This window comes from Nannobrachium achirus (genome assembly GCF_963921795.1).
Source record: "Nannobrachium achirus genome assembly, chromosome: 15".
Lineage (NCBI taxonomy): Eukaryota > Metazoa > Chordata > Actinopteri > Myctophiformes > Myctophidae > Nannobrachium > Nannobrachium achirus.
In genome coordinates, this window is record NC_137822.1 from 2,265,051 (window position 1) to 2,337,139 (window position 72,089).

Below are 72,089 nucleotides of genomic sequence, written 5' to 3' on the forward strand. Positions count from 1 at the left end.
TGAATACGATCAAAATATAGAGCTATTTTAGACTTGACAAAGACTATCACTTGCTGAACCTTTAATGTCAGCTGATGTTGAATTAAATGTATATGATAACTGTACTAGATCCAGTACATTCAGTGTGTAGAAAAAGTTTTCTATTCAGGATCTCCTCAGTCAGTAGGAACACACTGAGGACAGTAGCAGGAGAACTCATCCAATGTCATTTCGACTACATGTAGCTTGTGGTACGAATACCACCTCAAAGGCATTAAAAACTAATCTGCAGTGCAGACCTCTCAAAACAAACTGGTCGGGTAACCAATAGGCCATAACTTATACCTAACCCCTGCTCACATGCTAGGGTGGGATGGCTCAGGGTAGCGGACAGAGTAAAGCAACTCGCAATGGGCCTGGTCTTCAAGATACGTGAGAAAACAGATATACCCCATGTACCTGTCAGACAACAACAGTCATAAAAGAGCACCTACAGGTGGCTGTAAATTGTAACTGGCCCCTGTAAAAAGTAAGAAGTGGCTATCACCGGAAATGCCACCCCAACTGCTAGCTGTATATCGTCGTTGTCGGGTGGAAACCTTGTATGTCCAAGACCGTTCGTTTTGTATTTATCATGTTAATTAAGAGTGAACTAAACTAGTGAAAATAGCCGATCTACAAGCACACAACGCCTCGCACCGCGAGGCGTTGTGTGCTTGTAGATCGGCTGTTTTCACTACTTTTGTGCAACAGCCTTGTATGATGAAGCAGGTCTTTACTTGGTGAAAAAACATACAAATTTGAAACTTGGAGATACGAGGTTTCTGCCCGACAGTGACGATATCTTTCTTTCTGATTACTACTCATACGTTATGATGTGTTTTGCATGTATATTATTGTTCGTCATTAAATGTCTTGATGAATTGAATACACAGGACCTTAATGGAAACAAGCCCCGAGGGCTTATCTGGGTTATCCTTTTAGCATTCTTTTGTATGTAAATCTCTACTCAATCGATCAATCAGTCAAAGACATTTGCAGATCCAGAGTCTTGCATATTTGCCCCGCAGTACATTTCTCCTATACAAGTATTAATGTTGTAGACCGTCTACATTCCTAGAGGTGTACGAACGGCAGCGTAACAGAGGCAGCATTGATATGTGCTGTTCAGCATAGCATCAATGGCATGCTTTATGCCGGGACAAGGCTGACATCACTGAGGAATGAGAGCCTATGTGTAATATACTGTTAAAAGCTTGTTTTCGTTTGACAACCGTCGCCGTTCGTTCAACAATGGACTGAGTCATTGTTACAGGATTGTCTGTTTGCTTTAGACTTTGTGTCGGGTGAAATGGATCTGTACATTATGTTTGATCTAACAGTTCAGTAAGGTGGGTCAAATGCAGTGAGTAAAGTAACGAAGTATGTTTACTTAAAAAAAAAAGACTTGTTGTTCTATTGATTAGTCACGCCATGGAGACTTGAGTTCAATAATATTTGAACTTTTGAAGCATTCATAAGACAACAATGTGATTGTAGTACATTTTCCCCCATTGATTCCGGATGGGGATCCAAATGCATTTGGGTCCCCATCCGGAATCACCAATGGGGGTACATTTATTGTAATCAAATTATTGTCTTAGGAATGCAACAAAAAAACTACAAATATTATTGAACTCAAGTCTCCATGGTGTGGGTAATCAATAGAACAAAAGGTCAATTTGGGGTGAACTACTCCTTTAAGTACTGTACTTTAATTGAGTATTTCCAATTTCCAATACTTTTACTTCTACTCCACTACATCTCGGATTCAAATATTGTACTTTTACTCAACTACATTTATTTGAGAACTTAAGTTACTTGTTACTTGCTTCAACCCCATGGCCATTTGAAAATCAATGTGTCGCATCGTGACTCGTGAGCTTGTACTTGAACTTGAAAACTTGAAATGGGACATTCTGCATAAGTAGGCTACTTTTACTTTTGGTACTTTAAGTATACAGGTACTTTTGTTCTTTTACCCAAGTACATTTTGAATTCCAGACTTCCAGACAGTGCCATGAGACATGTCTGTGTGACAAGTTAACCACACATTATTATAGCAATACTGTTTACAAACTACAACTATAAGGTTATGCATTAGGTAAAACGTTTCTCAGTAGTTTCCGAAATACCGAGGCGCATTCTATCCCTTAAAAGTACAGTATCATTTTATATAGTTTAACCACTTTCAACCTGGCATCCATGTATCATTTATTTATTTCCAAGACACATTATCAGAATTGGAACAAAAAGCAGACACTTGAATACTTTCACTTTCAACGTTTTTCAGAAATAACGAAAATATCAGATCCACAAGCCCAGAACACGTCGCAATGCAACACTTGGTGAGCTTGTAGATCTGCTATAATCGCTGTGTTGAAAGTTTTCTTTCATGACACTCTTGTTAATGACGAAGTAGTGGTGTTCATTTACTACGACATATAAAACATTTAAAACATGGAGCTTTGTGTCCGACAGCGACTATGCATTATTCAATAACGATATCAATGTGTGTGTGTGTGTGTGTGTGTGTGTGTGTGTGTGTGTGTGTGTGTGTGTGTGTGTGTGTGTGTGTGTGTGTGTGTGTGTGCATGTGTGTGTGTGTGTCTCAGCATGGCCCATGGGGAGGTGCAGGAACGTGAGGACCTGAGTGAGGACAACTTCCTGAAGAACCTCTACCTCTACATGAAAAACAGAGACACGCCCATCGAGAGGATCCCTCACCTAGGATTCAAACAAAGTATGCACGCGCACACACACGCACGCATCTTTATTTGCGTTCACATTTAACAAGAAATTCTTGAGCACAAACAACAGTAGTTGCACAAGCTTGGGGAACTCTGCAGAAAGTGTTTCAGGATACAGATCACAGTTACAGGAAGCATCGTCTCCTCCATATGTGGAGACTGCCAATTATCACAGACACTGAACATAGTTCAGCCGATGCCTTGGCTCTTGGCTTGGGCATTCCAGCAGTCTCTTTGAGACTACCAGAGACTCTGACCGTCATCAAATTATTGGATTTGGAATGCAACAAAAGTATTGTCCATGAATTCAAGGCTTTATGGGTTGTGTAATGGATAGACAATAAATACTTTTTTGGGTGAACAACTCATTTAAAAGATAATACAACATTAATACGTTAATGACGTTTTTTTCTTTTTCTTTTTTTTTTTTAAACCTTGGAAAATGTGTTTTCATTGTGATGCTGATTAATTGGAACAATACGAATTGATCCAAGTCAGAACATAATCGATTAAGATGAACATGCTCTCAAAATGCACCCGGCCCACCCACCACCCATCTGACCATGGGTGGGCTCTGAGTGGTCCCTTAAGGGGTAGGATCAAGAGGACCCTGATCCACAACATGTTGGGAACCACTAGGTCTTGGAGCTTTAATGAACACATGCAAAGAGAAATTCATACATATTTACAATTTAATTTACATTGATAAAATACTAATGTATTGTCCTCTTTATGGAATCTTTTTTGAAACTTATTTCTTTTTATGTTTTCAGTTGATTTGTATTTGATGTACAAGACTGTCAAAGACTTGGGTGGATATCATCAGGTAAAACTCTTTACCTATATGACACATAACTGTTATACTGTATGTTAAAGGTGCAGTATAGATTTTTTTCCTTGTTAAATACTATATTCTGATAGTAATTATTGCTATATAGCAGGGATGATAGTAATTATGCAAGGGATAATCAACTGGGAGCGGGTCGTTATTGAGAAATAAAGCCCTACAGGGTGATTAGACCCCATATTTCACACCAGGTGTAAAGTAACTAAGTACATGCACTCTCCACTGTCAGGAGTAAAGTAACTACATATACTCAGGTACATATCGGGTACAAGTTTCAAAAGTAAAGCCCTGCATCATCATACAAGACTGTTGCACAAAGCTAGTGAAAATAGCAGATCTACCAAGCACACAACGCCTCGCCGTTGTGTGCTTGTAGATCGTCTATTTTCACTAGTTTAAATTATTGTAAAAATATAAAAACGAATGGTTTTGGACATACAAGGTTTCCAACCAACAGCAACGATATACTCTCCGCTGCCAGGTTTTTGTAAAGTAACTATAAGTACATGAACTCTCCACAGGTGACAGCTCAGCAGATGTGGAAGCAGGTGTACAACACGTTGGGGGGGAACCCTCGCAGCACCAGCGCAGCAACCTGCACCCGCAGACACTATGAGAAGTATGTCTGAGCTCAGGCTTCATTCACAGGCCTCCACGGCCGTCTATACGATGGCATTGTACGCCGAACAATAGCTGATCTACAAGCTGAATAGCTGAATCTACAAGCTCACAACACAACACATCACCACCATCATTAATACATAAAACAAAGTGTTGGAGGTAAGGGAGGGGGACCCTAATCGTGGGGCCATAAATCTAATGGAGGCGTTATTTGTTTGTGGCAAGCATGTTGCTGTGAATGTAATTATAAGCCATTCCATTTTGCGATGTATTATCAAATTTGCGTAGGGCTATTGATTAATAATTGCATTATTGAGAAGTATGTGTATTACAGTATACAGAAATATTCGCACATTCACTTCAGATGCAGGTGTGTTGGGACAGTGACAAATGGAGCAATGATGAACAAAACATCATGAATAAAAATCCTGCACTCTGCTCTTGCTCAGCAGCATCAGTTTTATTCAAATTAAATTGCCGTTTCGGTCCCTCTGGACCTTCATCAAGAGTGTCATCAGTTTGTAAAACATAATATATTATATAATATATTATATAAATCACACTCCTTGGCTGCCAAAACACAACCTCCACCCCTCATTTCTCACATAGCCCTCTAGCGCCACCATGAGGCAGATTCTTGCAAAACACATTTTTGGACACTGCTCCTACAGATTTTGCCCTAAAATCACGCAAAGCGGTACACAGTATCTCCAAAGTCATGTCATCAACATGGATCTGTCCCATTTCCCATATGACCTCCTGGTTGGCTATCATTGCCTTCTAAAGTTTGTGTATGCGACCTGATGGTCGCTTAGCTCCCCCGATTTAGGGAGTCTTACTGGTTAACTGTAACTATAATTTTCTTCTTCTTCTTCCCCCGCATGCAGGCTGCTGTTGCCATATGAATGTCACGTGAAAGGAGGAGAGTTTATGAACGCGTTGCCACAGCATCATCATCATCATCATCCTCATCCTTATCCTCCTCATCATCCTCATCAGTCCAAGGCCTTCCTGTATGGAGGAGGATGTCATGAGGAGGACAGCCAGAGAGCAGCCAAACGCAGGCCTTTCCTCCTGCACCGGGTAATGCTAGGATGCTATTAAACAAATAACACACTGCAGTGGTTCTCAACCTGTGGGTTCGGGACCCCCAGGGGGGTCCCCAAATTATTATTTTTTTTGGGGGGGGGCTTAACATTGTTCTCTCACTCAACAGTAAACAGACCAACATACAGTATAAGTGTATGGGAGAGTGTTTTCTGCTGGTGTTTCAGTCCGAGTGTATCAAAGGGTGCGTTCGGAAATGCGCACCGGGTCTGGTTAGGGTTAGGGACGGGTTAGGGTTAGTTTTAGGCATAGTTTTACTAAGGTTAGGGTTAGGGTTAGGGTTGGGTTTAGGCATAGTTTTACTGAGGTTAGGATTAGGGTTGGGTTTAGGCACTCACTACACTGAGCACACACCCGGTGCGCATTTCCGAACGCACCCTTTGATACGCTCGGACTGAAACACCAGCAGAAAACACTCTCCCACAGGGTATGTGCACATTTCTAACGTGACATTTAAGGACTTTAAAGACCTTTTTAGTACCTGTGGTCAAACATTGGTCAAAATGTCAAATATTATAGGCAGAATTGTGAAAATAGATGATCTACATCAGGGTTCCCCAATAGGCGGCCCGCGGGCCATTTGCAGCCCACGGGGGGCTACTGTCTGGCCCACACCAACCCCAGTAATAATGGTGGTATAAGAGCAGCAACAACACTAGTATATCGTCGTTATCGGCTGGAAATCTTGTATCTCCAAATTTGTACGTTATTTCGCAAATCATACAAGGCCGTCGCACAAAAGAAGTGAAAACAGCAGATCTACAAGCACACAACGCCTTGCAGCGTTGTGTGCTTGTAGATCGGCTGTTAAATCATTTTAAAAATTATAAATTCAAAACGAACGGTTTTGGACATACACGATTTTCACCCGACAACGACGATATCTGAACTGTCGCTGGAGGAACGCCACCGTCGCCCCCTGCAATGTTGTGGCCCTCAGTTTGGTACCCTGGACATAATTCGGCCCTTGGGGAAAACTAATTGGGGAACCCTGATCTACATGCTCACAACGCATTAGAGGCAGAAACTGTGAAAATAGACGATCTACATGCTCACAACGCCTCGCAACATGGAATGGATCGAGTCAAACTAAATGTAATGCCAACTACTACAATTCCAAGCGCTCGTCAGGGTGGTGGGTCCCCAGTTCAAATATAATTATTTTGGGGGTCACAGCCTGAAAGGTTTGAGAACCACTGACATACTGTACACAACACGTCGGGGGGAAACCTTAAAGTCAAAGGTCCAAAACTGTTACTTAGCAGATCTAACAAGCTCAAAAATCGTTTCGAACTTGTGAAAGAAATGTGTATGGAGAGAAAAAAGTTACTTAAATTCGGTTGATCGAATCTGTGATGGCTTGCTAGCTGAAGCTGATGTCTGTTATTTTCATTATTTTCATTGAAAAATAATGAATATCTTGTATCTGGACCAGAGTCCAATAATAAAGATTTGAAGATTTGAATATATATTTATAATTGTTCCAACTCCAACATAATTGTTCCCATGTTCCATGAATTGCATAGTCATTCTAAAAGAGCTCTTCACATGTGAACAACAACAATAATGACAGGTAATAAAAGATGTGATAAAATAATAATTATAGAGTTCTCAGCAGTAACCTGCAATTATTCACTTGTCTGAGTGACAATATTTTAGATTCCTTAAGCACTTCTTCCTTTTGCCTCAGGGCTTTAGATGTATTGGTATTTAGAAGGCAAGGAACCTGCCTTGCCTTATAAATACCAATACATCTAAAGCTACTGGTACATACCACAGTTCAACAGCAAGTCTGTGCTTTATATGATGCATATTAAGCAATGGAAACACATTTTAATTCTGCAGAAAAGGATGAAATGAAAAGTTAAAATACAACTGTAAAATAGGGTTAAGGTTAAGAATACAAAGCAATAATCTAACTCTAGGAGAAGAAAAAGTGAAATAACTGAGAATTGCAGCAGATATGCAGTTTTCTGGGAGTTCCGGGTCACCGGGTGCATTGTCGACAGTGACGATATGAAATACCGTAGAACACTGAACACTAGCTGGTTCTCAACGTCTGGTCTTGGGACCACCAGAGGTCCCCTGTGACTTTGAGTGAACAAATGGAACCAAGTAGATCCGTAAGGGTACAATCAACTTAAATTTACACTGAGGATTTTATAGTGTAGATTGGGGTCTGAGATAAATATAAAAAAGAAAATATATACCAGTAAAGGGCGAGGTCGTGCCATGTCTTGGCCATCTGGCCAGTGATGTATATCGGACCAGTTAACCATATATGGAGACTCCTGGTACCCATATACGGAGATCCATGTACTGTATATGTAGATAAGCTGTGAGACCCCAAACATGCTTACTCAGTTATTCGTTATGTGAAAGTCCTATGACATCTGACATCATACATACAAACCCTTTTATACCCATATATGGAGATCCCTGTCTGTAGGACCAGCTACACAGATATTGGCTGTCTTGGCCATCTGTCTTGGCCATATACTGTATGAATTCTGTTAGTGTGGTTCCCCTGACATCACAGTGATGTCAGGGCGTGATATCAGAGCGACAAACTGAGCGCACACGGACGGAGACATGATGTGCCGTTTCTCATACTAAACTGCAACCTATATGGTCGCAATCACATGGTGGGGGTCTAAGGCCTGATGCATATCAAACTGAGGGTCATTTCATTAAAAAACTTGAGAATCACTCAAATAGATCTGCTTCTGAATGTCCACTTTCTTTTTCATTTCTTTCCAGAACCCTCGCTTCCCGTCAGACTCTCACCTGAGGGTGCTTCCTCTGCCGGGCCACTACCCTCACTACTTCCATCCTGGCCAGCCAGTCCTGCCTCCTTATGTCCCCTTATCTCCCTCAGTCCCCTTGTCTCCCTCGATGCTGGCGTCACATGGCTCCCCGGTCCCTCGCCCGGAGCCCCCCTATGCTCCCTCCTCCCCTCCGATCCCGAAAGAGAGAGTGAAGCATCCGCTGGAGCAGCTGCGCTACCTGGCAGAGCAGTACAAGTCCTCGTCCGGCTTGGCCGAGCCACTGAACCTCAGCGTGAAGGGCTCGAACCCCGACGCCAACCTCAACCCTGCGTCGTCCTTCATGTCTCCTCCGTCCAGCAAGAACCCCAAGTTCTTGAACAAACCCTCGCCTCTGTACCCTCCCAAAGGGGTAACGAAGAACAACAGCGTGTTGTGCGAGACGCAGGACAAAGAAGCTGATCCGGGGAAGTACTCCTCGTTCGCGGCGCATTCGTTCTCCCCGAATGGCAATGGGGGCGACGTCATGAACCTTGCGTCTCTCTCTTCAGCGCCCTCCAGCATCTCCACATCTCCGTCCGCCACGAACGCTCCCACATCACCGCCGATGAGCTGCAAGGGACGAGACGCCGCCATGGCCCACGCTCCGTGCTCGCCGAAGACACCGTTTAAAGCGTGGCCGGGTAAAGAGACAGAGGAGAGTCCCAAAGCGAGCTCGAGGCCACACGCCGACAGCCGCGTGCCGCCCAGCCCCCCGAGAGACAACGACGGGAAGATGGAAATCCAAATACCGCTGTCTCTCCTGCAAGACTTCTTCAGGCACTGCAGGCCCTCTGCCACCCTGCATGGGGCTCCTCTGCTTCCCACTTCTACTCCCGTTCAAGAGGCAGAGAGCAGAGGCAGGACATGGTACAGCTCCGATCCGTTTCACACCAACATGAACATTCACACCCATTCCGGCAACAAGGACAACAGCGGCTCCGCGGTTGAGGATCTGAGCCGGAAACAGAGGAGCGTGCCGAACAACGCGCCGACCAGTCATCCTTACGCCAGAGTCCCGAACCATTTTCCCAGCTACAGACCGTCGCCGTTGGGTGCATTCCCCAAAGACGCGTCGAGCCACGAGGTTTACGCTTGGGACCAGCAGGAGGTTAGCAATAAGCCTTACAACTTCAAAGCTGCCAACGGGTGGCATCCGCACGACAGGGAGAGCCAGGCTCACCCCGTTCAAATGAAAGTCCGCTCGAGCCCCCTCGTCGCTGAGCGTGACTTCGGGGTCCCCAGATCGCCAGCCTATAACGACGGCATGCAACAAGAGAGATCAGAGATTGGCCCTCCTTCGGCCGTGCTACACCTCACCAACGAGGAGTTGATGAAGCTGAAGAGAATCATCTCTTCCTCTCCATGAGTTTCACACAAGACGGTTTACATACTGTACATGATAAGTGACATTCCAAATGCACACAGTTGCGCTGTACTTTTAATTTGGTGATGAGCATGCTGACATTGCTGATACTAAACATTGTTGCCTCCATGGTAACAGCCGCATGCTGAAACAATGCCCAAAATACTAAACAGTGTTTCCACCATGGTAACAGCCAGTCAGCCTCATGCTGAAACAATGCCCAAATTTGGAGATGATGTCCGCCATCTGTCATCTTTCTGCATGCTATCATCAGTAATCACTGATACTAAACAGTGTCACCACCATGGTGACAGCCGCATGCTGAAACAATGCCCACATTTGGAGATGAGCATGCTGACATCCACCATGGCAACAGCCGCCTGCTGAAACAATGCCCAAATTCGGAGATGAACATGCTGACATCACTGATACTAAACAGTGTCGCCACCATGGTAACAGCCGCATGCTGAAACAATGCCCAAATTTGGAGACATCATAGGCTGATACAACGGATATTGCACAACTGGACGTCAATGGTGACTGTTCTGCCCAACGGGCACTGGTCTGGTTTCTCCAACTTTACTTCTGAGACAACTACATTTAATCCCTCATATACTGTGCATACCCCCCTGGGCACATTATCATGGTACTTGGAGGCCAGTCTATGACAACAATACTATGAACAGCAGTACTATGAACATCATATTGATCAGGGATCAGGGATCTCCAAATATGAAGATTCGCAGATGTATCAATATTTATGAACAGCCACTGAACTGACAGACTTCACACCGTGCACTGCACTACCGTGGCTCTTCGGCGACACACAAACGCCATGTTTGAAGTCGCCCGGTCGGACTGTTCTCGAGATGCACAGTGGACAAATAAGCATTTATAGAAGGATGTGTGATATTTGCAGGTTTATAAGTTGCAGCTGTAGTGAATATTACAATTCTCCTTATGAATCTCAGGATTCGCTTTTTACAGTTATTTTATGGTTATTCATATTTTGTATATAGTCAAGAACAAAATAGTGTGTCCAGTGTTGATGTTGATTGAAGTGATATTGATTATATTGGCAGTTGAAGCGTTATGTAATTCAAAATAAGGACATAGTATATGAAGCATTCTGAAAACGATCATTAAATAAATAATACATTGCAACAACAATATTTTATTCTGTTAAATGCTGCCTGGATCCGAATGTTACTCAAGTGATGTTTTACAAATGAAAGAAGTTATTATTGAAAGAAATTAAAACAACTGTTATTTTCCTGTCTATTGTTTCTATCTATCTGTAGTCTTCAACGTTTTACAGGCCCAGAACCCCTTAGCTGAGAGAGAGAAATTTTAATTTAGATGGCATGTCATGTAGACTGATGCCAGGTCATTGTTGGCCAGGCATCCTATTATATATATAGATAAATATTGTGAAAATTGCAGATTTACAAGCTCACAACTCCTCGCAGCGCTTCTCTTATCTATTTATTGATCTATTTTAATTAGTTTCCAAAGCGTACCCAATCACACACACATTCATACACCGATGGCGGAGGAAATCATGCAAGGCACCAACCTGCACCTCGGGAGCAATTAGAGATTCTGCGTCTTGCTCAATGACTCTAACTCTAGGGGAGCCCAGGATCGAACTGGAAACCTCACGGTTCCCATCCGGCCACTCTACTGGCCAGTGGCCACTCTGAGCCACTGCCACCGCAAAGAAAGATGTCCAGCTAAGCATGTTTGCTACAAACGTTGATTTTGTTCACCTGTATGTTTCCCATAGCTGCATGTTCTTCAAATACCGTTTTGAATCTCATTCAAGATGACATCTAAATTCTTGACGGTGTATTACTCGTTTTAAACTTTATCAGCACTAAAATATGTATCTGAAAACATTATACCGGTAGGTTAGAAATAAGACTAAGCAAAAATAGCCTGCTATTTTTGCTTCTATTGTATGCAATACTAGAATGACAAATGTGGCCCTCTGGAGAGAAGGTGGAAATATAGTGGCCCTCACCATCATGAAAGTTGCCCAACCCTGCCCTAGACTGATGATACTGTTGGTCCTTGGTTTACTTATTATTCTAGATTACTATTTCTATGCATTTGATGTATTTATTACTGTAATAACTTGTCCTGGCTTACTGTAACTCTATCTGGATTAAGAGTTTAAAGGCCTAAATTGTAAATAGTAAAATTGTAAAAAATGGTGTTGCCTATTAAACTTTTTATTTGTATTTTGAGAAAGACTTCCCTGTGACTTGATAAGAGGAAAAGCTAGCTCACTATATTTAGCTCTTTGTCTCATCAATGTCTGTTGACAGATTTGAGACAAGGAATTATTCCATGGGTTTTTCTTTTAAGCGACAACGGGTTGAGAGATGTGAGGCCAGCTTGGAATTATTCCACAGCAGGCTTTTCTTTTACGCGACAATGGGTTGAGAGATTATTTTTTTTAATAATTTATACATTTCATTTTCCATTACAAACAAGACAGGGACTGGCACAGCAGTAGCCAAGTATTTTGTACGTGGATCATCATGTCCCCATAAAACAAAAACAAAAAAAACAACAAGTACAAAGCAATCAAGACTAACAATAAGACTAAAACGAATCTAACCCTATCAACAAAACAGGGCAGAACAAAACAAAACGAAACAAAACCAACATGAAAACAAACAAAACATACACCCTTTTCTTACATAACAGGATATATATATATATATATATATATATATATATATATATATATATATATATATATATATATATATATATATATATATTGTGTGCCACACCTACGTGTCTGTTTGGGTTGAGAGATGTGAGGCCAGCTTGGAATTATTCCACAGCAGGCTTTTCTTTTAAGCGACAGTCTGCGTTGAGAGATTTGAGGCTAGCTTGGAATTATTCCACAGTAGGCATTTCTTTTAAGTGACTATGTGTTGAGAGATATAAGGCTATCTTTGAAATGTTCCACGGGCCTTTCTTTCAAGTGGCTATGGGTTGAATCCAAGTGCTTCTGCAGATTTGATTTGATGGCCTACATACAGTAGAACAGTGGTTCTCAACCTCAGGATTGTGGGTTGTCCCCAGGTGACATGGCAGTGAAGTGACACTTTAAAAACTTTTAATATCCTTTTAATACCTCAAACAGAAAGACAAAACAAAACAAAACTAAGAAAAAGACCATTGCTGCATCAAACGCTACCAGAAAAGCATATACTACTGTATAAAAATGGTCAAACATTGGCCAAATTGTCAAATAATTCATGGGTTGCATTTGTAGTCCTACACCAGCCATATTGAGGACCAACACAGGTGTTTAGATTAATGTAGAACATTAGTTCTATGCCAATCAGACACATTGAAACACCTGTGTTGGTCCTCAATATGGCCTGTTTAGGACTACAAATGCAACCCATGAATATAAGAAAGAGGATTTTTGTAGATCTGCTATTTTCACAGTCATACCAAATAGACTCCTACATTGAGGGGGGGGGATAACTCCTTCATTCCAACTGTTTATCAGGGTGGGGGCCCTCAGTTCAAATATGCTTATTTGGGGGGGGGGGGGGGGGGGGGGGTGGCTGACTGAAAAGGTTGAGAACCACGGTGACATAGAGCACTATCGTCAGTGTTGTGTTTTTTTGTGCTTGTTTTTTGTTCATTTGTTTGCGCATTAGCTTTGCCAATAATATATTGGATATAATTCAGGCATAATACGACGTTAACTTGAAGACAAGCCAGAGGTGGTGATGATTGGGCATGTGTGTTGGAATGCCGACGTGGATTCGAGGAACTCTTAGCAGAGAGTCAGATGGTATCATCAGGTGATGTTTGATATGAATGCCAGATTACCAGATATATAACCATGCCAGCTAGGTGTTGCAGCCACGTTTTGAAATATGATAGGAATGAGGATACGATGATCACTGAGCCAGCTGGCATTTGCCGTTCCAGTACGTTTAGAAAACATAAATGTCCAATGCAGGGACGTGCTGGGCCCCTGATTCAGCCCGGGAAAAAAGAGTTGGAGAGGCCCTCATTTTTATTTATTTTTTAGTTATATTTCGTTGTTGTAGGGTGGAAACCTTATATGTCCAAAACCGTTTGTTTTGTATTCATCATTTTAAAAACGATTTAAACTAGTGAAAACATCCGATCTACAAGCACACTTGTGTGCTTGTAGATCTGCTGTTTTCTCTACTTTTGTGCAACGGCCTTGTATGATGAAGCAGGGCTTTGCAAAAAATGTATACATTTGAAACTTTTTTCCTAATGGCCGGCCTGGACCGGCCAGGAATGAACCGGCCGTTCGGGAGTTGTCCTGCTTTTCCCAATGGCCAGCACGTCCCTGGTCCAATGTGGACAGATCCTCAGATTTTCCCATACTAAACAAACAAGTTGCTTTCATGTGAATATTTCACATGTCTGATTTGGTTAAAGTTTGTATTTGAAAATGTTAAACTAGCATGATTCATGACTTGTCCCAAATGGAGATATACATTTTAAGCAATTTAAGCATTGCTTAATGCAGAGCAATTTACAGTAAACTAAACAACCCAAACTCAAGGTAATACATCAAATGCATAGAAATAGAAGGATCATGTCATGTGTAAACCCAGAACCTATCAGTCTAAACAGTATAATATACAAAAATAAATAATCTGTACATTGAAACTATACAAACTATAGGATGCCAAGGCAACAACCAAAACTGGCATCGGTCTACATGCAGTAAAATGCTCTAAATTACATTTTAACCGCTGCATATAAGTAAGCTTATATTGGAAGGTCGTCAAGGCTAGGTCAAGTGCTACTGCAAGTGCCGGGACGTGCAGAGAATGTTAGAAGGAGGGGCTGACATTTCTAAAAGGGCCGTGAAAATATCAAAAATAGCAGACCTCCAAGCTCACACACAAGGTGTCGCAGCGGCTATTTTCTGTGCTATTTTTGGTGCTTTATACCACACTGAACTAAGCCCCCTTGATGTCTATGTGGACACATCAGCTGCATAATTGCAGATACTGACGTCATCAACAAAGTCTAATAATGGACAGTATATCGACCAAACCGATATATCGGTCAGGCTCTAGTCTAGTCTTCCATTTCCAAAATACTCACACCTTGCAACTTGCTTTATTAAATGTTTGCGTCGCCAATGTGTCAAACAATACTGTGTGATCTCATCTAGTCTGTCTAGGGTTTCACGTTACACATTGTACAGTGGCTGGTTAGACGCAATGAAAACAGATCTTGCTACGCTCTGTCATACCACAGCATCAATTAGTATGTTGGAGAGAATGAAGCAGGTTATTTTAGGACAAACACTGATGATGCTGAAGTGGACAGGGGCGACTGAAAGCAGGGAATGACAGTAATGTCAGGTATGTATGGGGAAGTGTGCCTTTTGAACACCAAGCACCAACGGGCGCTTTGTATGCATTTTAGCAGTGGTGGAAAGTAATAAAATAAGTACATTTACTCAAGTACTGCATTAAGTTTGAGGTATAGTTGCACTTTCCTTGCATATTTCAATGCTGAATAAATACATCTCCAAGGCAAATATTATACTTTTTACCACACTATAATTATTTGACAGTTTTAGTTACTAGTTACTTTGAAGATTTAGATTGTCAGACCACTGGCCTGAAAATGTTGTCCTATATATTGCACTGATCAGTGCAATGGTCCCGGGTTATGTTTACGTGAAGTGCTAAACACTGCTGTAGCGCCCTTTAGGTTTGGTGTCATTACGCCAGACCCCTGAAAAGCGTGTGTGGCAAGTTTGGTGCGGACCAGAGCAATGGTTGCCTGGCGTTGCCAGCCTCTATCACACACTTTGTTTTGGGAAGAGAGTCTGGGATTTCAGGAAGAGCTTTCATTTCTACGTCATTGCCCCAAACCACGTGCCCCAAGCCTACAGAAACCACGTGCCCCAAGTATACAACCCTGATTGGCCAACCCTTGAAGCTGGTCGAGGAAATAGAATTTCAATCGATCGATTGTGCCAGACCGTACTACAACACCACTACCGCCACGGGGTGGTGTTGTGTTCGGTCTGGTTTATTAACCAGGCAAGAGCAATGGTGCACCTTGACAATATGTGGCCCTTAGGGGCCTCTGACGCAGTCAGCTGGGTTGTACAACCCAAAGCTTTCTGGGGGGTAATAATCCCTATGTTCCCCAGATTCCCCTCGGGGCCCCTGACAGGCAGCAGTAAGCTGGGTTGTACGAGTTGGCCCCTGGGGTGGCTATTCTGACAGAACTGTATTGTTAGGATGAGTGTCTACTGTATTACAGCAGTTCAACTCAAAAAGGTGTTCAATACATTAAAGGTTCCAAACACATACTCAAACCAACATGTGATTACAGACTAACAAAGAAAGACATATGGAAATGTCATATATAGCCAAGGGCCTAACTAGACATTATAGACATAGCTGAACTCAATGTACAATCAACACAATGATTGCTGGGGCAAACAGGACACACAGGTGACTAGGGTTCGCAAATAATCAGGGTGGAGAGACAAGACAGATAATGGCAAACACGGGTAGACAGGAAGCACAAGAACACTACTACAAAATAAAAATAAAAATATACATGGGGAATTACTGTCCAACAGAACTACAATACCTAATGCTAATACAGAAACATAGAGCTACAAAAACCAACAAGTAACCAAACTAAACACCTAAACAAGGAGTAAGATCATCACACAGAGAAAATAATGTCCAATATCACAAATGCAGACAATGTTCAAAGGCAGAGGAGTGGACCCTGACATGAACAGTGTTTGTGGCAAGTTTGGTGCCCCTGACGTCCCCTGACATAGCAAGCCGGTTTGTACAACAGTTCAGGTGATTTAATTGATTAGACCCATGTTAGGTCGGGGTCTAATCTCAATTGTGTCACATCACAATTAGTCCATGGGCCAGACGGGTTGTCGGTATCAAAAAGGTGGCAAAGGTTACCATGCATTTTTGAAAAGCTCTATATCTGTAGATTATATTTTGGTATGATAACCCTTTCTTAGACACAGCTAAATTGGTGTTATCAGCCTCTGGAGTTGGTGTCCCATTAACATTACATTACAGGAAAAAAGGTAAAACAAATTATCTGCTTTTAGTAGCATAAGAGGGGTCAAACTAGAGGGTTTTCATGATGCCGAATCCATTGCAAGCATCTGTTTTGCACAAAAAACATTCCTTGGGCTATAAATGGCCTCAGAAGACGATGCATGTATGGGTGTGCATTCATGTTAGTCGGAGGCCTTAGGGTTTTATTTCTCATGCTAATCAGTCTAAAAGCGCCAAATTTTGCACAGATGTAGCCCAGGGCATGCTCTAATGATTTAGCTAGGGCGCCTGAGTCGGTGACCTTCGGGCTCCAGAAAACATCCACAAAACTCTGAAAAGTGATGACTCATCACTTTTCATCACTAAACCATTGTTTTTCTGGAGCTCTGGCGACCCCGAAGGTCACCGACTCGGGCGCCCTAGCTAAATCATTAGAGCATGCCCTGGGCTACATCTGTGCAAAATTTGGCGCTTTTAGACTGATTGGCACGAGAAATAAAACCCTAAGGCCTCCGACTAACATGAATGCACACCCATACATGCATCGTTTTCTGAGGCCATTTATAGCCCAAGGAATGTTTTTTGTGCAAAACAAATGCTTGCAATGGATTCGGCATCATGACAAACCCCTAGTTTGACCCCTCTTATGCTACTAAAAGCAGATTATGTTTTTGCTTTTTTCCCTGTAATGTAAAGTTAATGGGACACCAACTCCAGCGGCTGATAACACCAATTTAGCTGTGTCTAAGAAAGGGTTATCATACCAAAATATAATCTACAGATATAGAGCTTTTCAAAAATGCATGGTAACCTTTGCCACCTTTTTGATACCGACAACCCGTCTGGCCCATGGACTAAATGTGTTGTGAGGCTGTAGATCGTCTATTTTCTAAATCTATTGACAAATTTGGAAAAGATTTAGTACTTTTATTTTGGTAAAGTATGGTAGGCCTAAGTATATTTTGATGCCAATACATCCAAAACTTTTAGTTGTAACAGAGTCTTTTTATATTGTGGTATTACTACTTCCACTTAAAGTGCCACTATGTAACTTTGTATTTAGTATTAATGTAATACTATATAAGTAAACATATTATGCAATTGGGGTGGTTGTATTTTGTCTCCCTGCTCTTCTATTGAGACATTTAGATGGTGCCAAAGGTCAAGTCTCACCTATAGATACAGGACCTGACAAGAAATTTGACCTGTGGTGGTCAAGATTCAATTTATCCCCCGAGCAAACAGGCAGGCTCTATTAGATAAAGGGTAAAATGTTTGCGCAGGAAACCGGGTAGAAGAGGCAAGCATGCAGGAAACCGGGTAGAAGAGGCAAGCAGTGCAGCTAAGTAATAAATCAGAGTACTTCTATATCAGGTAACAACAACATTTCTCATACAGCCTGTTACACCACAACATTCCAACGCATCAGTCGACTCACCTCTAACCTTCCTCTGTACACAAGCCAGCAGGCTCGCCAACAATAACTCTTACGTATGGATTATACTTGTTACTTCACATGTGTACAATGCTTTAGTCAGATAATGTGTACAACGGTGACTGCGTGATTCCGTAAGTCACAGGACAAAAGAACAAGTGTTTCTTTGAGTCGAGGAGCTATCCATCACTCTGGCCTGCTATAGGACATCATGTGAACAGTCAGTATTATTCATAAACTCATTGCCCTTCAGTGACCTACTAATGTATATCGTCTCTGTCGGGTGGAAACCTCATATGTCTAGAACTGTTGCTTTTCAGGACTCAAATTCAAAAGTAGCAAAAGTAGCAGATCGACAAGCTCAAATTTCCACTTTTGATGCTTTTGTGTGACGTTGCAGTAAAGTAGGTCATTAATTGAATAATAATAATAATAAAATAAAATAAACCTGGAGATAGGAGGTTTTCTCCCTCATAGCAACGATATATGGGCGGTAGTACGGGTGACAATTGTTCCCCTGTTTTAAGTCAGTATGAATGGCAGACACACTTCAGACAGGATCTAACCACTGGAGCCTCGGGTGACAACACACATCTGTCATTTTACAGATATTGTGTAACGAGTGTGGACTTGTCCCTTCTGCTCATTACAGTGGTTCTCAACGTGGGGTGGGATCTGGGGTCCTGGGTCCTGGGTCCTCTGGTGTCCTTTTTTATAATTGTTCACCCATGGTAGTGGCTGAGCACTGCACTGGTGACAATTTTCAGCAACCCCCTGCACACAGACACATGAAAAACCTGGGAGCTGACCACTACAACCTCATAGTCTTATACTGTTAGCAGCTATTATACACTGGAGCAGTTGTTGGGAATCTAACCGGGTACCTTCTGGGGCAACATGCACACTCCTCTGACCTTAAGGCCACCGCTGCACCTAGGGGATTCCCTTCTAAATTATTTTTGAGCGGTGCAAACCGCTCCTATAAGTGGCTGTGCGTGTGTCCGTAGCCTTTTTCCTCAGCGTTTTGCCATAGTAAAATGTGTGTGCGTAGCATCATGTTTGTCTAGTGATGTCATATGTCATATGTCTGTAGCCTTTTGTCTCAGCGTTTTGCCATAGCAAAACGTGTGTGTGTTGCATAGCCTGTACATCCTAGACTTAAATCCTAGTCTGAAGATGTTATGCAAGCACGACCACCGCTCACTTCACATTGGGTGTGATTTTTTAGAAACAGACTAAAACTGAACTTGCTAAAACTATGGCTATGATAGGTGTTTATCTGTGATCTATGATAGGTGTTTATCTGTGATCTATGATAGGTGTTTATCTGGGGTGTAACTGTGATATGATAGGTGTTTATCTGGGGTGTAACTGTGATATGATAGGTGTTTATCTGGGGTGTAACTGTGATATGATAGGTGTTTATCTGGGGTGTAACTGTGATATGATAGGTGTTTATCTGGGGTGTAACTGTGATATGATAGGTGTTTATCTGGGGTGTAACTGTGATATGATAGGTGTTTATCTGGGGTGTAACTGTGATATGATAGGTGTTTATCTGGGGTGTAACTGTGATATGATAGGTGTTTATCTGGGGTGTAACTGTGATATGATAGGTGTTTATCTGGGGTGTAACTGTGATATGATAGGTGTTTATCTGGGGTGTAACTGTGATATGATAGGTGTTTATCTGGGGTGTAACTGTGATATGATAGGTGTTTATCTGGGGTGTAACTGTGATATGATAGGTGTTTATCTGGGGTGTAACTGTGATATGATAGGTGTTTATCTGGGGTGTAACTGTGATATGATAGGTGTTTATCTGGGGTGTAACTGTGATATGATAGGTGTTTATCTGGGGTGTAACTGTGATATGATAGGTGTTTATCTGGGGTGTAACTGTGATATGATAGGTGTTTATCTGGGGTGTAACTGTGATATGATAGGTGTTTATCTGGGGTGTAACTGTGATATGATAGGTGTTTATCTGGGGTGTAACTGTGATATGATAGGTGTTTATCTGGGGTGTAACTGTGATATGATAGGTGTTTATCTGGGGTGTAACTGTGATATGATAGGTGTTTATCTGGGGTGTAACTGTGATATGATAGGTGTTTATCTGGGGTGTAACTGTGATATGATAGGTGTTTATCTGGGGTGTAACTGTGATATGATAGGTGTTTATCTGGGGTGTAACTGTGATATGATAGGTGTTTATCTGGGGTGTAACTGTGATATGATAGGTGTTTATCTGGGGTGTAACTGTGATATGATAGGTGTTTATCTGGGGTGTAACTGTGATATGATAGGTGTTTATCTGGGGTGTAACTGTGATATGATAGGTGTTTATCTGGGGTGTAACTGTGATATGATAGGTGTTTATCTGGGGTGTAACTGTGATATGATAGGTGTTTATCTGGGGTGTAACTGTGATATGATAGGTGTTTATCTGGGGTGTAACTGTGATATGATAGGTGTTTATCTGGGGTGTAACTGTGATATGATAGGTGTTTATCTGGGGTGTAACTGTGATATGATAGGTGTTTATCTGGGGTGTAACTGTGATATGATAGGTGTTTATCTGGGGTGTAACTGAGTGTAGCACCATTCAGTGGTGGAAAAAGTATTCAAAGTTTGCTTGAGTAAAAGTCCAAAGCACCAAAAGTAGAAAGTACTCATTATGCAGAATGTCCCATTTCACAACTTTTCAAATGTATAAAAATAAATAGCAAATCTGCAAGCTCGTAGATCATCTATTTTCAAATGGAAGAAATGCATAATAGGGCTGAAGTGGTGTATATAAAATCTACAAAAGTAACTAGTAGCTAAAGTTATCAAGTAACTGTAGTGGAGCAAAATGTACAATATTGGCCTCTGAGATGTAGTGAAGTAAAAGCACTGAAAATTGGAAATCTTCCAGTAAAGCAAAAGTACTTCAGAATTGTACTTAAGCACAGTACTTGAGTACACATAGTTAGTTACTCTGCAGTACACCACTGACTGCACCCAAAGCTCCTAATAGTTGTGATGGTTAAATACATGTATTAACAGCACCCACTGTTAAATTAAACACAGAACAGTAGGGCCCTGCGGTCGTGTTTCCGCATCAAGCAGTGATCCAGTCACTGCCAGTCAGGATTCTCTGCGGTTCACCATGTAGACGTTGCTACGTGGAATCCAGGCAGAGACCTTTTTGTCTTAACGTTTTCCTGGTTGGCTTTGACATACGGGTTTTTCAAGGGGAATTTTCTTCTTCTTGTTTCCTTAAATCCTTTCCTCATCTGCCCTTATCATCCCATTTCTAATCTTATTTCAAATCATGTTCATGCTCTGCGTGAGAGTTTTAGTTATGAGGTTAAGGTTGTACGCTCTGTTGTTGATATTGCATCATGTAGTGTCATGTAGTAATATTAAATCTAGTAATATAAAATTGTGTTATATTAAATGTACTGTATCATGTGCACCACTTGCAATGCACCAACTGCTGATACTGTGACGTACCCTAGTTACAGCCAGACATTAAGGCAGTGCTGTGTGCTATCCTAAGTTATATATTATAAGACTACTCTACCTTAATACAGGTTGGGCAAAAGTGCACATTTTATTCATTAAGCAAAATAGGCTTTAGCTAAACGGATATCAAACAAGTCCTGAGGGCTTGTTTCCATTGTGGTCCTACAGTACGTAATCAATTCATCAGCATACCAATGTACTGATATGTAAGGTATAATGAATGGCTCCGCGGTGAATGACGATATATAACAGGCCTGATAACTCCCCGAGGCGCCATCCGAAGGGATGTTATATATCGTCATTCACCAAGGAGCCATTCGTTATCCCGCTTATTACCTGGCTACTAAATAAAATTAATAATTTGACTTAAAACTAAAAACAAAACAAAGAATTTCCTTGTTTACAGACAGCTGGAAGTATTCCACAAGTGTTGTGCTGGGCGTCCCCCTAGTACGACACGGTCGCCTTGGAAAACAAGGAAGTGCTGATTAGATAGAATCCATTTCCTGACACTACAGTACGTCTTCTATTTCTCGCTTAAAATATTTTTAAGAACATTCTTGAGAGCAACGTTTAGTTCTAAATCAGTGGCGAAATTAGACCTTATTCCCCATGGGTTTTCAGATCAAGGGGGCCCTGATCAAAGGGGCCCGGGTCTGTTGTCTTTGCGCGATTTAAGCGCAAACTACAATGATTAATCCACAGATTAGGAAAGTAGGGCCCTGGGACCCCTAATATATTGGAAATTACAAAATATATATAATATACTAGTATGAATTTATGTAGATATGGGCGCATTTGTTTATTTAGGCCTATTAAAAACAAAATAAAAATTCGCCACTAGGGGGGGCCCTTGGGTTTTTAAAACCCAAAAACCCTGCCAAATTACGCTTGTGTTCTAAATGTCTCTGTGTGTTTGTTTACATGGCTGACATGTTGGATACAGCACAAGATTCACGCAGTGCAGCTTGACTGCAGCAGGTGCTCTGAGTCTTTGATTAGGCAGCGGTCTGTTATAGAGCGGAGCGGTCTGTTATCCAGAAATAACAGACCGCTGATTTCAGCAACTGACCAATCAGAATCAAGCATTAAACAAGCCGGGTAATAAGCTTAAATAATATATCAACGCCATGTTGATGTGTACAAGAGCCCCCAATCATCATGATGTACACTGTTACCGGGCATGTGGCTGAGCAGTGGTGTCAGTTCAGCAAAAGCTAAGGTAAGGCAACACAACTGGTGTCTTGCACACATGCGAAGGCGCGCGTGCAAGACACCAGTCATGTTGCCATACCTTAGCAACAGGCGTGATGAATTTATTTTAAGAAGTACATTTTTTCCCTGTAGCCAAGGTATGGCAGCTGCCATACCTTGCCATACCCAATTGACGCCTCTGTGGTTGAGATGACACAGCTGGAGAACTGTGTAGGCTACAACTCCACAACTGACTTGTGTTCACATTTCCCCCCATGGGGAAGAGGCAGGCACGCACACACATAGACACCAAAGGGGGCTTGAGCCCCTGCCCTTTTACCCATCTGTAAAAAGTGCCCTCTCGTAATGTAGTCGTTTTTGGTTTTTACTATGGTGAAATAAATGCAAATGCCCCCCTTTCCATACCTGAAGGCGGCATTCAAGATAATTGCCTTGTCCAAACTCTCCTGAACTTAAATGCAGCATGTTATGTTGAAAGAATTGCCCTCTCTGTATAGATCCATGCCATACACTACATCTCCAGTATTGACTTGATTATGCTTAATAGGTCAGTGTGGGATCAAGGACCAAAAATAGCTGACCTTCAAGCTTGGACGTCTGATACTTTCGATATTTTCACCAAAAGGCCCTTTTAGAAATGTCAGCCCCTGCCTCTCTAACATTCTCTGCATGTCCCTGGGAAGAGGTGATAAAGTCAGTCAATCATGGCTTGTCCCAGGTCAGTGGTGGACATTATTATTTATCTCTTTGGGATCCTCTCCATTTACCTTGAAACTGGTTCGTCCACCTTTAAACCAGGCTTCAGTCCAACTTCCTTCACAAGAAGACAAAGCCAGCTACAAATGAAGCATCACATTGTTTCACGCCTCACTCTTGTCAAAACACCTGCCGTGATATATCACCTAATTAATGTTGAATGGCTATAAAACCTTACAAAAACATTTTTTTGAAAAAAACATTACATTTCCCTCTTATTAGGACTCCTACAACACCATCTGATTTTTTTCAATTTTTTTATTTCAAGTATTTCTATATTTGGGCCTTAGAGGGTTAAACCAGGCTTCAGTCCAACTTCCTTCACAAGAAGACAAAGCCAGCTACAAATGAAGCATCACATTTTTTCATGCCTCACTCTTGTCAAAACACCTGCCGTGATATATGGACTTATTATGCCACTTATTTATTGAATTCTCCCCTGACTGACTGCATTATATCCAGTACTTCATTAGTATATACTTTATAATGTGAATTACAGCAGCAGCGGAAATTAACTTAAAATCAAACCTTGGTTCGAAGTGGAGCGGTGAATTTGAGCAGCTGTACCCTATGTGAGTGAGTGAGTGAGTGTAAACTGTGCCTGTGAGTGAGTGGTGAGTGTGCCTGGCCTGCACAAAACAGCGCCCCTCCTTTAACTAGTGTTTTGTGTGTGGCCACTCAAGGTATTGCCAGACTACGGACACGGCCAGCCAGCCACCCAGCCACCCAGCCACCCAGCCACCCACAGACATACCTGTTCATTGGGAGCGCTTTCACCGCTCCAAAAATAATTGTACAAAAGGGTAATGCTAGGGAAGTCCTACGAGCAGCCAACCCTCCCTATGGGAGAAATATTTGAAAAAGGTGTTCACTTCCGGCAGAAAGCGTGAAAATTTGCACCTAAGGGTATTTTTGTGCGCTGAATTCAAAAATTGACGGATCCAAGCACTTTTCTCAAATTCACTTTTCTCTAATTCACTTACCATACAGGGAAAAAAGACCCCCCAAAAATCTTCTTTAAGTAGCATGTGAGGGGTCTATCTAGGGGGTTTTCATGATTCCGAATCCATTCCAAGCATTTGTTTTGCACAAAAAACATTCCTTGGGCTAGAAATGGACCCCACAAAACTATGGTTTAGTGATGAGTCATCACTTTTCACAGTTTTGTAGGGTCCATTTTTAGCCCAAGGAATGTTTTTCGTGCAAAACAAATGCTTGCAATGGATTCAGAATCATGAAAACCCCCTAGATAGACCCCTCACATGCTACTTAAAGAAGATTTTTGGAGCAGTATTTTTTCCCTAGTATGGTAAGTGAATTAGAGGCACCAGATCCCATGGGAAAAGTGCTTTTATCCGTCAATTTTTGAATTTGTCACACAAAAATACCCCTAGGTGCAAATTTTCACACTTTCTGCCGGAAGTGAACACATTAGCCTATTTTTGTTACATATTTCTCCCACTAAGGAGCTGCGTCTCAAGTCCTTAAATCAATCCTATTTCCTATTTCCTTGCTGGTATGTTAGTCCCTCCCATTGAGGAAATAGAGAAGAGGAGACATCCCATTGGCCATTTCTGATGACAACAGGTGATAGGCCAACTCCCAGTGGGCGGGACTAACATACGAGGAAATAGGAAACAAGTGAAGGAAATAGGAATTATTTAAGGACTTGAGACCAAGCCCCCAGAACGGCTTGTAAACATTGAAGCGGCCGCCCTACTGGCCAAAGCTGGAATTTCAGGCGGGGTGAAACATACGTGCATGAGCATAATAGGGTTCAATGGACGTCGACGTCGTTCGTGACGTCATTACGTCTCGATGTCAAATATTTTGGCCACTAGATAGTGGCAAATTTCCCCCAGAATGCACCTGGATTAGTTACTTCCACATGCTTCAAAATGCCACTGAGCACTTGCATTGAAATGATAGCTGGGGGCACGGCTGGTCCGCTCTCTAAAATACTCTATGCTTTAATTTCCACACCTGTGCCCACTCACACCTGAACTCATTTCACTCATTACATAATATAAACTGCCTGAGTTCCTCACTCTAGTGAGGCAGCAGCAGAGGCAACAGCAGCAGCAGAGCCTGGCCTGGCCTGGAGGCACCAAACCCTAAAGCCTGTTATGCGTAACTGACATGAGTTTGCTTGATGTGTTGGTTATTGTTTGCCCTGAATCCATATAGTGTGTGATGCGCGCTTGTACCTACAATCTCAGACCTTTAGAATATCGAATGCTGCCTGACTTGCTACACTAGTAGATACCTGACTGGTTTGTTTTAATATGTTGTTGAATTATACCTAAGACTATTGTTAATGATGTTGAATTATTGTTAATGATGTTGAATTATTGTTAATGATGTTGAATTACACCTTAAATAATATTGTTTATTAATGTAGCAATATATTAAATTTAATTGTATTTGTCTGTCTGTCTTTTTATAGAATAAAAACCATAACACATGGAAACAACCACTCATGCTTTCTAACCGAAGCCCCATGGTGATTTAACCCTAAACCTAACCAGCCCTAAACCACCCAGCCATCGTCCACCCTATTCAACAATAATAACTTTTTACAAGTTACTTTGTAGTTGCATTATTATTAAAAAACATATGAACCAATTAAGAGCTACTTTATACATCTATTCAAAAATAGAAAATCTAAAAGCTCTGCATTGTGGTATTGGTAGGCTTCTTTTACTTGAAGCTGTGATGACACGCAAAAAAAAAGATAAGGGAAAATGTATTTTATTACTAAATCTATGCATATAAAAATAGATATATCATCTCAGATATCTTAGTTTTAGTGTCCCTCCCACTTTAAGTAAAAAAAACTGGTACTTCTTCCTTCTTCCACCTCTACAGTATAGTAGTGTGATGGTGTGATGTGTTCACTTTGATCTAATCAGGGATTTCATGGCAGAGTGAATGCTGTATGAGTTTCCTAGAGAGTGACCACACTTCAGTCTTCACGAGGAAATCACAGTGTGAAGCAGACCTGGAATTTCATCATTTTAGGGGCAAGGCCACTTAGTACAGGGGCTAATAAAAATTTTGGTACCACCCAAGGTGACCGTAACATTTTTGGATTTTCTTCGTACATGTCTCTAGTTTATATTTTGGTAATGATAACTCACCAATCTGGTAGCTTAATGGCAGTTATCACCCACTAGAGTCGGTGTCCCATTAACCTTACATTACAGGGTAAAAAAGGTAAAAAATAATCTGCTTTAAGTAGCATATATGCCACTGGCATCTGAATGCCATATAAGCATTCAATGCATTTTATGATTCAAAGCCGACATTGATAACTCAACTTCAAAGCCTCAGGCTAAATATAAATGGCTATACCTATAAATGACTGTGCAAGTCAACAGTCTACTGGCTCCTGGCCAGGACAAAACACATTCAACCTATAATCACTAATTATGATTTTGGTATTGAGGTTTCAGTAATGACGCGCATGTCTGGGCATGCACACACTCCTGTTGTAGTATCATATTTGACACATTGCGGTTGTAAAACAGTGGTGGAAAATGTACCAATATATTTTGTAGGCCCTACTATATATTTTACTTTTTTTCAAATGGCCTCAATGTATAGGGTTGAAGCGGTTAATTTATGGTTTGTAATAACAATCAATATAAGAAAGTAACGAGTAACTAAAGTTCTCAAATAAATGTATAGTGGAGTGAAAGTATAATATTTGGATCCGAGATGTAGTGGAGTAGAAGTATTGGAAATTGGAAATACTCAAGTAAAGTACAAATACCTCAAACCTTTCTTTCATAAACATGCATAATCTCTGGCTTCAGATTCACAGAAAAAACTTTCAAAAAAGAAAAAAAAAAAGTTTCTAAAAAAAAACAAAAAAAAAACAATGTAGATAGATATAGCAGCATTAAGAATGATGCATTTCCATAATGGAAGACATTCTCCTTGTGTCCTCTCGTTATGTTTACTAAAGGTGTCTGTGTCTCTCTAAGCCACTAAGGTATCATAATAAATTATCAACATCGAAAAACAAGCGCTTCAGTATATGCTTTGTAAGGTTAAGGCAAACACACCCACTATACTAGGGAGTGGCACGTAGCCTTGTCACCGACCACACACATGAATATCATACAAATTACTGAGAGTCCAACTGGCAAACAGTTGGATAACAAATGAGCTTGTAGATCTGATATTTTTTGAAAATCGTGACATTTTTAGCAAATCTTTGAATATATCTTGTTAAAAGCGAACATTTGTAACTAAAATATTTGCTTCTGGGGGGTCCCTGGAACAACATATTTTGAGATGGGGGTCCGCGGCCAAATACATGTAATTTTGGGGTTCCTTGACATGAAAAGGTTTGAGAACCACTGATTTAGAAGACATTTGATTTTTCAAAAATAGCACCTTTTCATGTCAATGACCCCTAGAATTATATGTAACTAGCCCTTACCCGTTCCAAGATATGATCTACAAAATGATGTGCAGTGTGTGGGTTATGGGATGTGCACTGTGCATACAGTATATGAGGGATGGAAAGTAACTTTAACTGGTGCTTGCATGATAATATGTAGGAGCATCAATGTAAGAAATACCCGTTTCGTTTAATGGCTAGGCCCCCCCCCCCCCAACCCGCCCACCCACCCGCCTGCGCACACACCCGCCTGCCTGCACACACACACACACACACACACACACACACACACACACACACACACACACACACACACAGAGAGAGCTGGTTAAACATGTTGCCTCATGCTAGATGCAGAATAGATGTGCCTCAAGCTAGATGCAGAATAGATAATAGATACACCATAAACATGCTAATATACAGCATATGATTTGTGAAAGTGACAAACGGGCTTCACAGTTATGTTAGGTGTGTTCATATGCTAATGGTGATGCGATTTCAGATCAATTGCTCCAGCCACTGAGGAGAAACGCTGTTTCAGACAGACAGACAGACAGACAGACACTCACTCAGACATTCGGAAAATTATATGTTAGATTGGCCGCCAACCCTCATCTCGAAATATTATGTATCAGGGACCCCCCTCACAGGCCTGTTTTATTGTCTTTCGGCCTGGCGAGAGTATGTTTTCGCCCCTGTCCGTCCATCCGTGTCCGGTGTCCGTGAGTATGTCCGCCCATGTGTCTGCATGTCTGTCTTGTTACCAGCTAATCTCCGGCGCCGTTGGCCTGGCCGTGGCCAAACTGTGCACTCCCTGGGTGCCAATTCAGAACCTCTGCTCCACATTTCTCACATGGCCCCGTTCTTGCGCCACCATGAGGCCGATGTTTGCAAAACACATTTTTGTACAAAGATCATGCAAATCGGTAGACAGTATATTTACAGTCATGTGATCAACATGGATCTCTCCGACTTTCCATATTCCATCCTGATTGGCTACAATTGGCTTCCAAAATGTGCAGGATTGCTCCGTTTTGAACAAAATGCCTCAAATCATGAACACAGCGTGCAATCATGGTGAAATTGGGCACGCACGTTCCCACTAGGCATGCCTAGTCCAAATCAGCGTCATGGTGGCACTATAACAAGCCAATTTGTGTTTTTACCTTTACCTCATCAGTGGAAAACTTTGTATGGCACTCCCGAGGCCTAGAGGGCAGAGGCTAAGGAAAAACCTTTGCCCTGCATATTTCCACATTTGCCTTTTATAGTGCCACCAGGAGGCCAACTTATGTAAAACACATTCTTTGGTATTACTCCATCAGATTTTCTCACGCAAATCAGTACATATCCCTATAGTCATGTGGTCAAGACCGATCTGGCCAATATCTCATATTTCATCCTAATATTGGCTTCCAAAGTTTGCATGATGGTCCGTTTTTGATGAATCATGAACACAGCTTGCAATTTCCGTGAAATTTCCCACAGATATTCCCACTGGTACAAATGCCACCCTTTTCACATTGGCCTGTCTACCAGCAGGTAGACTTTTGCAAAACACATTTTTGCAACACAATGCCTAAGATCATGCAGGCAGCGTCCGATTGCAGTGAAAGACCGAAAATTGTTGAAGAACACATGGCACCCTTTTCACAATGGCCTATTATAACGCCACCAGAAACCCACAATAACCTACCTGACCTGGCGGAGAGCACCGCTTCTAGTTTTTTCTCCCATGTAAACCATATGCTCTGCAGCCAGGGGCGTCACAAGGGGGGAGAAAGTGGGACTGAGTTGCTAGGGCCCAAGGTGGAGGGGCCTTAATTATTGTATATGGTACTTTAGCTATCACGCCACTGCTGACAAAACCTTAGAAGGATTTGAAATATTCAAAGACTTGCCCACATTTTCACGATGTGAGCTTGTATATCTGCTATTTTTCAATAGTTAGAGCACGAAATAATGTGTAATAATGTGTTCCCAGTATAAATGGGTTAAACCCAGTCCCCCTATGAAGAACATTCATGGGGGGCCCGCAGTGAATCCTTGTACCCAGCCGGGCCCAGAATTTGGTGCGACACCCCTGTCTGCAGCTCGTACAGGTGCACAATTTCAGTGTCACCTGTGTGTTTGATGGGACAAGTGCACCGTGCAGTTAAATCAAGAGCCACCGCATGGATTTCGGGGAAAGCGACACCCCTACTGTCATCATCACGTTGATGTATTACCTGTAATACCTGAATACATTGTATATGGTATAGCGTACCATGTTGATGGATTACCTGTAATACCTGAATACATTGTATATGGTATAGCGTACCATGTTGATGGATTACTTGCAAAACAGGTTTGTTTTTTAAATTCAGTTCATACCTTTAAATGCTCGTATGCATAACACCGCACGGACGCGCGCAGCCGCGCACACACTCAATTGTGTGCACATACATACAAGGAAATAGAGGCTGAAAAACAGCCAGAAAAGGCATGCACATCCAAGGCCACGTAGGCTGGGTGCTGGACTAAAAACAGTATGCAATACATAAGAAAAAAGTCCTTTGGTAACTCACATAACAAGCCACATCAAAATATCTGAATGTTGTACAGCACCATCTCTCTTTAATCTGTTCTTCAGCTAGGAGCACTTTGTGGTAGATTTTGTCATGAGTAGCCTACTTGAGTGAATACATTTATAAATACCAGATGCAAACATGGAAACTCCTTAATTCCATCGGTTGACACGCACACCTATGAATGCATACCACCATGTTACACACACGGACATTGTAATAACATGCAAACACTAAATCCACAACAGCCATTTTTAGATTAGGCCCTTGTCAATCAGACAAACACGTAATAAATAAACAATGCTTTGGCTTAACCACACAACAGATATGCCTACTGGGAGTGTGGGCACTAGAGAAATCTGAGAACTATTTTTTGGGGGAAGACTGGGCACCAGGAAGAGTGGGCACCAGGCCTCGGAAGACTAGCCACTAGGGATAGGCCTATGTGAGCATCAATACAGAATGGGCACCAGACTTCAGAAGACTGGGTACCTTTTTAGTAAAATATGCCTAAATATGCCTTGAGCTTTATAAACTTGTATATCCACTTGCAGGAGACTGTGAGGTTTACAGTGGCTATGTTATAACATTGGGGTCCTCCCTATGTTCCCAAGGTTCTATGTTTCCAGGTTAGGTTTAGGGTTAGGGTTAGGGTTAGGGTTAGGGGTAGGGTTAGGGTTAGGGTTAGGGTAAGGGTTAGGGTTAGGGTTAGGGTTAGGTTAGGGTTAGGGTTAGGGTTAGGTTTAGGTTAGGGTTAGGATTAGGTGGTAAATGGGGAATATAGAACCCTGGGAACATAGAACCTTGGGAACATAGGTACGGTCCCATAACATTCAAACATCGACACAGTTAAACCTTTTCATGCGTAACTTGGTTGTATACAGACATGAAATGAAAACTGTCATTTGAACAATATCATGTTTCATGTTTTTCTTTCTAGCGATAGAAAACTAAAACAAATCAAAGGAAAAGGCTTTGCTGGTGACATTTTATTATTCATGCTAAGCTACATTCCAGATAAGCTCAGGCTTTCCCCAAAGCAACACCCCCACACAGAATCACACACCGTATCAGACTTCAAGCCATTGTTGTCTGAGAGGAATGGTTCCTTGGTGGCATTCTTTCCATAAAGGCTTCTTTCACTGATGTCACACGTGATAGTTTGGAATGAATCAGTCACTCATCTTCTGTCACCTTGCTGGTATTAAGAGCTTCTTTCAGTAGCACAACATTGAGCCCTGGGAAGATAAAACTAAAAAGCTACCACTAATACTGCTATTAATACTACTGCTAACACCACTACCTCACCTTATTGCCTCTATCCTGTTTGACCAAAACCATTTCTTTTTTTACTAGGATTATTGACTGCTTTAACTATTGAAAAATAGCAGATATACAAGCTCGCAGCGCGGCACCGAGTGCCGCGCTGCGAGCTTGTAGATCTGCTATTTTTGAAAAATCGTGAAAATGTGTGCAAATATTTTTTCAAAGCAGACTTTTGTAACTCAAATCTCTGCTTCTGGGGGGGTCCCTGGAACAACATATTTTGAGATAAGGGTCTGCGGCCGAAATTTTTTTGATTTTGGGGGTCCTTGACATCAAAAGGTTTGAGAACCGCTGATTTAGAGGAAGGATTTAGAAGTCGGGTCAAAGATCGGGTCAAAGATATTCAAAGACTTGCACACATTTTCTCGTTTTTTCAAAAATAGCAGATCTACAAGCTCGCAGCGCGGCACTCGGTGCCGCGCTGTGAGCTTGTATATCTGCTATTTTTCAATAGTTAAAGCATAAACTAATGGTTAAAGTGGTTCAAATCTAACGCGACTCGGGCGCGTTCCAGGTATTTGAGAGCTAAAACAAAGCTGCCTGTCAGCAAACGATACATTTACACAGTATATAGAAAGTGCATCTTCTCAAACATTGTATTTATGTTGCTATAGAGAGGAGCCACATTAAAATGATTGATATGGGCAAGGCTCAAAGTCTGACAACCTAGGACGGTAATTGGTTTTAAAATGTTTTTGTGCCCCAGGGCACACTAAAGAACAAGTCAGAATCTCAAGACACATCGGTAGGCCTATTCATATCCCAGCAAATTAGCCTCTAGAACAAGTGTTATATAAACCTTCCTTTTTTAATTGTCATTTTAAACCCATTTAAAAACAGTGAAAACTAGCGATCGCGGTGTGTTGAGATCTTGTAGATCTGCCATTTTCACTACTTTTGTGCGCCACTCTTGTATGATAAAGAAGGGCATTATTCACATGAGTAGAAAGTTGAAATATGAGGATAAGGTTTTTGCCTAGAATGTGCCTCTGTATTGTGAAATGACTGCAAATAAAGTCATACAATAGTAATTGAAAAGCAATAACTCTTAACTTTGTGTAGTTGTCTATGTTGCAATAATAATGGGTGGTTGTCAGTTGTTACACCTGGTTTTGTATCAGAGCACAGCAGTGCATGTGCCTCCACACGTTACTGCTCTACTGCAGGTAGAGCAGCAGTGGCCTCTAGTGGGCTAAGATGGTATTGCTTATTAGAAGTCCCTGCTGTTTGCCAGACCCATGAAATGGGTAGGCCTACATAAGCAAATGTCGGTCTGTCCGGGTTTTCTATATAAAGGGTATATATGATGATGACATGATGATGACATGCCTACAAAAGGCATGATGTCATAAATGATGATGACAGACAGGGGGTCTGGCACAACCAGGTTGACCTGGTCTAGTTTTAACTGCAAGTGCTATAAAGTACATTTACTCAAGCACTGTATGTGGCACAGCTATATAAGGAAGGGACTACACCACCCTCACATACACTATATAGTAGTGAGGGATCCTATAAACCCATACACTGTAGGCCTACTGTAGATAATATTCTGAGAAAAGTAAATGAACAAGGTAAGAGTCCCCAAAAATACAGGCTCAGCGTGACCAGCACAGGAGGTCGATGTATCAAGAGTGTCAAGTTTATTCAACACGTTTCCATTAAAACAACAAAGAAATTAGAAAATTGGTCTGCAGACTCAACCAAGTCAGGGGGACTGGAGGTTTACAAAGTAATATGTAAACACAGCAAACAAAATCCATGGTGAAAGCACGCTGGGCGCGACCTGCGCTGTGTGCGTTGCCTTAATGGAAGTGATCGAATTCGGCGGAAGTGCTGCACTTAAGGGAAGTTAAGTCATGCATGCAGTGCCGGTCTATTTACGTCCCCCAGTGAAACAAACCAAAATAAATCGTAACTCTTAACTCAGTTTTGTCGGAGTAACGTTATCAAAATGCATGTTGTTTACTGCGAACGCAACCGGAGAAGTGGGAACAAAAAAACATTTCAGCAGGGTATAAATACATTTTCAGAAATACCACACTGTGATTAGTCGAAAAAATACAACTTCCTGGGAAGTTAACATGGCATAACCATACCACCTTTCTAGTCACTGTCTGCCTTATGACATCACATGATTACAGTACATTACATTACATTACATTCAGAGTGTATGACAACAGACGCAGATAGCATTATAGCATCTAAGATTTGCGGCTAAGAAAATACTAAGCAGGACAAACAAATTACAAACTCATCGTCGCCCTACCCTTTACTGATTGTGGCAGTGTCCCAGCTTTACTTTTGGGGTTAGAGAAAAGGTTACAGAGGTGAAACTAAAATGTACAAGAACAATAGTCTGCTTGCCTACAGAAAACACACTAACTACTATGTGATAATTGTCTGGGCACAATGACCACCCTGGCCACAATATAACTTCCGGTTGGTTCTAGCGGAAGTGGTGGAAGTGCTGCGTTTAACAGACTTCCGGTGAGATTCTCACGGCGGAAGTTGAACGGTCTCTGCCTGATATTGTCACCAGGCTTTTCTCTTCGCAGATGAGTAAGCCTGGCTACGTGAGGCTACATAATGACTGGGTGAACTCAGTATTGAAGGACAACTAAGTAACAACACTAAAGTGATCTAAATACATCCTCACTGCTTGAATGAAATCAGCCCTCCATTTCCATCTGTCGTTTCACCGCTCTCAGAGCTAGTGTGGGAGAGAAAGCGAGAGAGATGTGGTTCAGTGATATGCCTCATGTTCATGATTTTTTTAGAAAATAGCAGATCTATAAGCATAGAGCCTGGCACGAAGTGACGCCCTGTGAGCTTGTATATCTGCTATTTTTAAATATAAAATGTGTGAATAGTTATGCCGTTTAAAAATATGTCAATAAATATTGAGAGGCAATTATATAATATTGTTGTGTCAAAATTAGAAAATAGAAATGACAGATTTGTATACGTATGGCTCACCAGATATCTGCAGAGTCCGAACCTCGCTGAAGTCCGTATAAAATGCTGTTGTGCCTCTTTTGGCCATGCACTTATAAGAACCACTGTCGGATGGAGTTGCTGAGCTGATGTTATAACTATCGCTGTTGTTTGATAGTGGTGTTCCATCTTTGTACCATAGATACTCCCAGCCAGTGGAAACTTCAACTTTACAACCAAAGAACACTGGCTCTCCAAAGTACATCTTCTCGGCACTTGGATCTTGGATCATCAAGGGTTTTGGCTTGTTAGCTGAATTTGAAAAGGAAAATGTTTATTCATTGGTGTCAGAAACAAGTGTCTTAAAGGAGTAGTTTACCCCCAAAATGACGTGTTTTCTATTGATTAGTCACGCCATGGAGACTAGAGTTCAATAATATTTTTAGTTTTTTGTCGCATTCCTAAGACAAAAATGTGATAACAATAAATCTACCACCATTCGTTCCGGATGGGGACCCGTTTCGAAACGGGTCCCCAATGGGGGTAAATTTACTCGAATCAAATTTTTGTCTTAGGAATGTGACAAAAACCAAAAAATATTATTGAACTCTACTCTCCATGGCGTGACTAATCAATAGAAAAAAAGTCATTTTGGGGGTGAACTACTCCTTTAACGCTGTAATAGTAATCAGAAATGGACAATCAAATAAATAAATAAAAAATGCGAAACTGTGCTCACCATAGACAATGAGAATTGGTGTATTGTTGGATTGAGTTTTGACAGGCCGGGTTCTGTGTTGTCCTCCACAGGTGTACGTTCCAGCATCTCCAGGTTTAGCAGATGAAATGACGAGAGACGATCCCTCTGCTCCAGGAGAGACACTAATATGATCACCACTGAGTTCATGTCCGTCTCTGTACCAGGTATACGTCCAATCTGAGCTTCCCTGAACTCCACAGTTCATTTCCACTCTCTCAGTAGGGAACACGTCGAGCCAAGGAGTTTGCAGCTCCAGAGAGGGAACAGGTATTTCTGCATAGACAACAACATGGCATTATATGTAAGCCCTACTATTTTATTCCCATATTTTCCCTGTTAGAACTTGGTAATAAATTGGTAATAAAACTAAGTGTCAATATCCTTATACCACCCATAACATAGTTCTTAACACATGATATTTCATAGGTGTCAAACTTGGAGTTTGTGTCACTCTGGCCTGGGGCTTGTTTGCTAATCAAAATATTGAGAAGAAACAGGCATTTTCTGTTAGTCTAGAAGTCAAACAAATATCCTCACCTACAACAGGGATGCATATGTGGATGATAGAGAGATTATTTTTTAAAGTACATGGTATAGCAACATTACCATAGACTGTTAGGCCAAATGCATTACTATCTCCAGTAGTAATTGGCTCGGTCTTGTGATGAGCTCTACAGGAGTAATTTCCAGTATATGTCTGTGATGGAGGGGAGACGGTGACAGTTGAACCTTCAGGACCGAGGGACACAGTGGAGTCTTCATTGAGCTTCTGTCCATCTCTGTACCAGGTGAAGGTCCAGTCAGACTCAGAACTCCCCTGAACTGCACAGCTCATCTCCACTTTCTCAGAGGGAAACACATCTGACCAAGGAGTGATATGGCCAATAAATATAATTCTAATTCAGGAGAAAGTTCCCGCAACTTCTGTTGACCTGACATCAGTTGTTTATGACACACACACACACACACACCCTGACCTGTTAATACCTGCTGTGAGACTGTCTTCAGCTGCCCTGTGATATAACCTTTGATCTCCAGTACTCTTTGAGATTACCTAATCCCCCTCCCTCTCCCCCTCATCCCCCCTCTCTGAGACACACAAACACACACACACACACACACACACACACACACACACACACACACACACACACACACACACACACACACACACACACACACACACACACACACACACACACACACACACACACACACACACACACCACCTCCTCCCTACCCCCTATTCTCTCCCCCATCTCTCTTCTCTCTCCCTCTGTCTCTCTCCAAACTGTATCTATATCTATGTAAGGAATATACTGTATGCCTTATTATGAGTTCCATCATATACCATTCTATAATGTATTGTTTCTATATGATGATTGACAAGGAATCAATATACTGTATGTATATACTGTCTGACAATCGCCAGCTAATGTATGCCAAACCTGTTTGTATGTTCCCTCCCACTATCTGTCCTCCTGGAGGGAGGAGCTCATCTATGCAATATATACGATGTGTTAACTGACATGCTGGGCATTCATTCTCTGCTAACAGACCACGTGCTGTTGGTAGACAAATGGGCCCGGACACATAGCTATGCTTCCTCTCATTGGCAGACTTTGTCAATGAGATAGAGTAGCCATTTTGACTGTGTTCGTGATCAATAAAATACACCAGAAAGCCAGACCCAGTTGTTCTTATTGAAGCAATTCTCAACACCGTTGGCCTCCGAGACGTACTACATGTACGCCTCAAAAACAGCCCTATCAGAATGGTGTCAGAAGAGTGGGATCCAGCGTCTTGTCTTCCTGGGAGGAGAGGATCGCGCCGCGCCTTAAGTCGACAAAGGAGAGCCACGGACGTTCTCTCCTCCTGGACCGAAACGCCTGGATTTCAACGAACTCAAGGGCAAAGCTATAAAAACGGTGAGATGTTTTATTTTCCATACTCTAAATAGAAAAATCCTGACAATTAAGGTTCATAATTAACTTGCAATGGAGTGGAATAAAGCCTGAAAAGGACACAATTATTAGGTTAACTAATTCAGTTTGACTCAAGCAAAGTGGTGGTGTAATCTATATAATAGTTTATACAAGTATGCCACATACAAGAAGTTAAATGTTTCAGTAGGCTAAAATAGTGTGTTATCCAAATAAAGCTTTTCCATTTGCACTGCCAAGGTCTTTGTGTTGGTTTAGGCCAGTTAAACCGACCACATTTACATGTATAAGACATTGTAATGTGACGTGCCTGGACCATTTTTGACTTGAATGGGTCTGTGGTGACAAGCAGAGGGGGCCGCCGAAGGCCCATGGGATTGGTAAAATGCCAAGACACGTTTTTTAGACTTGGACGGTCTTTGGTGCAGGAGTTTTTGTACACTCAAGTGTTTTTGTACACTCAAGTGCAGGTTTGGTATTTACACACCATAAAGTGTAGGGGTTTTGAAAGCAAGCTGGGGGGCCGACGGGCCATGGAATTGGAACATGCCTAGACTCGTTTATACTTGGACGGTCTGTGGTGAAAGTCAATGGTTTCACCTGAGAATTTCAGGTAACTAAATATGAATCAAATTTGGGAAAATTTAGGAATAAGATATGAATGAGTATGGAAATAAACTGGGTTGACTTTCTGGTGTAAAAATAAAAAAGATAAATGGATTCTCTCCTACTCTCTCTCTCTCTCTCTCTTTCTGGGGGGGAGGGAGGGGGGGGGGGGGGGGCAGGACAGGAGAGGTGACGAAAAGTTATTGTTAGCTACCTAAAGCCTGACCAGATCTCCAAAGTGGAGATTGGAGAAACTAGGAAGATGTTGTTTTTTGAAACCTTTATATAGCCTATAAATATGAAAAACTAAAGTTAAGAATGCCAATATTAAGAAAATAGAATTAATGGTTGAGTTGGCTCAAATATTGAAGATGTTTAAAGTATTTCTCATGTGTGTGAGTGGAGTCACTGGACATTAGTGAGTAATCAAACTGCAGATTGTTTGCTCATCATGTGTGGGGCTTCATTTACACATAGCAAAAGTTACATAGTAATCAAATTAAGTAATCAAATTAAGTACTTGAGTAATATACTTAAGTTATTTTACTCAACTGTATAAACAATTCCCAAACCCTTTAGCCCAAACTAATAGTAATGAAAGTAGATCAACAATGACATCTCTCCTCTAAGATTTCAAGTGTATTTACGTTTCACACTATATTCAAATGTTGTTCTTTGAAGCCTGGTTAGGTGCTAACACTAATTATAATAGTCTTTGTTAACCTAGAGACAGGCTGGAGACGAGCTCTGAATTAGTCTAGTCCTTGCTTGATGGTTACCTGTCTAAATACCTAGAATCCAGGGTTTGTCTTATTTTAAACTGTAAGATGTACACGCAATAGTTTTTAAAAGTTTAGATTTATATGCTCGAGAGAAATTTACACTGTACCCATGTATATGTGAAGAATATCCATTTGCCTTGTTTAGATTTGAAATACAACTTGGGTTTGGAATTAAGTCACAATTAAAGCCGGACTTCTTTTCTCAGTAGAACTGGTTTTATCAGATTACCATTTTGAATGAAGTCTGAACTGATTGTCATTGGAGCAGCTTTAAGGTCTTTTCTTGTTCACTTGTGTGTTCTGTGTTGTATATCACTGCTGTAAAACAAGTTAAAAGAGAAAATGTATTTTTTCTCTAACATTTACATAGTATTATTGAATACACTGGTTGGAGACTGTGTTGAGTTCAAGCATAATGCGCAATGCTTGCTTAATATTGTTTTCATAAATATGCATAATGGTTGAGTATCTGGTTGAAGAATTGTGAGGGCCAACTTGTGCACAAAGTTGACTAGCAATGTAGTTTTGTTTTAGAGATAATGAAGGAGACGATGTGATTAAAAAAAAAAAAAAAAAAAAAAAAGGGGAGATTTATAGATAATGACTTATGAAAATATATGTCAATATGAAGAAATGATAAGAACATATGCAAGTAACCTGGTGTCTATTTTTATTAATTCCTCTGCAGGCGCCTGTACTGTGCGAGATTTCGGAGCCTCCTACACCCCTTGCATGCAAGACCACGCCCGGGATACCGCTCAACTCACAGAAATGCTTCAACACCCCCAAGTGCTTGTCCCAGCTGGCGACTACAACAGACAATAAGCCTTATCTGCATCTCAAGCTAAAGCAGCAGAAGCCCCGCTGTGCCTTGATTAAGGGCCCACCAAAAGCAGCCCTCCCCTCAACTACCTGCATGTGTTGCAGACAAAAAGGGGGGCTGGGAGCAGTGACAGAGGCCACACGGAAAGTGAAATGATAACCGCTTTGCTTTGCAGTGAGACAAACACTGACACTTTGAGAAAGAAGAAGAAACTGAAAAACACTGACATTTTGAGAAAACTAAGCAGCATAAAGAAGACTAAGAGACATTTTGAGAAGAAGACAAACACTGACACTTTGAAGAAGAAACATTGAAGAGCACTGACAATGCAACTACATGAACATAGTTGGTACAGCTGTCAATCAGTTGTCCCAAAACGATTGGCCAGTGGGGTTGCTTATGACTTGTTGGGAGAAGACTACAGGCCTACAGGGCGGCAACAGCGCTCACCCTGCAGACCATGGCGCGGTGTGACACGCATGGGGTGATGAGGAGAGTTCCGGGATCTGCACAGATGGCGTCCTACAGATGAATTCAACAAGCAGGTTGTATAAATGCATTCAAACACGCACTATACATCATGAGATATGACATTATGATAAGAAAGAAAACGACAAACGTGTTAGATTTTGTTAGCTACTCTGTCAAAGTTAATTCTAAATGATGGAGAACATTTCAGTCCACCACAGCCGAAGATCATCCTTGGATGTGTGTATGTTGACACCTGAAGACGCTATTTTAGCATCCAGTGATAACATACCAAATAACAGCAGAACAAAGTACTCACTTTTAGATTAAGGACCCTCCCTACAAACACATACTGTAAACTGATGCACAAAGCAATCATTCACTGTAAATCAAGGTGTGACAATGCTATGTTTTGTGTTGAATTTAAGAAAATATTAGGGTAGATACATTATAACCTAGAATTACATTTATTGTCGTAATTAAAGTTACATTTATTGTTTTAATTAAGCAATTTAGATTGTTTTAATTAACAAAAGGGAGGATATGATATGGCCAATAAATATAATTCTAATTCAGGAGAAAGTTCCCGCAACTTCTGTTGACCTGACATCAGTTGTTTATGACACACACACACACACACACCCTGACCTGTTAATACCTGCTGTGAGACTGTCTTCAGCTGCCCTGTGATATAACCTTTGATCTCCAGTACTCTTTGAGATTACCTAATCCCCCTCCCTCTCCCCCTCATCCCCCCTCTCTGAGACACACAAACACACACACACACACACACACACACACACACACACACACACACACACACACACACACACACACACACACACACACACACACACACACACACACACACACACACACACACACACACACACACACACACACACACACACACACACACCACCTCCTCCCTACCCCCTATTCTCTCCCCCATCTCTCTTCTCTCTCTCCCTCTGTCTCTCTCCAAACTGTATCTATATCTATGTAAGGAATATACTGTATGCCTTATTATGAGTTCCATCATATACCATTCTGTAATGTATTGTTTCTATATGATGATTGACAAGGAATCAATATACTGTATGTATATACTGTCTGACAATCGCCAGCTAATGTATGCCAAACCTGTTTGTATGTTCCCTCCCACTATCTGTCCTCCTGGAGGGAGGAGCTCATCTATGCAATATATACGATGTGTTAACTGACATGCTGGGCATTCATTCTCTGCTAACAGACCACGTGCTGTTGGTAGACAAATGGGCCCGGACACATAGCTATGCTTCCTCTCATTGGCAGACTTTGTCAATGAGATAGAGTAGCCATTTTGACTGTGTTCGTGATCAATAAAATACACCAGAAAGCCAGACCCAGTTGTTCTTATTGAAGCAATTCTCAACACCGTTGGCCTCCGAGACGTACTACATGTACGCCTCAAAAACAGCCCTATCAGGAGTCATTGGCGTCAGGGCTGGAACAGGAATATCTAAAAAGAAAATAGTTAGTTTGACATTTCTTGTTCATGTTTTAGAGACAGAAGAATAATTTGCATAAAACTGCAATATTCATTGAATTATTAAAAAAAAGAATATTTCAATTAAAAACAAAATCCGATCTGATAGATCTTAAGATATTGGTCCAAAGTTCAGCTACTACGTGGCTTGGCCACTAAGTATTTCAATTCTAGTTATTTTCTTTCTTTCTGTCTCTCACCTGTACTGGGACAAAAGAAAACCCCCAAAAAAAAACAAAAAAAAAAAAAACAAGAGAACCACTACACATATATAGTAGGGCATTAACGAAAAAGTCAACAAGTCGACTCATTACACAAGTCGACTCCCACCAGAGAAAGTAGAAAGTCGAAGTTGAAAAAAAAAAAAAAAAAAAAAAACTTTCTATTGTGAAAATAGATGCTCACAACGCCTTAGTTGCGTTGTGCTATTTTCACAATTTCTGACAATTTGGACAATGTTTAATTTGTCATTTTAGAGGTATTAAAAAGTCCTTAAATTGGCACTTTAGAAATGTGAAGATACCCTCTATGCACTTAAACTTTATGTTGGTTTGTTTAAAGTTGAGTGGGAAAACAATGTATTACATTAAGTTAATCATCTGGGGACCCCCCAAAGTAATTGGGTGTCATGCATTAATGCATGTAAGGCGTGTTTTTAATTTGACAACTTAAAGCTCATTTATGAGTTGCTGTATGTCACTCAATTTAATTACGTGTTTATAAAAGTATAATGACACTAACTAAAGCGTTATAAAAGTGTATCGGGAAAGCTCTTTCTTTTATTAGAAATGTGTGGCTTTTAAATGAAAATCATATTTACATGCACAATACCTTTTGTTGTTCTTGGTACTTCTGTTGTTGTTGTTGTTGTTGTTGTTGTTGTTGTTGTTGTTGTTGGTAGTGGTAGTGCTAGATCATAGTCAGCAAATTCCTCAGCAGCAAAATCCTCAGCAAAGTCACCACCAAAATATTGAGAAGAAACAGGCATTTTCTGTTAGTCTAGAAGTCAAACAAATATCCTCACCTACAACAGGGATGCATATGTGGATGATAGAGAGATTATTTTTTAAAGTACATGGTATAGCAACATTACCATAGACTGTTAGGCCAAATGCATTACTATCTCCAGTAGATAGATAGAAAATGATTCCTTGGACGATTTCCACACAAGTTAGATAGCTTCTCAAGAGCCTGTATTACATGCACTGATGTTATACACAAACACATACTGTATTGAGTCTGAACTGAATGTTGAGTGCATTGAGGCATGCTTGCCGGCTATATAACCAACCAGAACCAAGTTTGGGTGTATTCAATGAATCTATCATGATTAAAATGGAGTCTGAAGTTACAATGGGTTTGTATAGGAAGGGGTCGTGTCTGATAAAATGAATATCAAATATCTAAATACTGAATCAAGCAACTTAAGAACTGTCCTGGGTGCTCCCAAAAGCCTGAGTAGACGATAAAATAGCATTTGAAAGTGAAATATCCCTTTAATTCAATACACACTAAATGCTTATGATTGTTTGTTTTATTACTTGTGTTGCTTTTTTTCCACAGAGCTTGGAATGTAGAGGATAAATATCCTCTACATACTCTACAGACAGGCATACTGCCAGACAGGCAGTATGCCTGTCTGGCAGGGGGTAATCTCGCTTTTGCGAACGCCCATCATTTCGACCGGAGGGTTAGTGACTCACTCCACGGAGGTTAAGGTTAGGGTGAGGGTTAGAGTCGGGTGTCGAAAAGATGACATGTAGTAACAGCGACACGCTCCCGTCTGGCAGACAGGCTAACATTTCAATTCCAATTCCCTGTGTCACCTTTATGCTCATTGATGCAGTTCCTTATCTATCTATAAATGCGCCAAATCTCTGTCTGTTTGTTTGTAATCCGCGTATCTCGAGAACCGTTCGTCCCACCGGCTTCAGATTCGGCACGCGCGTTCCCCGCCGCCGCGCGGAGTGCAGTGCCGGGCCTCGACCCGACCCGACTCGCGGTTTTCCGAAACCGGCGCGAAACGTTCGGAATCTCCTTATGCGGAGCTGATTGTTGACATCAGGCTGTTCCGGGGGAAATCGGCGCAAGCGCTGAGTCATTGTGACATCACTTCATAAAAGGCTCTGACATCACGTATGCCACATGAGTCAACACAAAATCTCTGTGAATGTGTATGTATGTATGTAATCCGCGTATCTCGAGAACCCTTCTTCCCACCGGCACGCGCGTTCTCCAGATATGGGCATAAAGTCTGACATCAGAGTTTTCCGCAACCGGTACTGTGTGTGCAGAGATCTTCATATATGGGCATAAGTGGACAAAGACAAACAGATGGTCAAAACGGGTCCTATGACAACAGGTATATTGGGGTTTGCATTAAAGGGTGGGGCATTCATGGGGTTTGCAGAGTTTTCCGCAACCGGTACTGTGTGTGCAGAGATCTCCATATATGGGCATAAGGGGACAATGGCAAACAGATGGTCAAAACGGGTCCTATGACAACAGGTATATTGGGGTTTGCATTAAAGGGTGGGGACAAAGGCTAACAGAAGGCAAACAGATGGTCAAAACGGGTCCTATGACAACAGGTATATTGGGGTTTGCATTAAAGGGTGGGGACAAAGGCTAACAGATGGTCAAAACGGATCCTATGACAACAGGTATATTGGGGTTTGCATTAAAGGGTGGGGCATTCATGGGGTCCGCTCCAAAAAAGAAAATAAAAGAGACAAAGACAAACATAAGACAAGCGACAAAGCGTGGGACTGGGAGGATGACTTGAATGATGCAGATTTAAGCAGGCTGTGTATTCTGCTTAAAGAAGAAACAAACAAAAAGCGACAGAGATCTCATATATGGGCATAAAATGGACGCAGATAAACAGATATCTCCATATACGGGCATAAAGGGACACAGACAGACAGATACAGAGATCTCCATATATGGGCATAAAATGGACGCAAATAGACAGATATCTCCATATATGGGCATATGGGCATAAAATGGACCCAGAACTATATCTGCAGTGATCTCCATATATGGACATAAAATGGACGCCGACAGACAGACAGATACAGATATCTCCATATATGGGCATAAATGGACACAGGCAAACAGATGGTCAAAACGGGTCCTATGACAACAGGTATAATGGGGTTTGCATTAAAGGGCGGGGCATTCATTCCCTATTTACATCGTTCCCGAGTTGGCCAGGTCGGGCGGCCCAGCTTCTAGTTCATTCAATTAGAGAAAAGGACCCCAAAATGACAAAAGGTAAAGGTGGGCCAAAGCGGTAGCACGTAAAATAACATAACAGGTTGGAAATTGGAATTGGGATAATTGGCATAGAAAACGTACTATACTGCCTAATGGCCTTTGTATTTTTTGGCTTTAATTCTCCTAGATTTTTTTGCAGATGCAGATCCCATGACGCGGGTAACTTTAGTGACACTTGGTGAAGATTTGATGACGCGGGTAACTTTAGAATGACTTGGTGGAGATCGTAGCAAGTGGTGGTTAGCTGGAAGACAAAGAATATTGTAAAATAACATGGCATAGAAAACGTAAACTACTACCTGGTGTCGACACTGGGTGCGCCGCCGCCAAGTACAAGTCGTATGCAACTGGAAGACAAAGAATATTGTTTAACATTTTTTTTTTACCATTTTCCATCTGGGATCCCTATTTTGGACATGTATTGTCAAAAATGAATTTGCCAAAATAGCAAATCACATTGTGACACGAGCTGTATGGCTGCTTACTCGTTGATCATATTAACCAGTGGTGGAAGAAGTACTCAAATGTTTTACGTATAAGTAAAAGTATCAATACTGCAATGAATATTCTGTTACAAGTAAAAGTCCGGAATTCAAAATGTACTTGAGTAAAAGTTCATTTCTTCCTGCCCCACCTAGTGCTTAAGGCCAGATCCGGCCCTGGGGGCACGATAGTGTTCTACATGCAGTATGTAAACATACTATACCGTCATATTGATCATCAAATGGCAACGAAGCCAACAGTGCATGTCCTCCTGATGACACCGGCACCTCTCCTTCCTTGGGTTTGTGGAGAACCTGTGTGTTCTCCCCCGGTGGCTTGGTGACCACCATGGACGTGTGTGGCGTCACAAAGCTGTACTTCAGAGACAGCTCCAGGACCTCTTTCTTCACATTCTCCTTCTCAGCATCAGATAACTGCAACCTATAGTCGAGACATGATGATATCACAATGTTTTGTAAAGTTGTTGATGAGTCACACGATTGTAAATGATAAACTACACTTACACGCAGTGAAACTCAGGGTAACCAGAACGCTCGCCACAAAACAGACTCGCCCTCATTCCTCTCCGCTGACCTCACACCGTTCTTGCATTCTTGTATTTGTTTTACTGAGGATAAGGTTATAACTTTAGGGTTAGACATAGTTTTACTGAGGTTAAGATTAGGTATAGGGTTTGGTTTTGGCACCGTTTTACTGAGGTTAAGGTTAGGAATAAGGTTGGGTTTAACCGTTTAGGCATCGTTTACTGAAGTTACTTTTAGGAATTCCAGGGAGAGACCGTTCTACCATTCCACCGGTTAGACGCCGGAGGCGACTGTGTTTTGGGGTGAGCGTTCTGGTATTCAAACTCAGAATGTGTCAATGATTGGAATAGGTCAGGGGTCTTCAACGTTTTTCAGGCCAAGGACCCCTTATAGTTGAGAGAGAGATGAAGCAGGGACCCCCACAACCTTTTCATATATTCCATACAGTATACTGTAGTTTCATCGTTTGACAGCACAAACATCAGTGTATTTTGGATTCACGTCAATTTGTGTTTTCAGATATTTAACCACTTGAACCGTCAATACTAAACTTGTCCTTTCACTCTGTACTTAGTCTGCTCTTTTTCCGCTCTACACCAGAACTCTTTGCTAAAAATAGAGACGCTGTGAGCTTGTTTATCGCTAAATTGGCTAAAGTTCTCAGAATATGGGCACTAGGATTCAAATGGATTCAAAGGACCCCCTGTTGTAACTCTGAGGACCCCCCAGGGGTCCCAGACCCCCTGTTGAAGACTATATAGGAATCGGTTATAAGACGGCATATTCACTCTTTGTCCAGGAGCTGTTTCACCGTGAGGTAGGCCCAGACCCTCTGGAGGTGATCAGAGCTGGTTCCAGTGGACTCCAGCCTCCTGTCTTTCTCAGACTCAAACTCCATCTTTATGCTTTTCTATGATCATCAAAATGTATCATGTGTCAGAACAGTTACTGTCAAAGACGTGTTAACAGTAGCAGATTTACGGTGTCATTTTCCACAGTATGACAGTGTAAACTGTAAGTTAAGCATAAGAATATCACTGTATGTAAGTTATGTCCACACCAGAAACACCCGTCGACTGCTCTTTACTTGTATATTTTGAGGTAGCTTTTGAATTGTATTTCCAAAAAACAAGCTTGTACTGGTATTCAGAATATCCTGAGAATGCACATTTGGACACCTTTTCTGTGTCCAAAAGCAGTAATGCCTAAATGTTAACTTAAAGGGGAAGACCACCCATTTTCAATATTGAACTATGTCATTAATATACCTTAGAGGAGTTGTTTGGAAATAAAAAAAAAGTTCCCCCTCTTCTGTGTTGCCTAGAACTGGAGGATTGATTTTGGGGTTTGTATTGCAAATTACAACTTGATGACATCACACATTGTACTTTACAATACAAACCCCAAAATCAATCCTCCAGTTCTAGGCAACACAGAAGAAGGGGAACTTTTTTTGGAGCTGTGTGGAGCTCCCTATACGTGGCCGTGTGTGTATCCGTCTATGTGGGTCCGTATGTAGCCCCGTCTATGTGGGTCCGTATGTAGCCTCAAGAATGTGGTGAAGTACCTTTTATGACCACACATGTTAAGGGAGGGGCGCTGTTTTCAACTGCAACACACACACACACACACACACACACACACACACACACACACACACACACACACACACACACACACACACACACACACACACACACACACACACACACACACACACACACACACACACACACACACACACACACACACACAGCTCCACTTCGAACAGAGGTTCGATTTTTATTTCCACACAACTCCTCTAAGGTATATTAATGACATAGTTCAATATTGAAAATGGGTGGTCTTCCCCTTTAATCCTTCAGTAGGCTACTAGTCCTACTTGCTTAATGGGGGGCTATGGCAATTTCAGCATTATCCAGATACATTTGTTGTAGGGCTAAAAGCCATGATACAGCAATCTTCTGGGTGTCTGAAATGCTAGCATTGTTGTGTGTTTTACTCCAGTGAATCACTGGAGGAAACACATATTATCAAGTGAAAGTTCCCCAGAATAGGAGCCCGGGTTTTAAGGACAACTTTGTTATTTTAAACAAGGGTTGATCTTTTTGATTGTAATTGGAGAAAAGAAAAGATGAGTGTTACAATGTTTTCAATTAGTGTTTTCTATCGTTTTAGCGATTTTAGCCATTTTGATTTCAGTGGGTGGAGGCATGCGTGCAAGTGGCTAAATATGTATTTTTAGACACAATAAGCCAGCGACTTCTTTATTACTGTTTATACTAACACTTCTAGCCCTGATAAGTCACATCAAAAAGTTCATTGTCTCCCTTTGGGCACGGCGGGCAGCTTTCCTTACCGACAGGGCAAGGACCCGTGGATCAAACGTTTCGATGTTGTTGTCTGTTATCTGACCAGCCACCACGATTTCAGAGCCATTGTAATACTGGCTGAAGTTGGTCTTGGTTAGATTAGTGCCACCGACATAGATCATTGTCACATCTGTCAATAAGGGATTGGCAACCTCTTCATAGAAACCCTGGTGAAATATAAGATTATAGCTTGCAATTTTCTTAACATTCAGTCTTGATGCTGCTGCTGACATTTTGCCACTGGAAATGTAGAAATGATTACTAACAACGACAGTTAGAAGTGTAGTCTAGTAACTCTACATCAGACACAAATTTGCCAGTAGCTATGCCCCTCCCCTAAAAGCTTTTGTCCAATGCTAGCTTAGCAACCGGCAGCTTGCCAAGGCTGTTGCCAAGGCAAACCTTGGCAAGCAGGAAGTTATTCTAAGCTAGTATTGGACAAAAGCTTTTTGGGAGGGGCATAGCTACTGGCTAATTGGAAGGAAATTAAATGAAATATCTCTCAACCTGCAGCTGCAAGTCAGCATCTGAATCCTCGTAAATCCGTCGCGCCGCACCGTTGTTTTCCAGTGCCATCTTCTCCAGGAATCCAAAATTGACATCAAATCCAAAACCAAGACAGTAGAGTGGGTATTTCTCATTTATAGCCTTTCTTATGTTTGCCTGTATTCTTTCGAGATTTGTCTCCCCTGTAATGATAACCAACATTACTTGAACATCGAGAAACCATTTGTTTAGTCTGTATTTGTATCCATAAAGAACTGAAATCAGATATAATCATCATTATCTAGACTAGAGGGTGGGTTTTGGTTGATTACAGGGTATTACCTGAGGTTGGATCACCATCAGTGAGAAGTATAAGCAGAGATGCAGAGCCTTCTCTGGGGTGTCGTTTCAGCATTTCTGCACCTTGTAACACTGCAGCATTGATATCTGTGGCTGTAAAACACAAACACGTCATTGCCGTTCTGATTCTGGTATCATTTCACAAGACAGCTACAGGGTGTATACAGTAGATCAGAACCCTTACCTCCTGCATCTTGGATGTGCCGTGCAAACTCTTTGGCAGCGGCCAGGTTTTCACTATTGGCCGGGGAGAGTTCCCTTTTCCAGGTAGAAATGCTGTAGTCAAAAGTGATCAAACCAAAGTAATCTTCTTCCGCCAGGTCTCCCAAGATGTGTAGAAGTGCAAGACGGGTCTAAGCAAATTGATCATTTCGTAAATTAGAAGAAATTCATACATTTTGAGTATGTCAACATTTCATGGGTAAACAACAGTAGCTCTTGAAATGTAGCCACACACAAACATTGTACCATACCTGTTGCATTTTCTTGCCACTCATGGAGCCACTTCGATCAATGATGAAGACAACATTCTTTGGTATGCGGGCGAGACCACTTGGGGCAAAGTGATGGACAAAATACCCACCAGACACCTTTGCAGGTGGGAAAAGAACGGGGGAAATCTACCGTCAGTAGACTGCAGTGCAGATGACAAGAAATGTCACTTAGAAATGTCACTTAGAAACTCCTACTACAATGTATCTCATGCCAATAGATGCTAAATACGCCATGAAACCAGGTGAATCTGCCAGTGCAAAAAAAAGGTGTCTGGCAGTTACAAATGGGTCTGGTCAGAGCCCTCTATGGAGAGTCGCGCCACCCTCGTTCACTTCATGGGGCCAGGTCTTCTACATACACATCTATTGGCGAATAGTGACAAAGTGCAAACCCGAAGTTTACACAATGCATTGGCATCTATGGGGGAAACGTGACATTTCGAGTTACATGAAACATGTGACTGGCGCTGTTTCTGACCCTGCATTGGCAAAACTCTCTAATACAAGGCTCTGTGTCTGGTGTTCATTTCAAGTCGTTCAGTCCTCTTTCTCTGTTCTGTACTTCTGTATCTTGCAGTGAGAATGGAGCTGTACCACACAGCCGGAGACACGGATTTGACAAATGGAAGTGTAAGTGTAATTTAGGAGTGAGCTGAACCAGGCTTAAGTTGGTTTACTTAAACTTCACCACTTTTCAACCTGTCTTCATATAATAGGTCCTCACTAATGTTCATGATAAAATAGCAAGATTTTTTCCACTCAGTCTGGGTCTCATAGGATAGCTGTGGGCGGGTCAGAAATCCATCCACCAGTGACATCATCGTTTGACAGATTTTTTTTAAACTATATTTTTGAAAATAAATAAATAATAATAATTTGATTTTTATTATCGCGAGAACAATGGCTTCCATTATAACATTGCAACTGTTCTGGAATAGAAAGCCTGCAGTTTCTATTAGCTTGGATTCCCCATTGATGATGTCACTGGTGGATGGATTTCAGACGCGCCCACAACTCTCCTATGAAAAAAAAAGTGCTATTTTATTATGAACATTAGTGAGGACTTATAATATGAAGAGTATATGAAAAGTGGTGAAGTCCTCCTTTAAAGCTATACTGTGTAAGTTGCTCAACTAGTGGTCAGTAGCAGTAGAGCAAACCGCGGTCGCGTCTGCTTTTTTCGGCCGTTTTTCGCCGCGGACCGGGCATTCAGACCACCGCGTCCACCTCGCCTCGCCGAGACCTATCCATAGAGGTCTTTCGTGTCCCTCTACGAGCCTCGGTTGGGGAGTTACATGCTAGACTCCTAGCCCAGTGTAAACACTGCAGTGTACTTCCTGAAGAGCTCAGCAGTGTATGATCTGGGCTTTGATTGGCCGGTAGGGAGACACATGTACAGAATGATGCATATGACGTAATTTTGCCAGGAAAAACAGCCCCGGTCACGGCCACCAGGGCTCAGTAGAACACATATAAAGAAAAGGCTTTGGGAGCTGAAATTAACAGAGTGGGGTTTCCAAAACGTTAGCGATTTAATAGTTAGGACAATTTTAAGATATGTTTTATAAAAAAAGTTACATAGTATAACTTTAAGTTGACATTAAATAATTAAATGTAGCTTCAGCCAGTACAAACCATTTTGAGTCTTCCATCCAATCCTACTGTGAACTTCTTATACATACAGAATTTTACAATCAGTTTAAGACAGGATCACCTGCACTGTGGATGTTGATCTTCACTGATGTCAGTCTCTCCATACCTTGATGTCTCCCAGTGAGGCGTCCCTGTTGACATCGTAAGAAATGACCAGATCTCCGTTCATTCCCTGCGGTCCACAGCTGTCACACATGATCTGCTGATGCTCTGTAGGGTAAAAATGCACCCAGGCCTGGGAGCAGGATACATCACTCATTAAGGGTTTTCCTGCAAGACGTTCTTCACATAGTGTATATGAACCTTGCAGTACCCTCCTTAGAGTAGAGTACATATTTAGAACATAAAAGTGTACATTGCTGAATGATAGACAAATGATATTGTCATTTAAGAGAATTTCTGAAACCAATTCGTTGTTTAACATACTGTACAGTAACCGATGTTACCCAATTTGTAAAAGTACTTTTTTTTGTTTTACAAATGCAAAATAATTGTTACATATTGTGCTACTTTAGCCTATATATGATATTACCCAACACTGTATAATGTACTGCACTGGACAGCCACATTACCTGATTGTGAGCGTGTGTTTTTGTAATGGCATTGGCTAGAGCGTTGGTACTTAGCCCTCCCTTAACCTGGACGAAGGTAATGCCTGGCTTCTCATTGATGTATACATCCATCTGGCATTGAAAACAAACAGAACATACGTGTGTTGAGTGATAGGAACAAGGACAAACTGTCTGAGTTACAACAGTACAGGGACGTGCTGGCCATTGGGAAAAGCGGGACAACTCCCGAACGGCCGGTTCATTCCCGGCCGGTCCAGGCCGGCCATTAGGAAAACATTAAAAATAAAATGTCGGCCTTCGTTCCATTTTGGGGGCTAGACGGCCAACAAAGTAAATCGTCACTGTCGGGCAGAAACCTTGTATCTCCAAGTTTCAAATTTTTTCGCAAAGCAAAGCCCTGCTTCATCATACAAGGCCGTTGCACAAAAGTAGTGAAAACAGCAGATCTACAAGCACACAACGCCTCGCACTGTAGATCGGCTGTTTTCACTAGTTTAAATCATTTTTTAAATTATAAATACAAAACAAACGGTTTTGGACATACAAGGTTTCCACCAGACAACGACGAAATATAACTCATGTACAGTAATTGGCCCACTGGCTTGTCACTTGTCATGATCTAAAATGGCAAATCTTTGAGTAGCAGCAGCGCTATAGAGAGAGATCTCTCTCTATAGCGCGCAATGAGGGCCTCTACAACTCTTTTTCCCAGGCTGAATCAGGGGCCCTGGTATGTTCACAATGGCCACTTGAATCAGACTCTTACTGTACGACTCAATCACATTCACCTTGAAGTCTTTGACGGGCTGCATGGGTCGAGCGTGGATCTGCAGCTCATATTTGCCCAGCGTGCGTTTCAGGAGCTCCTCGTAGGTGAGTTCAAAGGTCACCTTCTGGAGAGCGGCCACGGTCACGGAGGTCTTGAACTCCTCCAGGGTTCTCCCCACAGAGCTGTAGACCAGAAAGACACATAACATCTCGTTTTTATGCTTTTAAAACATTGGTTTTCAACCCTTTTTCATATGAAGGTCCGTTATTTGTTCGGCATTTGAGCCGCGGACCACCATTTGATGACATAGGGCCCTATTATGATCCAGGTCTTATGCCTTATGCCTTAACTTCTTTAACTTTTCACTATTTTGAAAAACATTTTTAAATACTTCAAATGCTGATCTACATCTGCACGTTGTGAACTTGCAGATCAGGCATAAGACCTGGATCATAATAGGGCCCTTAGCCTCTCAGACCCAAAACGTAGAATATTTTGTTATCATTGGAAAGGATTTTGTCCACAATTCCATGCTGTATTGATGGTACCATAGGAGATATAACAAGTAAACGTTGATCAAAATAACACATTTTTGACATTCTCTGATTGTGTAGACTTCTTGTAAATTAATGAATGCATCAGTTTAACAATAATTTAACTCTTGAGAGCGTAAAATGAAACCAAATGAACCTGTAAGGGTCCATTTGGTTCCATTTTACACTCTCAAAGGTTAAAGATCCACAGTATAAGGGTCCATTTAGTGACCAACTCTCCATCATTTAGTTGGGGAACACCTGGAACCCCTCAAGGACCACTGATGGTCCATCTTTGACCACAGGTTGAAAACCACTGTTTTAAAACATGAATGTTACTATGTTTCACACTGAACATGCACAGATCCATCATTGACCTACCTGACCACCCCAGCACTCTCCCCTCGGGACACAGCCTCAGTGTACTGCTGTTGTGCTTGCTCCTTAGCTTTCACAACACCATCGTACATCTGGCCTTCAATAAGCCTGAGAAAGACCAACAGTGAAAGGGCTGAAGCCTGCAGTAGGTCTATTGGTACTTTTCATCCATGAGCCAGACAGCCAGTATGGTACCATCTGATGGGAATAATGCTCAAAGTGATTTTCCCAATGATTTTCTTTGCCATGAAAAAACTGCAAATATATAGGCCTAATGGTAAAATAAATGTTATTACTTACACACCTACATTTCCTTATGCAATGCTATCACATCCAGAATCACCATGAGAATCATTTCCCCCAGATGGTACCACATTTGGGGTCCTTGCTTCTTATATACAGAGTAGACCAATGCCAGGTCATTTTTTACTTGGCAACTTATCGTACATCGATGCTACTGTATAGTGGCTTCAATGTACAGATTATTGATGTTTTGATTTGATTGAATAGAATCTTGCTTTACCTACATTTTAGTTTACTACTTCTATGCTATAGGACAGGTTATTTACACAGTAAACCTTTGTGCAACATCTTGTGTAAAAAGTCACTATGGTCTCACTGCCAGTAAGAAATCTTTTGTAAGTTGCTATGTTGTCACTGCCAGTAACTGAGAACAGATAGGAGCTACGCCCACAGGTTCTTCAAAAAGAGTCAATAATCCGTTTGAAGTAGAATGCTTTAGTTATATGTGCAGGTACCGTATAGGCTCAACATTTGAAATGTGTGTTTTGGCATGAGGATATGAATGGATTGATAACACACAGAAAGCTACCAACGCTGCAATATTATCATGTTTTCTAATGCTCGGATTGTATTAACTTCCCAAAAATCACTATGAGATCAGTCCCCCTAGGTTGGTGGTACCCATGGCCCACATTTGGATTCCTGGCTCACAGACTATTTGTCGTTAAACTGGTATCAATGTGCTTTGCCGTTTTTACATCCAGACTAAAGTTACTTTATTGTACAACATGAGCATCGCTGGCTGAAATGATCTCATTTCCAATTACGAAAATTGGACCATTTCAATTTAATTTATTATTGTTGATTCATAATTAATACACAATTAGTAAATTGTCATGCATTCTCATTTGTGTTAAGTGAAAGGTCCTTCTATTAATCTCTTATTCCATAGACCCACATTCTGAAGTTGCTGATGAAGGCATTCTTAGGGATCCTGACTTGGAAGTTGATTTCTTTGGGTGCGTCCACGCGGTTGACAACTCGGCTGGTGACGACAGTGGTGGCGTAGCGACTGGTCACAGTGGAGTTGATGTGGAAGCTGTAGATGTCCCAATCCTCCTGGAAATAGACGTACACAACAAAACACAACCCAACTGACCACTGCACTGACCACTAATTGACCAGAGAATAAAACAACAAGTAGTTAAGCAACTCACAGTATTGATTTTGACAGCAATCGTTTTTTATTTATTTTAGTTTTAGTCATATTTTATCCGTATGAAATGTTTTAGTTTTAGTCTTGTTTTAGTTGACTAAATAAACACATTTTGTCGACTAAATCTACAGTTGATTTAGTCGACTAAAAGGTATTTTGGTCGGGCCGTGATGGTGTTGAAATGCCTGAATTACTGTGTACTCAGCTGTGTGCCGAAAACAGCAGATCCACAAGCTCACAACACAACGTGTCATAGATCGGCTATTTTGAGTGACACCTGAACACAAATGCCTTTTTTGTCTTTTACTTCTACTGGAACTCTTCTCCACTAGTCTCTAGCTCCTAAACATTTGTTGGTGAAATTGTCCTCAGTGGGGAAAAAAGGTAGTCGCCGAAAACTTTCGCCATACCTGTATAGTTTTAGTTGACAAAATTAACACTGCTCGAATAGCACATTGACCTCATTTACTTGCATTTCACAAGAGAGGCCTTTGTACTTTCAGAGGTAATACTTTCTGCAAAAACACAAACACTAGCAGGCACACACACACACAAGTTACAACACTTGATCTTGTCCGTGGAGAAAGTTAGATTTACACACCATTAAAATGTTCTTATTTTGATCCCAAGACCAAATTACTGAATGTCAAGTCTCCATGTTTTTCTTCAGAATGACACTGATTTACCACGACACCATGGCACATTAGGAGTCTAACCAGTTAGTACCGGTGGTTCTCAAATGTGTTATTAGCAAGGACACCCTTAGCTCTGAGAGTGTACAAATGGAACCAAATGGACCCTTCCATTTGAGCACCCCCAGAGTTACAGACGCGTTATGGTCATTCAGGGCTATCTCTTTATGCATTTCTGCTAATATTATTCTCCACTCATTTTGTATGTCTGTGGCATTTTTTTATTTAGACAAAAATATACACCACAAGCCAGCATGGCGATGACCCCTGACGCACACGCACGCACGCAACCACCCACCCACCCACACACACACACACACAGTCAGTAGGTCCTTCACCTCTGATAGATTTTGTGGTGTTTGTCGAAGAGTATAGTTCACTTCACTATTTACAGTTTAAGAGATTTTCATTCTACCATGGGGACGGGGGTACGTTGTATGGGGTTGAATGACAATGTGCTCATTTAGTCTTCTTACTACTACAGGACGTCTATTATTATTATCTTTCCCTAAAGAAAGAGGAATTCTTACTTTTACAGTCATGGGACTGAGGAAAACTTTAAATCACTTTCAAATGAGCTCATCTCCTGCCAGCATTCAAAAAAAGAACACGCAAACACATTTTCTGAAGTTTTAACTTTGATCTGTTATGCTACACAGCTACGTCACATACTTATTACTAAGATGTTAATAGTTGCAGTGCTACTCTCTGTAATTTCAGCACACCCCGTCCCCAGTACATACATGTCATATATTACCCTACCTTGACTGGTGCTGCGGTAGCAAAAGCCAGCAACCACCCAAGAAGGGTGAGTTGCACCACTCTCTCCATGATGGGTTCCACACAAAATGCTGGGATGTTGTTCAAGCTGACTTTTAAACTCAGCTGATCCAAACAGACATTATCAGTGTGCAGAAGTGCTTAAAGGGACAAACCCTCTTACAAGATTCCTCCTTTTTTGCTGACAGATTCAGTCCATTCCACAGAGATCACTATTGATGAATATAGTCTTCTGTCATCAGTCCAAAATCCAAGCTCTTAAGGATTATATCTGATATCAGTTATCTGTGGATAACAATAGTAAACTAAACAAATAGTGTTCTTTCTCCCATATGTCTGTCTGTCTGTCTGTCTGTCTGTCTATATATACAGTATATCAGAGTTCTTCTGGGAAAATAGTGGACTGATCAGCACCAAATTTGTCCACCCCAAATTCTTCAAGTCGCTCCTCTCCAAATTGTTCACGTTTGGACTTGTTGTGGTGCTAAACCACCCCACTTTAGGTTTTGACCTATAATAACTCTTGAACCGAAGGTCGTACAAACAAAATGTTGTTTTCAGAAGATTACTTGATGCTGACGCAACTCCCCACGACCCCACCAGAGATGGGAAAGGTACTCACATTCTGTACTCTCAAGTAGAAGTTACAAGGGTCACCAGCCTATTCGCCTATAACTTATTCGCCTCAACACATTTGGTCCTTTCGCCTGGCACTTTCGCCGTGGAGGAGAGTCTTTTCACCGCCGTTGAAGAGCCATTTCGCCTAAATGTTCAAGGGTCCGTCTTTTTTATCAATTTTGCCTGGCTTAAAATGTTAAGTCGAGTGTCTGCATATCCTCCTATATATTTTACAAACCTTCTTCACCATAAAAGGCAGAGTGCAGTAACTACGTTTTCGAATTTCACCAAAAAATGGGTTTAAAAGTGTTACAGCTTATCAGCCAAATGAGATAAAGATATAAAAGTGATATTACACTGATTGTACATCTGTTCTTGAGGTAATTGTTCATCCCCCAATATCATGAAGGCTAATTTGACCGTTGGGCGACACAAATAAGTCGGTGTGTCCCAAAACGTAGTTACTGCACTCTGCCTTTGTAGGGCAGAGTAGGCCTATGATAATCTTCCAAATCAAATGCTATGACAGATGTATATTGGGAGTCGGGACGTCATGACTCATTACCTATTTGCGCAGTGCACGTATCAATTAATTAATTATTATTTGGACGCACCTGATTCCAAAGCTCTAATCTGTATGTGTCACACTTTGGTCTAAGTGCGGGTAGTGTTAGGCCAAACGGCACTTGAATTAATGTCAAAATACTTGAAATACTCAAATACCCAAATGGAAAAATGTTCAAAAGTATCAAGTCAGAGTCTTTGATGGCAAAAACATGTGATTTGTTCACCTTGTTGAAGTCCAGCAAATTGTGATCAAGACAATAATGAAAAGAAAACTATGTACAGCTCACTGGCCAGCAATTGGCATTGGGCTCTCTCTCTCACACAGTTCTACATCAACTGATCTGAGCAGTGGCAAGTCTCCCTCTTAAAGGCTAAGCCCCTCCCACTGGACCGTACCAATTCTGAGTTGATTCCACAACTCTATATACCAGACTCATTCCATGTCCAAAGACAATACACCTTTAAATACTCATCACATCTCAAATTCACCACATCAATATTTACATCACATTAAAGGACCCCATTTTCCCACTTCCCCCAAACCCACAGGTATATGGTTTAGCTTTCAGGTAATTAGGTCAGGTCTATGAACACAGGTGTGCATGAACACCCCCTACAATGGAGTCACCAAATCAATCAATCAATAAATCAGTACAAAAAAATCATAATCAAACATATCTCCCTGTAACATACATACAATACAACTCAAAATGGTAACCCAGTGTTGTGTGAAATAATTACAGTCAGTTAAAACTTTGGGGGGAAACATAAGAAAGGCTGTTGAATACAGTCAGTGGCAAGGGGAATTGCCACAGTATGTCTACGCTCAATTCTGCTGTCAGACTGTCCATGTTTGCATATTATCCCTTTGTCATTTAAATATTACTAGTCCTTACCCGTTCAAAGATATGAGCTCCGAAATGATGTGCAGTGTGTGGGTTATGGGATGTGCACTGTGCACACGGTATATGAGGGATGGAAAGTAACTTTAACTGGTTCTTGCATGATAATATGTAGGAGCATCAATGTAAGAAATACCCGTTTCGTTTAATGGCTATGTGTGTGTGTGTGTGTGTGTGTGTGTGTGTGTGTGTGTGTGTGTGTGTGTGTGTGTGTGTGTGTGTGTGTGTGTGTGTGCAGCGGTTTGGACCGTGAGACCATCCGCAGAGTAGTCTGTGTTTCTTTTTGAGAGGGTCGGTCTGCCTGAAAAACGCGTTTTGGAACGAAACGGTTACGTTTTGCGCGTTTGTGACGCCCTCTACGGGTGGAATTGGAAATGCTTCTGGGGATTCGTTGAGTAAGCCACCCGCAACCTGTGGCAGAAATTCAGTGTTGACTCGACGTTTTGTTTGTGATTTATGGCTATTGTTTGCAAAACGGGCCCCTCCCGCTAACTTTGGAAGCCCGTTACGAACGAACGGTATGGACTATCAAAATATCCCTTGACTATGTTCATTGCATGGGTTCAGAGATCATGTGTACCCATTTTCGTGACATTTGAAGAAAATATGTAGGAAAAGGAGCAAAAAGTGTGTTTTGGAGAAAATTCAAAATGGCGGAAAATCTATCCTGACGCAAATGGGCGGGGCCTATATGGGGAGATGCGTATTGACCCAAGGAATCCAGGGAAAAAAGAATTTTAATTTTTCGACCTACGGTTCAAGAGTTACAAGGCAAGTAGGCCGTTATAGCGCCACCATGAGGCAGAGTGGAAATGCTTTTGGGGATTCGTTGAGTATGCCACCCGCGACCCTTGGTTAAAATTCAGTGTTGACTCGACAATTTGTTTGTGCTTTACGGCTATTGTTTGCGGTCCCATCCTGCTAATAACTTTGGAAGCCCGTTACGAACGAACGGTACAGACTATCGACATATCCCTTGAGTATATTCATTGCATGGGTTCATAGATCATGTATACCGCTTTTTGCGACATTTGAAGAAAATATGTAGGAAAAGGAGCAAAAAGTGTGTTTTGGAGAAAATTCAAGATGGCGGAAAATCTAGCCTGGCGCAAATGGGCGTGGCCTATATCGGGAGATGCGTCTCGACCCACGGAATCCAGGGAAAAAATAATTTTAATTTTCCGACCTACGGTTCAAGAGTTACAGGCCGAAACGTAAAGTGGACTGTTATAGCACCACCATGAGGCCAACTGACAAAGTTATTTTTTATTTAATCCTTGATATCATTATAAATCTCCTCTCCGAGTTTTGTAACTGTAGCCCCTATGGTTTGCGAGAAAAAAAATATTGAATGTGAGTTTTTGCGATTCCCATTATAAGTCAATGGGAAAAATTAATTCACTAATAAATTAATATCAATTAAACGATTTGTGAAAGTGAAAAAAGGGCTTCACAGTTGTGTCAGGTGTGTTCATATGCTAATGGTGATGCGATTTCAGATCAATTGCTCCAGCCACTGAGGAGAAACGCTGTGACAGACAGACAGACAGACACTCAGACACTCAGACAGACATTCGCTAAATTATATGTTAGATAGTGATTGTGACCGTGGTGTTACCTGTCAAACGGTGACCATTACACACGGCTATGCACTCCATAGTAATCACATCAATACAGATAGTTATTGGAATCAGGTGTGTCCAAATAATTAATTAATTGATACATAGCCCATATGGGAATCATGCATTTCATATAAGAATGTGAAGCATTTGCATGGCTCTTATCTAACAGTTATGCCCTATGCAAGTGCAATGCATATTTTAACTGGGGACCCCCCACCCTGACAAGCACTAAGAGTTGAGGCATTACATTTTGTATAACACTAGAAATTCCATTCCTAGGACTTCACGCCCTCCGGGCGCTCAGGCAGGACTGCTCTATATTTGATCATTGATGCTTGTCTTGTAGCGGGGACTCTGCTGCCGTGCTCTGCACTCACTTGTGGAGGCAGCAGCAGCAGCTGCACATGCAAACACAGTGGTGTCAAATTTCACTCTCTCTCTCTCTCGCTTGCCCGCCCCCCCTCCCCTGTTGCCTCCTCTCTCTCGTGCTTAGCGAATGAGCGGACGGCATAGGGTTAGGGGCTGTATTCCTTACGTCCTAGACAACGACTACCTATGAGTTGAAGTCGATGTAAAGGGGGCGTTAATGGGCTTGGAAGTGGGATGCGGCAATAGGAGGAATGTATATATAAGATGGTTCTTTTGTGAACATAGCAGATCTACATGCTCACATTGCAAGGTGTTGTAGATCAGCTATTTTCACAATTTCTGCCTCTAATATTTGACAATTGGTGCGGTGATTCGATCAGAGAAGACATGCGCTTGTTAATTTAAATGCATTCCTGCAGCTGTGTGCATAAATGTGCGCAGTGTCCCTCACACAAGAGATGCACAGAGAGAGAGAGAGAGAGGGGGAGGGGGAGAGAGAGAGAGAGAGAGAGAGAGAGAGAGAGAGAGAGAGAGAGAGAGAGAGAGAGAGAGAGACATGCAAACATGGACAGTCTGATAGCATAGGTGAAATGGCTCTTCAACTGCGGCGAATTGGCCAGACAGGGTGGGTGAAAACACTCTCCTCCACTGCGAAAGTGCCTGGCGAAAGGACCAAATGCGTTAAGGCGAATAAGTTATAGCCGAATATGCCTGACACCGTTACAAGTACTTATGAAAAAAAAAAAAAAACTTTGGTAAAGTACTCATTCATATATTTACTAAAAAGTAAAAAGTACAGGCTCTGAAATGTACTTTTAGAGTAAAAGTAAAAAGTTTCATGGGATGTTTCTGTGCAAAGCCAATTGTAACCTCACCTCATCATTTGAAGGCTATTAAACTTAAAAGATCCCCGAACACAAATCTTATAACTGCCCAGACAGGATTGGTTTCAAAACATGTGATGTGACTAATCATGCAAAATAGATCCACCACTACTAATACAGAAGTGTTTTCAACCTTTTTAGAATGATTAACACCTCAGAAAATAGTTACCTCTCCAGGTAACACCATCATGACTGATGTTAAAATACAGTAGCGTACCTTCTCCATCCAATTCAGCTGTATCTGCACAGTTAACACAAATAGTTAAGAAGACAAATGCATTCCTAATAAGAATATCTAATTTTCACAGTTGTGTACAAAATGGTAGCACTATAAAACTGCCACTGTAACTCGTCTGAAATTCTGACACCCACAGACAAACAGACAGACAGACAGACAGACAGACAGACAGACAGACAGACAGACAGACAGACAAGGAAGCTAGGTCATCTTCGTCATCGATGTACTGCAGTAGAAGAGTGTGTCTGTCTGTGAAAAGCTCATCTCAGTCACTGCTGGGTCGATCAACGTGACAACACACACACACACACACACACACACACACACACACACACACTCCCCCAGTAGGCCAAGGAAGAACCTTTGCCCAAAATTGCTTTGCGCCGGGCTAAAGACGGGGCCCAAACAGTTCATAGGCTATTAGTGTATACACAAAGACAGAACAGCACAGTAACTGTAAAGCAATGGTGGATTTCACAGAAAAAGTCACTATTTTGTAACATTCATACATCTACAGCTTCCCAAGCTTTTCTGGACCAGTCAATTGTGTTTCGGCTTGGATCATAGAACCAAGTATAATTTAAGTTCCTATTTATCTGTATCACAGTGTTAACACAGTTTTCAAGGTTTTAAAGAAGAAGGATTTTATATAGCTTTTTAATATTCATGTTATAATAGCATTCAGAAATCTTAACGTTTTGTCACTGATTGGGGGGAGAGCTTGCGATTTGAAGATGGTGTACAAATAAAGTCAAAAATCAGATTCAGCCTCTGAGAAAGGAAATGATCAGCCCCTTCATTTCCTGCCCTTTCTTCTTTAGAAAGCCACACTACACGCACATGGGGGCCACACGTCAGTCTGACATCTGATTACTCTAACTATGTGGCTATGCATGCCTATACACCACAGGAAGTGCATTTCTCTCCTCTGCAGCTACTGTGGTTTCTGATCTCCCAGCTTGAGAACAGCATCCCCCACACACAGAGCACGCAATTACCTGTAAGTGTAAATCAGGTATAACTCTATCTCTAATCCCTAAACCAAACATTTATGTCTAGACCTAACCCCAAACTGAACCTTTTTCTTATGAAACCTAGATTAAAAATAAATAAATAAATAAATACATAAAAAATAACCATAAGAGTAAAAAGAAAATTATGAAGTTCTACTATACTTTTTTTGACGTTTGGTTCTCACAAGTATAGTAATACAATACAAGCAGACAAAACACCTTACTTCAATCGCTGCACTGGATGGAAAGACCCGAGCAGCGGCTCTTGCTGGAGGACTGTTCAAACCCAACTGCACTGTTGCTGATCAGAAGGCCCTGCAGTGGGTAGTGACAGCTACTGAATGCACAATCGGCACCAAGCTACAAATTGCCACAAAACCTGTGACCTCCAGTCATTTGGGGGATAACCAACAAATTAAAGTGTAGGTCTGATGATGATGTACTGAGCATGTTCAAATCCTATATAGGCCTTCTCAAAGCATACATGTAAAAACAGATAATTTAACGTTGCTCACAAGGTTTAGGTGCCCACAACATTGATCTGGTTCAACTGGAACCACAAAGACCAAGATTTGATTTAGTCAGTGATGCGTCGTTCTGTTATCCTAAGAGTCCAGTTATGAGACGTTAGATAGGGCAACAGTTCAGCTTAAAACTCAGCATGTTTAATGATTACACAGGAGTATTTCCCATAGCATGAATATATGAACAGCAAATGCATGAAAGTACCACAAAATACAAGCCTGATATTTTGCGACGTGAGTCGACCCACAGCAGGAAACTAGGCTAGGGATTTAACTTATTATATTGTCACTGTCTGGCCAAAACCTCTTATCTCCATTTTTGAGGTTTTTGATTTTTTTTGGCATAAATCAGGGCTGTTGAACAATCTGAGTGTTTGTTAAAATAATATTGAACCAATGAAAAGTAGTAAAAAAGCCCTTAGGTCAAAACCTCCAAACCCCACTTGAGCTCATTTTCCTGAAAATTAACATTATGGAGTTAGGAGGGTTTTGCCAGACAGCATATATATACCAGTAAGACTCCCTAATCGGGAGATAAGCGACCGTCAGGTCACATGTATACACAAAGAGGGCTGTAACTGCCATTGCTTCCTAGTTGTGTGGGCAATGTATAGTTTTGCGTGATTTTAGGGCAAAAATTGTAGGAGCAGTGTCCACAAATGTGTTTTGCAAGAATGGGCCTCATGGTGGCGCTAGAAGAGGGCCATGTGACAAATGAGGGGTGGGGTGTCTGCGTTGCCTTGGCGGACAAATAGGTACCGGCCCCGGCTCTCCCGGACGCTCCTAGCCCGAGTTACGGCATTTTATGTGAGCTGCAGTGGAGGGGGTCCTCCACTGGGGGCGTCACCACTTTTGCATCCGTTCTGGAGCACCAGGAGTGGGTGGTCCCCGGGAATTCCCAGTGAGCAGCCCCGTTGGGGTGGTCATTTGGTCATTTTTGCACATTTGGTCATTTTTTACACTTGGGGGTCCCCCAGGGAGCTGGGGGTCCCTGGAGCTCCGGGGGTCCTTGGAGGTTGTAGTTTGGCAGGTAAGGAGTGTGTGTGCAAAATGTGGCATGGATGGGGGCAACGGTTGTGGAGATATGAGCAGGGCAAAAGTGTGACATGTGACGTGTGACACCTGGGGGTCCCCCAGGGACCTGGGGGTCCCTGGAGCTGCGGGGGTCCTTGGAGGTTGTAGTTTGGCAGGTAAGGAGTGTGTGTGCAAAATTTGGCATGGATGGGGGCAACGGTTGTGGAGATATGAGCAGGGCAAAAGTGTGACTGACTCACAGACAGACGGACAGCCGGTGGAGGTTTTGGTAGTAAATGCGACCTGACGGTCGCAATAACTATATGGATTTAACCTGCACATGCATATATACCACAATGTTTCGTTGCCTGTATTTGAGGCGGATGCATTCACACCAACAGTGAACCGTATACTGTAGCGAATCGAAACATTTTGGGGGGATTTGCATTAGTTTCTTTGATTCGCAAAAGAATATGGATGCGTCTTCATACATGCCCAAACGTTGCGCATTTTCCGACAATAGGATTTGTTTTAATCGCAATAAAAGGTGCCTGTACCGGTATGTGAATGTCACCTTAGTCTCATGATCAGGAAGACTAGAACCAGTAAGACTCCCTAATCGGGAGATAAGCGACCGTAGGTCACTTATCTCCACAAATAGGGCAAACATTTTTTATTCCATAAACTTCCTGATCCATGTTGATGACATGAGTGTAGACATACTGTGTAGTGATTTTCGGGGCAAAACTGTAGGAGCAGTGGCCAAAAATGTGTTTTAAAAATCGGCCTGTAGGTGGCGCTAGAAGAGGGCCATGTGAGAAATGAGGGGTGGGCTGTCCGCGTTGCCTTGGCGGACGAATAGGTACTGGCCCCGGCTCTCCCGGACGCTCCTAGCCTGAGTTACGGCATTTTATGTGAGCTGCAGTGGCAGGGGGTCCTCCACTGGGGGCGCCACCACTTTTGCATCCGTTCTGGAGCACCAGGAGTGGGTGGTCCCCAGGAATTCCCCGTGAGCAGCTCCGTTGGGGTGGTCATTTGGTCATTTTTGCACATTTGGTATTTTTTTTACACCTGGGGGTCCCCCAGGGACCTGGGGGTCCCTGGAACTCCGGGGGTCCTTGGAGGTTGTAGTTTGGCAGGCAAGGAGTTTGTGTGGAAATTTTGGCATGGATCGGGCCAACGGTGGCCGAGATATGAGCAGGCCAAAAGTGTGACGTGTGAGGTGTGACGGACTGACGTGTGACGTGTGACGGACTGACGCACGGACACCTCGAGCAGCTTTCTGTAGTAAGATGCGACCTACGGTCGCAACAAATAACCAGCCAGTGGAACAGTTTCAAATACCTCCCCCGATGGTTAGTGATAACCACTTACTGAAACCATTGACCACCTGCCGCTAACTATCAAAAATAGCGGGGAAAGAAATAGACGAGTGTGCGGATCAGCTTTACTTGTTTAGGGCACTGTGGTCCTCACAGATGTGAGAGATCTATTTCACATGCTATATATACCATTACGGTGTGAAGACTAGCCAACGAATCATGGCACAACACTGAGGAACTGAACAGAAGCAACGTCAACTTAATTAAGTGGAACGGAAAGTTGATGGAGGTTTGCTGACTCACTCTCACGTTTCGTTTTGTGAACAGTGTTGGGCAAGTTAAGGTCAAGTAAGGCAGTGTTTTGTTTCATATAAGTGATGCATCATTCATGATTGGCGTCGTCTGTGGTGACAAATCGACTTTGTCGCAAATCAAAGATTGAGTCGCTTTGCCATTATTAATTCAATATTAAATTCATTGACATTCAAATCATGTGTGCATGTAGAGTACTCATAACACAGACAACACTTTGAATTACTTTACTTATTCCTTGGTATCAAAACTAATTGCTTACATTAAGAATGTGACACCGAGTTACTTGGATTAGTAACTGTAATATAACAAGTAAGGGCGAGTCGCGCAGGATGGAATTCATTATTAATATATATCGGACTAGTTATAGCCGCTCATAAGAGGCGTTGCGAGCTTGTAGATATGTCAAACTAAATGTAATGCTGTTTGTCAGGGTGGACAATAGACCTAGACTAAAAGGCAAAGCTTCTTGACACCCCCCACCAACCCAAAATAAAAATAAAAAATAGAAAGAAATAAAGAAAAAGAAAAGGTACAGGTATTAATCAATAAGATAAGGAAGGTGTACCATTTTTCATTTTGTGGCTTTGAAAAATGACTGTCCAAGAGTAGAGCTGAACGTGTGTGAATTGCTGCTTATAGGTTTAGGGCAGCCACTTTCCTTGACAAACAGTGCCACCTTGACGTAGGCTAACAACTAAGTCAGGTGGGAACCTTGATGTAAAATTTGGACTTGCTCAGTTATTCAAATATTTCACGCCTCACAAGTCATGAGAAACCAACCAGGGCCCAGTATGCAAATATAGGGTGGGCTTTAGGTCCTGAGAAACCAACCAGGGCCCAGTATGTAGGGCGGCGTATCACGTTTGCGCTACTCTGATTGGTTGTAGGTTTTAGTCTTTTTGTAACCGCCCCTTTGCTACTCTGATTGGTTGTACGTTTTAATCTTTTTGTAACCGCCCCTTGGAAAAATAAATAACACTGAGAAGAACCAGACTAATATGATGCAGTGATATTGTCTGGCTATGCTAGGCTAAGATATCCCTAGTGCCCACCTGACCTGTTACCAAGCAGAAGCACTCATATCAGATATTGGCATAGCTATTATTCCCACCGCTGTCTGCTCTGCGCAGCACCAGCACCTTACTGTGCTCAGTCTGCACCGAGGCGTTGGCGTACTCGTCTGACACCGCAGACACCGTGTCATCCATGTTCCCTGGTGTCTCGTCCTGTTGTGCCCCTCGTGGCAGCTCATGGAACTGCAGCATGACCACATCAGAGTGGGTCTTTGGGGTGCTTTGGCCGGCCATCGATTTGGGAGGCAGGTTGACATAGCAGTCCTGATCTTTAGAACGCGGCTATAGGGAGGAAAACATAACCATAACAATAACATGATATTTGTCTTCACCAGGCCGAAAGGCTTGGCTGAGAGTCTCAGCCTGAGACTATTTTGCACAGATGTTCAAAACTGAGTGGCTCGTTTTGAACAAAATTACGCAAATAATGAACATAGCGTCCAAAAATCAGTCAATCATGCAAATCGGTACACATTATCTCTATAGTCAAGTGATCAAGACTGATCCGTCTGCTTATTCGTATTCCATCCTGATGTGGACAACACAAATCTTATGGGGGTCCCTGGTACAAAAAACATTTCATATAGGGGTCCAAAAACATATTCATTTCGGGGTCCTTGACATTAAAAGACTATGAAAACTTTAACTCACAATGCAGGTAAATGTTGTGAAAATATCTGATCTACAAGCTCACAACGCCTCACAACGCTAAGTGCTGTGAGCTTGTAGATCAGCCATTAAAAATATTGATTTAACCCAGCATTATTTTATGTTTTAACTATTAAAAAATACAAAAACAACCACCATCTTATAATGAACACCTTGCTCAAAAGGAGCGTTATTTGAACGCATGTATGAGTCATGACTACAGTAACTGCACACATAATGTGAACATTACGTGATTTAATTATTTTCGTGTTGCATTGTGTCTGCGTCCAGAATCAATGGGGGTGTATTTACTATAATCAAATTATTGTCTTAGGAATGAAACAAAAACTAAAAGATATTATTGAACTCAAGTAATCTATAGAAAAAAAAGTCTGTTTGGGGTGAACTATTCTTTTAACCCATAAAAAAAACCATAATTTATATTGTGGCTATTCAAAAATAGCAGCTTGTAGTCATAGGTCTGCTATTTTTGAAAAATCTTGAGCATTTGTGCAAATCCTTGAATATATACTGTATATTCTTATAAAGTGAACATGTTTAACACAAATCATTGCTTCTGGGAGGTTCCTGGCCTGAAACAAAATATTTTGAGATTGGTGGTCGGCGGGCAAATACATATAATTCTGGGGGCTATTGACATGAAAAGGCTTGAGCACCACTGATATAGAAATATACAGTACATTCTTCAGAAAACTGTTAGGATTTTTTTAAGACATTTGTAGAATCAACCTCAGGTCTACAAAGAAAAAATATTGCAGGCTACCTGTTTGCGTCTTTTGTCATCTATCCTAAGTGCAGAATATGGTTCAGCCCCTGTAAGTAAATAAAGTAGAGACACAGAAATAGAGAGCTAATCAGACAATGCAGACACACATGCTTAGCCCTTTGGGGATAAAAGGAAAATAAATCTCACTGTCTCCACCGTGTGAAATGTACTCACTTGTTTGTATGTTTATTTTTCCATAAGCAGGGTTGTCTTCCATGCCCATTTGTCCTTGACTTAAATTGTTAGGAGACACATATATTAAGTTCATGCGGGCAAGAAACGACTAAATTCTTTCCATTTTATTTTCATCAACGAATGACCATAGGCCATACCGTACATTAGCCTCGTACCCGCCCCTCTTCGATGAACGGAAGTTGGTCGTTTACTAGGCTAACCGTACATACCTTCTGCTGCAACTTGGGGGAAACATCTGACCCTTTTCTGTTTAAAAAATAGTTACCATCAAATGCATATAGTCTATATCTGTTTGTATGCATGGTTTTGAAAAGCTTTATGTCAGCATCCTTTTTCTATACAACATACATGGGCAACTGGTGGCCCGGGGGCCACATGTGGGCTGCAGGTTAATATTGGAATACTGATAGGGAAACAGAATTCCTATTTGAAAATGTCAATAGCCAATCTACAGTACAAGCTCAAACGCATCACAGACTGCAACGTGTTTTGAGCTTGTAGATCGTCTATTTTAGCTATTTTTGACTGTATATGCAATGTGGCCCTCTGGCCCACGCCTGCCATGCAACAACAAAGAATATTACCTGAGCATCCTTTTGCTAGACAAGTTAGACAACACCGACAGCTCAGTGCGAGGACAAACATGACACTGACAACCATCAGTAGTGTCCACAGCTCAAATGTCCCACAGAAAACTGCCAACACTAGAGCAAACAAACAACAATTAACTAGTAATACTTCACCATCCATTTCTACCCTGACTACAACACAACAGATCAAGGAACCATGATATTTAATTAGTGGCTGACATTTAGAGAATCTTTATAACCTGTAGTGCCGCCTTCATTTCTAGATCAGTGGTTCTCAAACATGTTTATGTCAAAGACATATATTTTTATGTCAAAGACATATATTTTTATGTCAAAGACATCATGCATTTGGCTGTGGACGAGTCTTAAGAAAAAAAGTGTGCCAGGGGCCCAAATAAGAGAAGATTTGTCAACATTTTCATAATTGTTCTATATCATTAGGAAATAGCCTACGTCTACATGCTCACAATGTGTTGCATAGCAATGCATTGTGAGCCCTATTTTATTTAGCTGAAAAAATAACTGTACCCTAGAACCGCCACGTGGACCCATCTTGAGAACCAGTGATCTAGAATGACATAGTATACGTGTTTTAATGAAATAACTCACCCGTTGTTTCATTAATACAAGCCATGGTGATGGGTTTGAAACTAAAACAGAGATCTGTATTAATTCTCTCTCCTCCTCTGTCCTCATTTCACCCTTAAAACACCTTCTAAGCCGCGGCAGAACCCCCTGAACCCCGGTACTGCCGTGCAATCAGCGTTTTATTTATAAACATATTTTAAAAAACAAACACACCAAATGATAAACAACGCGCGCGGGTCGTTCAGTGCAAGCCAGCAGGACGTGCACACACTACGTGTTTGGGCGGCCACTTACTTAGAAGCTGCTGCTGGCTGTATTTCTGCCGTTCATTTGCATGGAGCGAGATGGGGTAATCCGCGAGAAAAAACAGCGTTCGAAAGTACATTACGTCCTCGTCGCACGCACATCGATCTAATTCCATGTATTCCACTCATTCCGAAGCCTCCATTTCGCCTGTCGTCTGGTCGAAAAACACGAGGGGATGGGCTAAACCAGGCTGCAGCACACACAGTGAAGGGGAACGTAATGGCCGCTCGTGGAGCCAGTGGCAGAGCCAGCCGATGACGTCATCACGTTTCTGACGTGATCCGATTGCACAACATCTCTTAAAGAGACAGAGCACGACCTGCGACTGTATTTTTCAAAAAATTATGATTAATTTCATAAATTACGGCGAAGTACGGGAATAGACGATTGGCTGAGGGGACCCAGTAGGAAGTCCGAGGGAGTGCGGCCAGGCTTAGAAGGTGTTAAGCTAGAGGGCGTGGTCTGTTGTAATGAGCTGTGTTCCTAACGCAGTAAACGCATGCATGTTGCTGTTTTACCAGAGAAATGCCTATTGTGTTGGAGTTCATGACATATAGGAAGTTTGCTTTTTGCACAAAACCACACAAACCCTGACAGGATGCAACTCCCTTATACACAGAATGACATCAAGACAACAAGTACTAGTCCTATATGGCACACTGACTATCAAGAAAATAAAAACATGGCACTTCATGTCAAAAAGGTTTGCTGACCCCTGTCTATTTATTGTCAATATAATCTCCTCAGGTATGTCATGCTTTACAAAGGGCCCTGTAACCAGAGCCTGTGATTAATTGAATAGCATTATGGATATCATTCAATCAATTCACAATGATCTAAGCAAGAATGAATAAGAAATAAATTAAGAATACGACTAGGGGCAAATATCGTTTCGAGCAGCTTGTACAAGATAAGCACAGAAGCATACAACAATAATACCAACAATGTTGGTGTCTGTGGAGTGTTTGCATGTTGGTGAAACATGCAAACACTCCGCAGACAAGCACTCACTGATCAGTTTTTATATGCAGATAAAGAAAATCTATGTGGTTGATGCATTAGTATCCGATGTTCTACATCTCAGATTTGATTCCAAACATCAACCACATAATGAAGCTGCAACCGGGTGCATCCCCCCATTCAGACATCCCCCCATTCCGACACTAACCCTATACCTAACCCTAACCCTAACCTCTATGAAAGTGCTGCCACTCAGACAATTAGAAGTCAATGTTTGAATAGCAGCAAGTCGGAATGGAGAGCTGCCCCCGCTGCAACCATGTCAGGTTCCACTCCAGCCAGAGAGCCCTGTGTCATCATGCATGTAGTGATGGGAGAAGTACTCTCATGTTTTACTTAGGTTAAAGTATCAATACTGCAATGTAGAAATGCTCTGTTACAAGTAGAAGTCCTGTATTCAAAATTATACTTGAGTAAAAGTACAAAAGTATCGGCAGAAAAATATACTCAAAGTACCAAAAGTAAAAGTATACTCATTGTACAGAATGTCCTATTTCACAAGTTCAAAATGTATAAAAATAAATATTTTCGAAATATGTTCAACTGGCCTAAATATATATATATATATAGGCTGAAGTGGATGGTTGTGTTTTGTAATAATCAAATGCATGCTGAAAATAGCCGATATACAAGCTCACAACGTGTCGCAGTGTGACACATCGTGAGCTTGTAGATCTGCTATTTTCAGAGCGCAACACAGGAGCGCAACCAAACATAAAATGACTACTGGATCTCCTCTCCACTATAGTCCCTGCCTTAGCCTGGTGTTGGGGGGTGGTGTTGTGCAGTCTGGTTTATTAACCAGGCTATCCCTGCCTAAGATTTTAGCCTAGTTTAGTTGACGAAATTGTCAATATATTTTGTCATCATAGCTTAGTCTTTTGTCATAGCTTGACAAAATCAACACTGGGTCATGCCACGGTAATATTCTCTCTGTTGAAAATAGCATTGCGTCATCTTAAATC

General features: G+C 41.7%; 1 protein-coding gene across 4 annotated transcripts; it reads right to left on the bottom strand.

The window, feature by feature from the left end:
• Window positions 1-33,453: 33,453 nt before the first annotated feature.
• Window positions 33,454-56,984, bottom strand: LOC308298949 (inter-alpha-trypsin inhibitor heavy chain H4-like). Of its 4 annotated transcripts, none has more exons than XM_080742645.1 (19): window positions 56,512-56,984; window positions 54,800-54,960; window positions 53,602-53,706; window positions 52,707-52,869; window positions 51,919-52,029; window positions 51,453-51,581; window positions 49,673-49,789; window positions 49,384-49,552; window positions 49,182-49,292; window positions 48,861-49,042; window positions 48,341-48,520; window positions 46,770-46,891; window positions 45,660-45,877; window positions 45,251-45,300; window positions 42,506-42,635; window positions 36,131-36,385; window positions 35,504-35,797; window positions 34,807-35,076; window positions 33,454-34,540 (listed from the first exon to the last, which is right to left on the bottom strand). In XM_080742645.1, the coding sequence occupies exons 1-19, from the start codon at window positions 56,578-56,580 to the stop codon at window positions 34,500-34,502; spliced, it is 2,877 nt and encodes a 958-aa protein (XP_080598771.1). In that variant the 5' UTR covers window positions 56,581-56,984; the 3' UTR covers window positions 33,454-34,499. The 4 variants fall into 4 exon arrangements, with proteins under 4 accessions (XP_080598771.1, XP_080598770.1, XP_080598772.1 ...); XM_080742644.1 differs by having other exon boundaries at window positions 45,248-45,300; XM_080742646.1 differs by lacking the exons at window positions 33,454-34,540; window positions 34,807-35,076 and having other exon boundaries at window positions 35,654-35,995; window positions 45,248-45,300.
• Window positions 56,985-72,089: the final 15,105 nt, after the last annotated feature.

Coding starts and splice junctions, on each gene's coding strand:
- LOC308298949 (XM_080742644.1), bottom strand. CDS start 56,580: ATGGAGAGAGTGGTGCAACTCACCCTTCTTGGGTGGTTGCTGGCTTTT. Junction 53,707..54,799: donor TTCATCAGCAACTTCAGAAT/GTGGGTCTATGG, acceptor GGTCTTTCTCAG/GCTTATTGAAGGCCAGATGT. Junction 49,043..49,181: donor TGATGGTGATCCAACCTCAG/GTAATACCCTGT, acceptor TTATCATTACAG/GGGAGACAAATCTCGAAAGA.